This window comes from Bos taurus, chromosome 3, assembly GCF_002263795.3.
Source record: "Bos taurus isolate L1 Dominette 01449 registration number 42190680 breed Hereford chromosome 3, ARS-UCD2.0, whole genome shotgun sequence".
In the NCBI taxonomy this organism is placed as follows: domain Eukaryota; kingdom Metazoa; phylum Chordata; class Mammalia; order Artiodactyla; family Bovidae; genus Bos; species Bos taurus.
The window spans coordinates 39763116-39832854 of record NC_037330.1 but is presented as its reverse complement, the minus strand read 5'-3'; the positions used below and the strand labels follow the sequence as shown (position 1 = coordinate 39832854).

General features: G+C 36.9%; 1 protein-coding gene across 2 annotated transcripts; it reads left to right on the top strand.

Annotated features, from left to right (window-relative positions):
- The first annotated feature begins 26122 nt into the window (after positions 1-26122).
- On the top strand, positions 26123-48771 carry AMY2B (amylase, alpha 2B (pancreatic)). 2 transcript variants are annotated; one of them, NM_001035016.1, is given in 11 exon segments: positions 26123-26368; positions 37545-37758; positions 38094-38240; positions 39294-39491; positions 39886-40116; positions 40931-41064; positions 43801-43923; positions 44017-44116; positions 46848-46966; positions 47073-47198; positions 48517-48771. In NM_001035016.1, coding segments are annotated over 10 exon segments (1536 nt in total). In that variant the 5' UTR covers positions 26123-26368; positions 37545-37590; the 3' UTR covers positions 48707-48771.
- The last annotated feature ends 20968 nt before the right edge of the window (positions 48772-69739 follow it).

Below are 69739 nucleotides of genomic sequence, written 5' to 3'. Positions count from 1 at the left end.
ACAGTAATCCAAGTCTATGCCCAACCACTGATGCTGAAGAAGCTGGAGTTGACTGATTCTGTGAAGACTTACAACATGTTCTAGAACTAACACTAAAAAATCATTTCCTTTTTATCATAGGGGACTGGGATACAAAAGTAGGTAGTCAATAGATAAATGGAGTAACAAGCAAGTTTGGCTTAGGAGTACAAAATGAAGTAGGGCAAAGGCTAACAGAGTTTTGTCAAAAGAACACACTGGTCATAGCAGGCACCCTCTCCCAACAACACAAGAGACAACTCTACAAATGGATATCACCAGAAGGTCAATACTGGAATCAGATTGACCATATTCTTTGCAGCCAAAGGTGGAGAAGCTGTATACAGTCAACAAAAACAAGATATGTGCTGACTGTGGCTCAGATCAAGAGCTCTTTCTTGCAAAATTCAGACTTAAATTGAAGAAAGTAGGGGAAACCACTAGGCCATTCAGGAATGACCTGATTCATATCCTTTATGATTATGAAGTGGAGGTGATACATAGATTCAAGGAATTAGATCTGACCGACAGTGTCTGATGAGCTAAGGTCAGAAGATGGTAACATTGTATAGGAGGAAGTGATGAAAACTGTCCTAAAGAAAAACAAATGCAAGAAGGTGAACTGGTTGTCTGAGGATACTTTACAAATAGCTGAGGAAAGAAGAGAAATGAAATGGAAGGGAGAAAGGGAAAGCTGTAGCCAACTGAATGCAAAGTTCTACAGAATAGCAAAGAGATATAAGAAGGCCTTCTTAAATGAACAGTACAAAGAAATAGAGGAAAACAATAGAATAGAAAATACCTGAGATTTCTTCAAGAAAATTGGACATATCAAGGGAACATTTCATACAAGGATGGGCACAATAAAGGACAGAAATTGTAAGGACCTAATTGAAGCAGACGTGATTAACAAGAGATGGCAAAAATACACAGAAGAACTATACCAAAAAAAAGTCTTAATGATCTGGAAAACCACAATGGTGTGGTCACTCACCTAGACATCCTGGAATGTGAAGTCATGTGGACCTTAAGAATCATTACTAAAAACAAAGATCGTGAAGGTGACAAAACTCCAGCTGAACTATTTCAAATCCTAAAAGATGATGCTGTTAAAGTACTGCACTCAGTTCAGTTCAGTTCATTCACTCAGTTGTGTCCAACTCTTTGCAACCCCATGAATCGCAGCACACTAGGCCTCCCTGTCCATCACCAACTCCCGGAGTTCACCCAAACTCATGTGCATTGAGTCGGTGATGCCATCCAGCTTCTCATCCTCTGTCGTCCCCTCCTCCTCCTGCCCCCAATCTCTCCCAGCATCAGGGTCTTTTCCAATGAGTCAACTCTTCACATGAGGTGGCCAAAGTACTGGAGTTTCAACCTCAGCATCAGTCCTTTCAATGAACACCCAAGACTTGTCTCCTTTAGGATGGACAGGTTGGATCTCCTTGCAGTCCAAGGGACTCACAAGAGTCTTCTCCAGCACCACAGTTTGAAAGCATCAATTCTTTGGAACTCAATATGCCAGCAAATTTTGAAAACTCAGCTGTAGTCACAGGACTGGAAACGGGCAGTTTTTATTCCAGTCCCTAAGAAGGGAAATGCCAAAGAATGTTCAAACTACCATACAATTGTGCTCATTTCACATGCTTTCCCATTATACCAAGGTTATAGACTCCCTTGGTGACTCAATAGTAAAGAATCTGCCTGCAATGCAGGAGATATGGGTTCAATCCCTAGGTCCAGAAAATCACCTGGAAAAGAAAATGGGAGTCTATTGCAGTATTCTTGCCTTGAAAATCCCATGGGCAGAGGAGCCTCCAAGGTCACACTCTTGGGTCACAAGAGTCAGACATGATTTAGCAAGTAAACCATCAGCCGCAACCTCAGCACCGTTATGCTCAAAATCCTTCAAGCTAGGCTTTGGCAGCACTTGAACCAAGAACTTCCAGATGAACAAGGCAGGGTGTTAAGAGGTAGAGGAACCAGAGAGCAAATTGCCAACATTCTTTGGATCATGGAGAAAGCAAGGGAGTTAACAGAAAAATATCTATTTCTGTTTCATTGGCTACCCTAAAGCCTTTGACTGTGTGGATCGCAACAAATTGGAAAATTCTTCAAGAGATGGGAGTAGCAGACCACCTTACCTGTTTCCTGAAAAATCTGTATGCAGGTCAAGAAGAAACAGAACCCAACATGGAAAAGCTGACTGGTTCAAAATTAGGAAAGAATTATGACAAGACTGTATAATGTCACCATGCTTATTTAACTTGTGTGCACAGTAAATCATGCTAAATGCTGGGCTGGATGAATCACAAGCTGGGATCAAGACTGCCAGGAGAAATGGCAACAACCTCAGATATGCAGATGATATCATTCTAATGATAGACAGTGAAGATGAACTAAAGACCTTCTTGATGAAGGTAAAAGTGGAGAGTGAAAAAGCTGGCTTGAAACTCAATAGTTAAAAAAAAATAAGAAGAAGAAAATGGCATCTGGCCACATCAGTTCATGGGAAGTAGAAGGGGAAAAAGTGGAAGCAGTGACAGATTTTATATTTTTGGTTTCCAAAATCACTGTGGACCATGACTGCAGCTATTAAATAAAAAGTCACTTGTTCCTTGGAAGGAAAGCTATGACAAACATAGAGTATAGAAAAGCAGAGGCATCACTTTGCCGACAAGAGTCCGTATAGTCATAACTGTAGTTTTTCCAGTAATCATGTCCAGATGTGAAATTAGTCCATAAAGAAGGCTGAGAGCTGAAGAATTTATGCTTTTTAATTGTGGTGTTGGAGAAGACTCGTAAGAGTCCCTTGGACTGCAAGGAGATCAAACCAGTCAATCCTAAATGAAATCACCCCTGAGTACTTATTGGAAGGACTATTGATGAAGCTGAAGTCCCAATACTTTGGCTACTTTATGCAAAGAGCTGACTCATTGAAAAGTACTCTGATGCTGGGAAAGACTGTAGACTAAAGGAGAAGGTGACTTCAGAGTATGAGATGGTTAGATAGCATTACCAACTCACTGGACATGAATCTGAGCAAACTACAGGAGATAGTGAAGGACTGAGGAGCCTGACATGCTGCAGTCCATGGGGTCACAAAGAGTTGGACACAAGGATGGAGGAATGGGGACTTGAACTGGTACAGAATTTCAGTTTTACAAGATAAAAAGAGTTATGTAAATCAGTGGTGGCAATGGTTGTACAATTTAATACCAACTTATTTGGTATTAAATACCAATACCAATTTATTAATACCAATTGAATTTAATACCAATGAACTATGCTTAAAAAATTAATGGTAAATTTTTATGTATGTGTTTACAGAAATTAAAAAAACCTGCCTATAAATAAATATCCTGCTTTATTCATCATCCTCCAAATTGGAAACAACCCAAAAGTTTTTCAATTATTTTTGTACCTCTACATAAAACAATGACAACTGATCATGGAATTGTATGGATTTATCTCAAGTGTATCATATTTGGTAAAATAAACCAGACTCAGAAAAACACATACTATAGGCAAAACACTCTATGACATACATCACAGCAGGATCCTCTATGACCCACCTCCCAGAATATTAGAAATAAAAGCAAAAATAAACAAATGGGACCTAATTAAACTTAAAAGCTTCTGCACAACAAAGGAAATTATAAGCAAGGTGAAAAGACAGCCTTCAGAATGGGAGAAAATAATAGCAAATGAAGCAACTGACAAACAACTAATCTCAAAAATATACAAGCAACTCCTACAGCTCAACTCCAGAAAAATAAATGACCCAATCAAAAAATGGGCCAAAGAACTAAATAGACATTTCTCCAGAGAAGACATACAGATGACTAACAAACACATGAAAAGATGCTCAACATCACTCATTATCAGAGAAATGCAATCAAAACCACTATGAGGTACCATTTCACCCCAGTCAGAATGGCTGAGATCCAAAAGTCTACAAGCAATACATGCTGGAGAGGGTGTGGAGAAAAGGGAACCCTCTTACACTGTTGGTGGGATGCAAACTAGTACAGCCACTATGGAGAACAGTGTGGAGATTCCTTAAAAAAACTGGAAATAGAACTGCCTTATGATCCAGCAATCCCACTGCTGGGCATACACACTGAGGAAACCAGAATTGAGAGAGACACGTGTACCCCAGTGTTCATCGCAGCACTGTTTATAATAGCCAGGACATGGAAGCAACCTAGATGTCTATCAGCAGATGAATGGATAAGAAAGCTGTGGTACATACACACAATGGAGTATTACTCAGCCATTAAAAAGAATACATTTGAATCAGTTCTAATGAGGTGGATGAAACTGGAGCCTATTATACAGAATGAAGTAAGCCAGAAAGAAAAACACCAATACAGTATACTAATGCATGTATATGGAATTTAGAAAGATGGTAATGATAACCCTGTATGCGAGAGAGCAAAAGAGATGTATAGAACAGTCTTTTGGACTCTGTGGGAGAGGGAGAGGGTGGGATGATTTGGGAGAATGGCATTGAAACATGTATAATATCATATATGAAACGAGTCGCCAGTCCAGGTTTGATGCACGATACTGGATGCTTGGGGCTGGTGCACTGGGATGACCCAGGGGGATGGTATGGGGAGGGAGGAGGGTTCAGGATTGGGAACACATGTATACCTGTGGCGGATTCATTTTGATGTATGACAAAACCAATACAGTATTGTAAAGTTAGAAAAAAAAATCACATACTATGTGGCTACATTTTTATATAATAGTATAAAATTAAAACTATAGAACAGCTAGTGAATTGGATAACCTGGTGAATGGTTACCAAGGGGCCAGGTCTGGTAGACAAGTTGACTACAAAGAGAATTGTGAAGTGTGATAGAAATATCTATTGTAATCTTTTCAAAAGTTCCATAAATCTTTATTGAGCTCCCATGGGTTGCAACATAGAGATATAATTTTATTGTTCTCTGTGTGTTTATCCAGTTTGCCAATACCAAATGTTGCAGAGACTATCCTTTCCCCTTGGGTGTTCTTTGTTCTCCTATACAGTTGACTGTATATTTAGAGGTTTTAATTTGGGGCTTTCTGATCTGCTCCACTAGTCTATTTTTGTGCCATTCCCTACTGTTTTTTTGTTTTTATTACTATAGATTTAAAGCATAATTTAAAATAAGGAAATGTGATACTTTCAGTTTTGTTCTTTTTCCTTAGTACTGTTTTTGTTATTTAGGGTTTTGGGGGGATCCATACAGATTTTAAGATTGTTTTCTTCTGTTTCTATACAGAAAGTCATTGACATTTGATGGGAATTGTGTTGAATCTATAGGTGGATTTGGGTAGTATGGGTATTTTAGTAACATTAATTCTTCCAACCCATGAACACAGGGTATTTTTTCATGTGTTTGTGTCTTCTTCAGTTTCTTTTGCAAACTCATGATTTTTGTTGTACCAATGTTTCACTTTCTTGGTTAAAATTATTCCTAAATATTTTGTTATTTTGAATGAGATAGATTTCTTTATTTTTTTAGATGTTACATGATTAAATCAATGTATAGAAATATAATTGATTTCTGTATGTTAATTTTGTATCTTGCAACTTTACTGAAATTGCTGACTAGTTACAATACTTTCTTTGGCTGAGTCTTTGAGATTTTCAATGTACAAACCCATATTATCTGGAAATAACTACAGTTTTACTTCTTCTTTTTGGATGTGAATGCCTTTTGTTTCTTTGTCTCACCAAATTGCTCCAGTTAGAACTTCTGCTGTATTAAATAAGAGTGATAAAAGAGGACCTCTTTGTTTTGTTACTGATCTTAGATGAAAAGGTTTCAACTTTTTTCCTTTGAATATAATGTTAGGTGTGTATTTCTTGTATATGGCCTTTATTTTGTTGAGGTATGTTCCTTCTATGCCCAATCTGTGTAGTATTTTTATCGTGAAAGGATGTTGTGTTTTGTAAAATGATTCTTCTATATCCAGTGAGATGATTGAGATATTTGTCTTTAATTTTCTTAAAAAGTTACATTTATTATATATGTTGAACCATTCTTGCATCCCAGGGATAAATCTTACTTGGTCATGATGTATACGCATTTTAATGTATTCTTTAGTTGAATTTGCTAATATTTTATTGAGAATTTTTACATCTATATACACCAGAGATACTGTCCTATAGTTTTCTTTTCTTGTGGTGTTCTTAGGTGACTTTCATATCAGGATAACATGGGCCTCATGGGATAAGTTGGAGGTATTTCTTCTCAATTTTCTGGAAGAGTTTCAAGAAGGGATGGTGTTAATTCTTCTGAAAATGTTCAGTAGAATTTGCCAGTGAAATTGTCTGGTCCTGGGGTTTGGGTTTTGGAAGGGCTTTGATTACTGATTCACTTTCTTTACTTGCTAATTTATTTAATAACTTTCATGATTCAGTCTTAATAGGTTGTGTGTTTCTAGAAATGTTTCTACTTCTTCTACATGATTTAATTCATTAGCATCTAATTGTTTTTAATAGTTTCTTATGACTTTCTGTATTTCTTCAGTATTATCATCTTCTTCGTTTCTTTCTAGTTTTATTTCTCTTTTCTTCATAGTTAGCCCAGCTAAGGCAATGGCAACCCACTCCAGTACTCTTAACTGGAAAATCCCATGGACGGAGGAGCGTGGTAGGCTGCGGTCCATTGGGTCGTGAAGAATCGGACACGACTGAGTGACTTCACTTTCCCTTTTCACTTTCCTGCATTGGAGAAGGAAATGGCAACCCACTCCAGTGTTCTTGCCTGGAGAATCCCAGGATGGCGGAGCCTGGTGGGCTGCCGTCTATGGGGTCACACAGAGTCAGACACGACTGAAGTGACTTAGCAGCAGCAGCAGCAATCCAGCTAAAGATGTGTAATTTTTAAAAATCTTTATGAAGAAGCAGCTTAATTTTGTTGAACCTTTTTATTTTGCTGATCTCTATTCATATTTTTTCCCTCTAATCCTTACTAATTTCTTCCTTATGCTAACGTTGAGCTTACTTTGCTCTTTTTTTCTAGGTCCTTGAGATATAAAATAAGACTTTTTTGTAATTTTTCTAATTTCTTAATATCTACATTTAACACAATGAACACATCTCTCAAAATTGTTTTTGCTTTATACCATGCATTTTGATATGTTGTATTTCCATTTTCGTTCCAGATAGTTTTTTTTTTTTACTTTACTTTTTTTTTTTTAATTGATTTACACAATTTTGTGTTTTCTGTCAAAGCTCAACATGAATCAGCCATAGGTATACATATATCCCCTCCCTTTTGAACCTCCCTCCTATCTGCCACCCCAGCCCACCCCTCTAGATTGATACAAAGCTCCTGTTTGAGTTTCCTGAGCAACACAGCAGATTCCCATTGGCTATCTATTTTACGTATGGTAATAAAAAAATGCAAAAAAGCAAAATGGCTGTCTGGGGAGGCCTTACAAATAGCTGTGAAAAGAAGAGAAGCGAAAAGCAAAGGAGAAAAGGAAAGATATAAGCATCTGAATGCAGAGTTCCAAAGAATAGCAAGAAGAGATAAGAAAGCCTTCCTCAGTGATCAATGCAAAGAAATAGAGGAAAACAACAGAATGGGAAAGACTAGAGATCTCTTCAAGAAAATCAGAGATACCAAGGGAACATTTTATGCAAAGATGGGCTCGATAAAGGACATAAATGGTATGGACCTAACAGAAGCAGAAGATATTAAATAGAGGTGGCAAGAATACACAGAAGAAATGTACAAAAATGATCTTCACAACCCAGATAATCACAATAATGTGATCACTCACCTAGAGCCAACATCCTGAAATGTGAAGTCAAGTGGGCCTTAGAAAGCATCACTACGAACAAAGCCAGTAGAGGTGATGGAATTCCAGTTGAGCTATTCCAAATCCTGAAAGATGATGCTGTGAAAGTGCTGCAGTCAATATGCAAGCAAATTTGGAAAACTCAGCAGTGGCCACAGGACTGGAAAAGGTCAGTTTTCATTCCAATCCCAAAGAAAGGCAATGCCAAAGAATGCTCAGACTACCACACAATTGCACTCATCTCACATGCTAGTAAAGTAATGCTGAAAATTCTCCAAGCCAGGCTTCAGTAATACGTGAACCGTGAACTTCCTGATGTTCAAGCTGGTTTTAGAAAAGGCAGAGGAACCAGAGATCCAATTGCCAACATCCACTGGATCATGGAAAAAACAAGAGCCTTCCAGGAAAACATCTATTTCTGCATTATTGTCTATGCCAAAGCCTTTGACTGTGTGGGTCACAAAAAAATGTGGAAAATTCTGAAAGAGATGGGAATACCAGACCACCTGACCTGGCTCTTGAGAAATCTGTATGCAGGTCAGGAAGCAACAGTTAGAACTGGACATGGAACAACAGACTGGTTCCAAATAGGAAAAGGAGTATGTCAAGTCTATATATTGTCACCCTGCTTCTTTAACTTCAATGCAGAGTACATCATGAGAAACGCTGGGCTGGAAGAAACACAAGCTGGAATCAAGATTTCTGGGAGAAATATCAATAACCTCAGATATGCAGATGAGACCACCTATATGGCAGAAAGTGAAGCACTAAAGAGTCTTTTGATGAAAATGAAAGAGGAGAGTGAAAAAGTTGGCTTAAAGCTCAACATTCAGAAAACTAAGATCAAGGCATCTGGTCCCATCACTTCATGGGAAATAGATGGGGAAACAATGGAAACAGTGTCAGACTGTATTTTTAGGGGGCTCCAAAATCACTGCCGATGGTGACTGCAGCCATGAAATTAAAAGACACTTACTCCTTGGAAGGAAAATTATGACCAACCTAAAGAGCATATTAAAAAGCAGACATTACTTTGCCAACCAAGGTTCATCTAGTCAAGACTTTGGTTTTTCCAGTGGTCATGTATGGATGTGAGAGTTGGACTGTGAAGAAAGTTGAGCACCGAAGAATTGATGCTTTTGAACTGTGATGTTGGAGAAGACTCTTGAGAGTCCCTTGGACCTCAAGGAGATCCAACCAGTCCATTCTGAAGGAGATTGGTCTGGGTGTTCTTTGTAAGGACTGGTGCTAAAGCTGAAACTCCAGTACTTTGGCCACCTTGTGCAAAGAGTTGACTCATTGGAAAAGACTCTGATGCTGGGAAGGTTTGGGGGCAGGAGCAGAAGGGGACGACAGAGGATGAGATGGCTGGATAGCATCACCAACTCGATGGACGTGAGTCTGAGTGAACTCCGGGAGTTGGTGATAGACTGGCTTGCTGCAATTCATGGGGTCACAAAGAGTCAGACACGACTGAGTGAACTCAGCTGAACTGAGTGTAGGTTTCCATGTTACTTTTTCCATATATTTCCCCTTTCCTCCCCTCTCCCTATGTCCATAAGCCTAACCTCTATGTCTGTTTCTTCATTGCTGCCCTGGAAATAAATTATTCACTATCATTTTTCTAGATTCCATATATATGCATTAGAATATATTTGTCTTTCTTTTTTTTGACTCACTCTGTATAATAGGTTCTGGGTTCATCCACCTCATCAGAACTGACTCATATGTGTTCATTTTTATGGCTAAGTATTATTCCATTGTGTATATGTACCACAATTTCTTTATCCATTTATCTGTCACTGGACATCTATGTTGCTTCCATGTTCTAGCTATTGTAAATAGTGCTGCAGTGAACAATGGGATACATGTGTCTTTTTCAGTTTGGTTTCCTCAGGGTATGTGCCTAGGAGTGGGATTGCTGGGTCTATGGTGGTTTTATTCCTACTTTTTTTTTAAAGGACTCTCCATACTGTTTTCCATAGTGGCTGTATCAATTTACATTCCCACCAACAGTGAAAGAGCATTCCCTTTTCTCCCCATCCTCTCCAGCATTCATTGTTTATAGACTTTTTGATGATGACCATTCTGACTGGTGTGAGGTGATATCTCATTGTAGTTTTAATTTGCCTTTCTCTAATAATGAGTAATGTTGAGCATCTTTTCATGTGTTTGTTAGCCACTGGTATGTCTTCTTTGGAGAAATGTCTCTCTAAGTTTTTTTCCCACTTTTTGATTGAGTTGTTTGTTTTTCTGGCATTGAGTTGTGTGAACTGCTTATATATTTTGGAAATTGATCCATTGTCAATTGTTTAATTTGCTATTATTTTCTGCCATTCTGAGGGTATGTAGTCTATTCACCTTGCTTATAGTTTCTTTTGCTATAAAAAAGCTTTTAGGTTTAATCAGGTCCCACCTGTTTACTTTTGTTTTTATTTCCATTACTCTAGGAGGTGGGTCATAGAACATCTTGCTTTGATTTATTCATTGAGTGTTCTGCATATATTTTCCTCTGGAGTTTTGTACTTTCTGGTATTACATTTAGGTCTTTAATCCATTTTGAGTTTATCTTTGTGTGTGGTGTTAGGAAGTGTTCTAATTTCATTCTTTAACGTGTTCAGTTCAGTTCAGTCGCTCAGTCGTGTCTGACTCTTTGCGATCCCATGAATCGCAGCACACCAGGCCTCCCTGTCCATCACCAACTCCTGGAGTTCACTCAAACTCATGTCCATCGAGTCAGTGATGCCATCCAGCCATCTCATCCTCTGTCGTCCCCTCCTCCTCCTGCCCCCAAAACTTCCCAGCATCAGAGTCTTTTCCAATGAGTCAACTCTTCACATGAGGTGGCCAAAGTACTGGAGTTTCAGCTTTAGCATCATTCCTTCCAAAGAAATCCCAGGGCTGATCTCCTTCAGAAGGGACTGGTTGGATCTCCTTGCAGTCCAAGGGACTCTCAAGAGTCTTCTCCAACACCACAGTTCAAAAGCATCAATTCTTCGGTGGTCAGCTTTCTTCACAGTCCAACTCTCACATCCATACATGACCACAGGAAAAACCATAGCCTTGACTAGACAGACCTTTGTTGGCAAAGTAATGTCTCTGCTTTTCAATATGCTATCTATTTGGACAGTACTTTCCTTCCAAGGAGTAAGCGTCTTTTAATTTCATGGCTGCAGTCATCATCTGCAGTGATTTTGGAGCCCAAAAAAATAAAGTCTGACACTGTTTCCACTGTTTCCCCATCTATTTCCCATGAAGTGATGGGACCGGATGCCATGGTCTTGATTTTCTGAATGCTGAGCTTTAAGCCAATTTTTTCACTCTCCACTTTCACTTTCTTCTTTTTTTTTTTATTTTATTTTTTAAACTTTACAATACTGTATTGCTTTTGCCAAGTATCGAAATGAATCCACCACAGATATACATGTGTTCCCCATCCTGAACCCTTCTGCCTCCTCCCTCCAGAGGCTTTTTAGTTCCTCTTCACTTTCTGCCATAAGGGTAGTGTCATCTGCATATCTGAGTTATTGATATTTCTCCCAGCAATCTTGATTCCAGCTTGTGTTTCTTCCAGTCCAGCGTTTCTCATGATGTACTCTGCATATAAGTTAAAGAAGCAGGTGGCAATATACAGCCTTGACGTACTCCTTTTTCTATTTGGAACCAGTCTGTTGTTCCATGTCCAGTTCTAACTGTTGCTTCCTGACCTGCATACAGATTTCTCAAGAGCCAGGTCAGGTGGTCTGGTATTCCCATCTCTTTCAGAATTTTCCACAGTTTATTGTGATCCACACAGTCAAAGGCTTTGGCATAGTCAATAATGCAGAAATAGATGTTTTCCTGGAATGCTCTTGCTTTTTCCATGATCCAGCAGATGTTAGCAATTTGGTCTCTGGTTCCTCTGCCTTTTCTAAAACCAGCTTGAACATCAGGAAGTTCACGGTTCACGTATTACTGAAGCCTGGCTTGGAGAATTTTCAGCATTACTTTACTAGCATGTGAGATGAGTGCAATTGTGTGGTAGTCTGAGCATTCTTTGGCATTGCCTTTCTTTGGGATTGGAATGAAAACTGACCTTTTCCAGTCCTGTGGCCACTGCTGAGTTTTCCAAATTTGCTGGCATATTGAGTGCAGCACTTTCACAGTATCATCTTTCAGGATTTGAAATAACTCAACTGGAATTCCATCACCTCCACTGGCTTTGTTCGTAGTGATGCTTTCTAAGGCCCTCTTGACTTCGCATTCCAGGATGTCTGGCTCTAGGTGAGTGATCACACCATCGTGATTATCTGGGCCATGAAGATCATTTTTGTATAGTTCTTCTGTGTATTCTTGCCACCTCTTCTTAATATCTTCTACTTCTGTTAGGTCCATACCATTTATGTCCTTTATCGAGCCCATCTTTGCGTGAAATGTTCCCTTGGTATCTCTGATTTTCTTGAAGAGATCTCTAGTCTTTCCCATTCTTTTGTTTTCCTCTATTTCTTTGCATTGATCGCTGAGGAAGGCTTTCTTATCTCTTCTTGCTATTCTTTGGAACTCTGCATTCAGATGCTTATATCTTTCCTTTTCTCCTTTGCTTTTCACTTCTCTTCTTTTCACAGCTATTTGTAAGGCCTCCCAAGATAGCCATTTTGCTTCTTTGCATTTCTTTTCCATGGGGATGGTCTTGATCCCTGTCTCCTATACAATGTCACGAATCTCATTCCATAGTTCATCAGGCAGTCTATCTATCAGATCTGGGCCCTTAAATCTATTTCTCTCTTCCACTGTAAATCATAAGGGATTTGATTTAGGTCATACCTGAATGGTCTAATGGTTTTCCTACTTTCTTCAATTTAAGTCTGAATTTGGTAATAAGGAGTTCATGATCTGAGCCACAGTCAGCTCCTGGTCTTGTTTTTGTTGACTGTATAGAGCTTCTCCATCTTTGGCTGCAAAGAATATAATCAATCTGATTTTGGTGTTGATCATCTGGTGATGTCGATGCTAGAGTCTTCTCTTGTGTTGTTGGAAGAGGGTGTTTGCTATGACCAGTGCATTTTCTTGGCAAAACTCTATTAGTCTTTGCCCTGCTTCATTCCGTATTCCAAGGCAAATTTGCCTGTTACTCCAGGTGTTTCTTGACTTGCTACTTTTGCATTCCAGTTCCCTATAATGAAAAGGACATCTTTTTTGGGTGTTATTTCTAAAAGGTCTTTTACATGTAGCTGTCTGGTTTTCCAGCACCATTTATTGAAGAGGCTGTCTTTTCCCCATTGTATATTCTTGACTCCTTTGTCAAAAATAAGGTACCCCTAGGTGCATGGGTTTATTTCTGGACTTTCTATCTTGTTCCATTGGTCTATATTCTGTTTTTGTGCCAGTACCATACTGTCTTGATGACCATAGCTTTGTAGTATAATCTGAAGTCAGGAAAGTTGATTCCTCTGGCTCCATTCTTCTTTCTCAGGACTGCTTTGGCTATTCAGGGTCTTTTGTGTTTGAATATGAATTGTGAGACTTTTTGTTCTACTTCTGTAAAAAATGCCATTGGTAATTTGATAGGGATGCCTTGCATCTGTAGATTGCATTTGCTAGTGTACTCATTTTCACAATATTGATTCTTCCTACCCAGGAACATGGAATATCTCTCCATCTGTTTATGTCATCTTTGATTTCTTTCACTAGTGTCTTGTAATTTTCTGTGTACAGTTCTTTTGTCTCCTTAGGTAAGTTTACTCCTAGATATTTAATTCTTTTTGTTGCAGTGTTGAGTGGGATTGATTCCTTACTTTCTGTTTCTGTTTTTTCATTATTAGTGATAATGCAAGTGATTTCTCAGTATTGATTTTGTATCCTTCAACCTTGTTAAATTCACTGATTAGCTCTAGTAATTTTCTAATACTATCTTTAGTGTTTTCTATTTACAGTATCATGTCATCTGCAAACAGTGAGAGATTTACTTCTTCTTTTCTGATCTGAATTCCTTTTATTTCTTTTCCTTCCATGATTGATACAGCTAGGACTTCCAGAACTGTGTTGAATAATAGTGGTGAGAGTGGACACCCTTGTTTTGTTCCTGATTTTAGGGGGAATGCTTTCAGGTTTTCACCATTGAGAATAATGTTTGCTGTGGGCTTATCATAAATGACCTTTACTATGTTGAGGTAGGTTCCTTCCATGCCCATTTTTTGAAGGTTTTAATCACAAATGGGTGCTGAATTTTGTCAAAAGATTTTTCTGCATCTATTGAGATGATCATATGGCTTTATCTTTCAATTTGTTAATATGGTGTATCACATTGATTAATTTGCATTAATTGAAGAATTCTTGTATTCTTGGAATAAACCCAACTTGATCATGGTGTATGAGCTTTTTGATGTGTTGCTGAATTCTATTTGCTAAAATTTTGTTGAGGATTTTTGCATCTACGTTCATCAATGATATTGGCCTGTAGTTTTCTTTTTTTGTGTTGTCTCTGTTTGTTTTTGGTATCAGGGTGATGGTGCCCTTGTAGAATGAGTTTAGAAGTGTTCCTTCCTCTGCAATTTTTTCAAAGAGTTTTAGAAGGATAGGCATTAACTTTTCTCTAAATGTTTGATAGAATTCTCCTGTGAAGCTATCTGCCTGGGCTTTTGGTTTTTTGGGGGGAGATTTTTGATCACAGCTTCAATTTCAGTGCTTGTAATTGGGTTGTTCATAATTTCTATTTCTTCTTGGTTCACTCTTAGAAGATTGAACTTTTCTAAAAATCTGTCCATTTCTTCCAGGTTATCCATTTTATTGCCATATAGTTGTTCATAATATTTATTGCCATATAGTTGTCCATTGTATTTCTGCATTGTCATTGTAACCTCTCCTTTTTTCATTTCTAATTTTGTTGATTTGATTCTTCTTTTTTTCTTGATGAGTCTGGCTAAAGGTTTGTCAATTTTGTTTATCTTCTCAAAGAACCAGCTTTTAGTTTTATTAATCTTTGCTATTGTGTCTTTCATTTCTTTTTCATTTATTTCTGCTCCAATCTTTATGATTTCTTTCCTTCTAATAATTTTGGAGTATTGTTGCTCTTCCTTTTCTAGTTGTTTTAGGTGTGAAGTTAGGTTGTCTGTTGGATGTTTTTCTTATTTCTTGAGGTAGGATTGTATTGCTATAAACTTCCCTATTAAAACTGCTTTTGCTGCATCCCATAGGTTTTTAGTTGCCGTGTTTTCATTGTCATTTGTTTCTAGAAATTTTCTGATTTCTCTTTTGACTTCTTCAGTAACCTGTTGATTATTTAGAAATGTGTTGTTTAGTCTCCATGTCTTTCTGTTTTTTGCAGTTTTTTTCTTGTAATTGGTGTCTACTCTCATAGCATTCTTATCAGAGAAGATGCTTGATATAATTTCAGTTTTCTTAAATTTACTGAGGTTTGATTTGTGACCTAAGATGTGGTCTGTCCTGGAGAACGTTCCATGTACACCTGAGAAGAAGATGTATTCTTCTGCATTTGAATGGAATGTCCTGAAAATATCAATGAGATCCATCTCATCTAATGTATCATTTTAGACTTGTGTTTCCTTATTAATTTTCTGTTTTGATGATCTGTCCATTGGTGTGAGTGGGGTGTTAAAGTCTCCTACTTTATTCTGTTACTGTCAGTTTCTCCTTTTATGTCTGTTATGTATTGAGGTACTCCTCTGTTGGTTGCATAGATATTTACAATTGTTATGTTTTCCTCTTGGATTGATCCCTTGATCATTATGCAGTATCTTTCCTTATTTCTTGTAATATTCTTTATTTTAAGGTCTATTTTCTCTAATAGGAGGATTGCTACTCCAGCTTTCTTTTGCTTCCCATTTTCATAGAAAATATTTTTCCATCCTCTCACTTTCAGTCTATATGTGTCTTTAGGTCTGAAGTGGGTTTCTTGTAGACAGCATAAATATGGGTCTTGTTTTTGTATCCATTCAGCCAGTCTGTGTCTTTTGGTTGGAGCATTTAATCCATTTATATTCATAGTAATTATTGATATATATGTTCCTATTGCCATTTTCTTAATTGTTTGGGGTTCATTATGTAGATCTTTTTTCTTCACTTGTATTTGTTAGCTATATAAGTCCCTTTTACATTTTTTGTAAAGCTGGTTTGGTGGTACTGATTTCTCTTTACTTTTGCTTGTCTGAAAAGCTTCTCATTTCTCCATCAATTTTGAATAAGATCCTTGCTGGGTACAATAATCTTGGTTATAGATTTTTTTTCCCTTTCAATATTTTAAATATATCATCCCATTCTCTTCTGGCCTGTAGAGTTTCTGCTGAAAATTAGCTGTTAAGCATATGAATTTTCCTTGTACGTTACTTGTTGCTTCTTCCTTGCTGCTTTTAATATTCTTTGTGTTTAGTCTTTGTTAATTTCATTAGTATGTGTCTTGGCATGTTTCTCCTTGGGTTTATCCTGTAAGGGACACTTTGTGCCTCTTGGAATTGATTGACTATTTCCTTTTCCATGTTGGGGAAATTTTAAACTATAATCTCATCAAAAATTGTCTCATAACCTTTCTTTTTCTCTTCTTCTGACACCCCTGTAATTTGAATATTGGTGTATTTCATATGGTCCCAGAGATCTCTGACACTGTCCTCAGCTCTTTTCATTCTTTTTACTTTAGTCTGCTCTTTAGCAATTATTTCCACCATTTTATCTTCACTGATTCGTTCTTCTGCTTCAGATATTCTGCTATTGATTCCTTATGGAGTATTTTTAATTTCAGTAATTGTTTTGTTTGATTCTGTATATTTATTCTTTAATTCTTCTAGGTCTTTGTTAATTGATTCTTGCATTTTATCCATTTTGTTTTCAAGGTTTTTGATCATATTAACTATCATTATTTTGAATTATTTTTCAGGTAGTTTGCCTATTTCCTCTTCATTTATTTGGACTTCTGTATTTCTAGTTTGTGCCTTCATTTATGTAGTATTTCTCTGCCTTTTCATTATTTTTTTAACCTATTGTTTGAAGTCCCCTTTTCACAGGCTTCAAGGTTAAATTCTTTCTTCCTTTTGCTTTTTGCATGCCTAAGGTTGTCCCAGTGGTTTGTGTAAGCTCCCTATAGGGTGACATTTGTGTGGAGTTTTTGTTTGTTTGTTTGTTTTTCCTCTGATGACCATGCCTGAGTGAGGTGGCAATCCTGTCTGCTAATGATTGTGTTTGTATTTTTGTTTTGTTTGTTGTTTAGATGAGGCATCCTTCACAGGGTGCTACTGGTGGTTGGGTGACCAGGTCTTGTATTCAAGTGGTTTCCTTTGTGTGAGTTCTCACTATTTGGTACTCCCTAGGGTTAGTTCTCTGGCAGTCTTGGGTCTTGGAGTCAGTGTTCCCACTCCAAAGGCTCAGGGCTTGATCTTGGTCAGGAACAAAAATTCCACAAATGATTTTTTATGGCATTAAGTGAGATTAAAACAAATATCCAAAAATGAGAAACCAAAGATGAACCCCAGACAAATGGCAGTTACAAAATCAGGGAAATAATAATTAAAATAATGGAAGATACACATATACACCCTTGAGCAAAGTGAATACAGGCCACCAAAAATAAAGTACAGCAGATTGACCTGGCGAACAAATTAAATCAAAAATTGTATTTACTACTTAAGAACAAAATTAACTAAGGCACAAAGCACAAAAATGGAAAACAAAACTAAACAAGGTGCCAAGTGAGGAATAAAGCAATCAAAACAAAACTAACAAATACATTGAGAAGAGAGGAAAGAAAGAAAGAACAGATATGCAAAGTTAAATAGAGGTAGATGAAGAAGATTTATATATATTAAAGATTAACTGTAAGGGGAAAAGAACAGTAGGAAAGGCAAACGAAGGAATAAATGTACCAAAAAATATAATAGGTTTTTTTAAAAAATTAAAAATATAAAAAAGAGAAAAGAAAAAAAATGGAAGAAGAAAGAAAAAAGGGGAGGGGGAAGGAAAACTCCACAGAACTGCAAAAGCCCAATGTAGACACCAAGGTTTATAACAACAAAAAGTGTGACTGCATATTCACATATACATATACACCCATAAGCAAAATCAAAACTGTCCAACAAAAATAAAGTACAATAGATCAACCCGGTGAACAAAGGAAACCAAAAATTATACCTACCAGAACAAAACTAACTAAAACACAAACTGGAAAACAAAACTACAGCAAGGTGCCAATTGGGGAATAAAGCAATGGAATAAAACTAACAATGTTGAGAGGAAAGGAAAGAAAGAACAGATATGCAAAGCTAAATAGAGATAGATGAAGATTTACATACATTAAAGATTAATTGCAAGGGGCAAAAACAGTAGGAAAAGCAAACAAAGGAATAAATGTAGAAAAAATAATAATAGGTTTAAATAATTAAAAAAGAGAAAGAAATAAGGAAAACACAGAACTACAAAACCCCAACACAGAGGCAGTTTTATAACAACAATTTAAAAAAAATGTGATCGAGAAAAGAAAAAGCTCAAAAGCTTAATTAGATTTCATAATGCCAATAAAATCAACAACTATAACATGGGGTGGGGGGAGAAAAAAATACAAAAGAATCTATCAAGCAAATCAAAACATAAGAATAATAAATGTTTTTCTTGAGTCACTGCTGTCAGCTCAGATTCTAATCTGGCCTTACACCTATGTGATCTTTCTTCCAATGTCCACAGCTATCAGAACTAGTGCATTTTCTTTTGTGGGCACTCTCAGTGAGCTTTTATATATTCCATAGACACAGAGTCTGCCTAGTTGATCGTGTGGATTTAATCTGCAGTTGGTACAGCTGGTGCGAAGGTTTTGTGTCTTATTCCTTAGCCACACTGCCCCTGGGTTTCAATTATGGTTTTATTTCCACCTCTGCATGTGGGTTGTCCACTGGGGTTTGCTCCTGAGGCTGCCCTGGAGGACTTGGGTTTGCCCCTGTGAGGGCCAGATGTGGAGGTGGTACAGCTGCTTGGGTTGCAGGGGTTCTGGCATCACCAGGTACTCAGGGGAGTTGGTGGCTAGGGCAGCAGGAAATATACTGGTCTAGAAGGGTATGGCAACCAGTATTGGCCAATATGCTCCAGTGTTTTTGCCTGGAGAATCCCCCTCCCTGACAGAAGCCTGGTAGGCCACAGTCTATAGGGTGGCAAAGAGTCGGACATGACTGAAGCAACCCTTCATGCATAGACGCAAGACTCTTTTTTTGCCTGTGACACCTATGCCCCAATAAGAGTTGAGTGTGAAGGTGGCACAGCTGCTTGGGTTGCAGGGACCTAGCAGCACCAAGTGTGCAGGAACACGGACTGCCTCTACTGCAGGAGTTATGGCCCTGTCAGAGTCTTTTTCTGAGCCCCTTGTAGCTGGCGATCAGAAGGCCTCTTTGGCCAGTCTTTCTCCATAGCTCCGCCTGTTCAGGTACTTAGAGGACTCCCTTGCCTGGGGTCCTTCTCTGTTGCTTGGAGCATCAGGCACATAGAGGGGGCCCACCTGACTGGGCTCCTACTCCGTGGATCAGCACATCAGGCCCTTAAAGGGGCTCCCTGGGTGGGATCCTACTCTGTAGTTCGGCACATCAGTCACTTAAAGGAGCACCCTGGGTGGGGTCCTACCTTGTAGTTCAGTGCCTCAGGTGTTTGATGGGCTAGCTTCTCTATTGTTCAGCTGCTGATGCTGGCATGTGGAGAGAGAGAGGCTATGGTGATGGCTCCATTCCCTATGGATGACTCAGCAGTATCGCCTTGCTTTCATGGCTGCCCGGCTTTCTTCCACAGGCATATCCCACCATGATCTCGTCTCTCCCATCCCTCAATCTGTCTCTCCTCAGTCAACAGCAGCTCTCACCCTGGGATTGCTCCACATTCCCCAAACTCCAACTCCCAGCCACTGCACCTTCCAGGGGCCCCTAATTCTTGTTTGTAGTATGTATGACTGGCAAGGACTATCTGATTGTCATTCCATTTAGGCTGCTACAGATCAGCTGTTTCACTCTCAGCCATAAATGTTTCTCCTCTAACTCAGACAGTTGCCCTGATGTGGGGATCAGACCCTTGCTTTAGTTCCCCCATCCACCGAGGGCAGGTCCAGTGCTACTAACACTCCTGTTTTTCCCCCTAGTTCCTTCGTCCTACAGAGTTTTGGATGGTTCTGTATATTATTTTCCTCTGCTCAGGTACTACTGTCCACTCTCAGCTGGTGTTCTCCATGCACTTCTGTGTCTGAGGGTGTATTCCTGATGTATCCTTGGAGAGAGATGTACTCTAGGTCCACCTACTCTTCTGCCCTCTTGTTCTTCTCCCAAGATAATTTTTAATTTTCCTTTTGATTTCTTCTTCTGCTCATTGGTTATTCAGAAATGTTTTGTTCAGCTTCCACATATTTGTAGACTTTACAGCTTTTCTCTTGTAGATTTCAACTTCATACCATTCTGGTCATACAAGACAGTTGGTATGATTTCAGTCTTCTTAAATTTGCTAAAGTTTGTTTTACATCCTATCATATGATCTATCCTGGAGATTCTGTGTTCACCTGAGAGGAATGTATTCTGCTACTATTGGGTGGAATGTTTTATAAATGTCTGTTTGGTCCATTTGTTCTAAAGTTTGGTTCAATCCATTGTTTTCCTTTTGATTTTCTGTCTGTATGACCTCTCCATTGCTTACAGTAGCATCTTAAAGTACCCTACGATTGTACTGTTGTCATTTTCCATTTGCTTAATATATTTTAGTGCTCTGTTGTTGGTTTCATGTATATTTACAGTTGTTACATCTTCTTGAAGTATTGAACTCTTTGTCATTATATTATAACCTTCTTTGTCGCTTGTTCCTGTTTTTGTCTCTAAGTCTATTTTGTCTTATATAAATATGGGTAACTTACTTGGAATATTTTCTTCTGTCCCTTCACTTTGAGCCTATGTATGTCTTTAGACATGAAATAAGTCTCCTATAGGCAGCATACAGTTAGGGCTTGTTTTCCCCAGCCCACTCTGCCTTTTGATCCATGAATTCAATATCTTTACAGTTAGAGTGATTATGGATATGAAAGGACTTACTACAGTTATCTTATTATTTGCTGTCTTCTTATATTTCATCTCTATTTTTTTCTTTTCCCTCTGTTTTTACCTACCTTTGTAAATTGGTGGCTTTCCCTAGTGATTTTCTCAGTCCCTCTTTTTATATTTTGTGTCTATTGTAGATTTTTGCTTTTTGGTTATCCTGAAGCTTACATAAAACATCTCATGGGAATAAAACAGTCTTTTTTTTTATCCTGATAGGAACTTTTCTTTTCTCATATATAAATATTCCATCAGTTTACTCCTTTTATATTTTTGATATCACAATTTTCTAATTTTTTTCTGTGTATTCATTACCAAATTATACTAGCTAGAGTTATTTTTAATGCTTTTTCATTCCACCTTTATACTATAATTGAATGGTTAACACACCTGTATAATATAGTTTTATAAATGTGATCTTTTATTTTTCATCTTTACTGAAGTATTGCATATTTTCAGATGTCTTTGTGTCACTAGTTGCATCTTTCCATCTCAGCTTGAAGAGCTTTTTTAGCATTTCTTGTAAGTCAGGTCTAGTGACTTCAGCTTTTGTTTGTATAGGAAAGCCTTTCAGTTCAGTTCAGTTCAGTCGCTCAGTCGTGTCCGACTCTTTGTGACCCCATGAATCGCAGCACGCCAGGCCTCCCTGTCCATCACCAACTCCTGGAGTTCACTCAGACTCACGTCCATCAAGTCAGTGATGCCATCCATCCATCTCATCCTCTGTCGTCCCCTCCTCCTCCTGCCCCCAATCCCTCTCAGCATCAGAGTCTTTTCCAGTGAATCAACTCTTCGCATGAGGTGGCCAAAGTACTGGAGTTTCAGCTTCAGCATCATTCCTTCCAAAGAAATCCCAGGGCTGATCTCCTTCAGAATGGACTGGTTGAATCTCCTTGCAGTCCAAGGGACTCTCAAGAGTCTTCTCCAACACCACATTTCTTCTCCAACACCACATTTCTTCTCCAACACCACATTTCAAAAGCATCAATTCTTTGGTGCTCAGCTTTCTTCACAGTCCAACTCTCACATCCATACATGACCACTGGAAAAACCATAGCCTTGACTAGACGGACCTTTGTTGGCAAAGTAATGTCTCGGCCTTTCAATATGCTATCTAGGTTGGTCATAACTTTCCTTCCAAGGAGTAAGCGTCTTTTAATTTCATGGCTGCAGTCACCATCTACAGTGACTGGTTCCAAATAGGAAAAGGAGTACGTCAAGGCTGTATATTGTCACCCTGCTTATTTAACTTCTATGCAGAGTACATCATGAGAAATGCTGGGCTGGAAGAAGCACAAGCTGGAATCAAGATTGCCGGGAGAAATATCAATAACCTCAGATGTGTAGATGATACCACCCTTATGGCAGAAAGTGAAGAGGAACTCAAAAGCCTCTTGGTGAAAGTGAAAGTGGAGACTGAAAAAGTTGGCTTAAAGCTCAACGTTCAGAAAATGAAGATCATGGCATCCGGTCCCATCACTTCATGGGAAATAGATGGGGAAACAGTGGAAACAGTGTCAGTCACTCACTTGTATCCAATTTTTTGTGACCCCATGGACTGCAGCACACAAGGCTTCCCTGTCCATCACCAACTTCCGGAGCTTACTCAAACTCAGGTCCATTGAGTTGGTAATTTATTTCTTCGTTATATCTGAAGGATAACTTTGCCTGATAAAGTATTCTAGTGGCTATTTTTAATCTTTCAACATATTTAATGTATCATGTCATTCCTTCCTGGCCTGTAGAGTTTCTTGTGAGAAATCCACTGATAGTCTAACAGAGTTCCTTTGTAGATCATGTTCCTTTTTTCTCTGGCTAAATTTAGGATTCTTTCTTTATCATTGATTTTTTTTAACAGTTTTCATTGAATGTGTATTGGAAAGATTTTGATACTGAGATAATAGGCTGTTCTATTAGCTTCATGAATGTGTATGTCTAATTCCTTCCCCAAGTTTGAAAAGTTCTCAGCTATTATTTTTCAAATAAATTCCCTGCCCCCTTTTACCCTTCTCCTCCATCTGGTATACCAATTATTCTTATATTTGCTTCTCTGATTAAATTCTTAGGGTTCATAGTGTTTCTTTATTTAAAAAATGATCATAGTTCTTCTAACTGGATCATTTCTAAATTCTTATCTTCGCAGTCACTTATTCTTTCTTTCATCTAATCTGTTCTGTTACCTTTGCTGTCTAATGACTTCTTTATTTTATTTATGGGTTTATTCAGCTTCAGAATTTCTGTTTGGTTCCTAAAAATTCAGCTTATTTGGTAAACAATTCCTTCTAGTCATTAATTTTGTTCCGGAATTCATTGACTTTCCTTTCTGAGTTTTCTTATAGCTTATTGAATTTCTTCGTAATAGCTACTTTGAATTCTTTATCAGATCTCAGTATTCTATGCCTTTGAGTTCAGTTCCTGGAGAATTATTATTTTCTCCTTGTGATACCATATTTCCTTGATTTTTCATGTTTGACATATGTGCCTCTGCTTTCACAGTTGAAGCAGCAGATAATTTCTCGGCTAAGAATTACTTACTTGGGCTGTTACAGCTCAGTAGGCTGACAATTAGAAAGCTTTCTTTTGTTTTCCAGAAAGAGGCACTGTAGCTCAAGTTTTGCTGGCTCTTGGGACTGTGCTTGGGACTTTAAAAAGAGTTGGCATCAAAATGGGGGTAGGCTTGCTTAGGTTTAGCAACTGAGATTTTGAGGGTGCCAATGCTTGATAGGGGAATCCTAGAGTTAGGGAATTCAAGGATCCTGAAGCAGATAGTAGGAAATAGGTTCCTTCAATGCCTTTATCTTATCTGCCCCTTTTCCTTTCCTCCCCTCCTTCCCATCATAGAAGTCACTCCACAGAACTCCAGATCTACTAGGGAAAAATGGGACCTTGCATGTGGTCAATTTGTCACTCACCACTTTTGTTTTTCTCCTCCTCCTCTAACACAGAGGTAGCTACTTCCACTGCCAAAAGCCCAGTGTCATTTAAGGGTTACCTTGGAAAGGAGAGCTGCCTCAGCAAGTTCTTCCTTCTCCTCTACCTACAACCATGTCTCAGTCCTGCTCCAGTGGCATGCTGGGTTCCCTCATCAAGCTGGCTGGACCTCCGCAAATTCTGTCTCTAGTGAGGGTCCACCCAATTGTGCGTTCTCCAGGTTATACTTCTCCCAATTGGAGCAAATGAGAGTGGGGCAGACTCATCCATTCCCTTGGATCTGTAGCCCTCTTTGAGGCCCTATCTACCTATAGGAGGGTAGAAATCTTCTAAGTGTCCTGTATAAAAAATTCAGAGGACTTTTGTTTGGTTATGGATGTCCAATTAGTTATAAGTCAAATGGGAGAGGAAAAAAAGGAACAATTCATACCACCATGATGCTGATATCATGTCAGTTTTGCTCCTTTTTAGAGTGGTTATTTATCTAGTGTTAATGCTGCTTGTCTTGCTCTTAGTTCTTATTTTCTACATCAATAAAATGATTAGATAAGTGTTTTAAAATGACCAAAAGTAGGACAAGAACAATGTATTAATGGCAGATTTTTTATAAATCTATAATTTCATGATTTTATATTAAATATATATATATATATATTTGAAATTTTGGTTATTACTGAAAATCTAGAAACCACTGGACTAGTTTTTTCCAATAATCTCTCTCAATGTTAACATTCTCTGATCTTATGGTTTATCCTTCCCTTGATTTCTTATATTCCAAGAGAAAGAAAATGTCATTTAAGAATATTTTATAAATCAAAGATCTTAAGGGAATTTAGTGGTTGTATCGGGAGAAGGCAATGGCACCCCACTCCAATACTCTAGCCTGGAAAATCCCATGGACGGAGGAGCCTGGTAGGCTGCAGTCCATGGGGTGGCTAAGAGTCAGACATGACTGAGCGACTTAACTTTCACTTTTCACTTTCATGCATTGGAGGAGGAAATGGCAACCCACTCCAGTGTTCTTGCCTGGAGAATCCCAGGGACGGGGGAGCCTGGTGGGCTGCCGTCTATGGGGTCACACAGAGTCGGACAGGACTGAAGCGACTTAGCAGCAGCAGCAGCAGCAGTGGTTATATCACTCAGGAGAGAATAGGTTATGCTGTAGTAACAACTAAAAATTCTCAGTGCCTTACAGTAACAAAGTTTTTCTCTCATGTTCATCTCAGATTAACAAGGGGATTCTTCATATTAGTCACTTTATAATCTGTCACAGAAAATCATCTTGACACATGTTTTACAATCATAGAAGCCTCAAAGTAAAACGTTACTTCTGTTTGCATTTCATTGCCAAAGCAAATCACATGAGCACACCTGAATTCAATAGGACAGGGGTGTATATTTCACCTGCAGGGAGGAGCACTGAATATTTATAAGCAACGTATAATACCAGAAATAAAAACTAACAAGTATTAATTTTTATTTAGAATGAAAGAAAAAATAGGAAATTTTGGAATAACTCTTACTATTTCTATAATCTTCTGAACATACTAATATTAACTAAACAGAAATTTCCATATTTTAAGATATTGTCACATATAATTTTTTGTTTGATTTTTTAGAACCACCCAGTGAGGGAGATTAAAAAGACTGAATTGTGATAAAAACTCACTGCAGTGTTATTAATAGATCACTTGGTTTTGAATTTCAGTGTCAACATTTACTAAAATATAATCATGGACAAACTGCATTATTCCATTTCTTAGTTTCTCAGGTTTCTTCTTTAAAGACTGAGTATAATCATAATTCTATCCTGAATTTATATATCTGTGAGGAGTCAAAGTGATAATACATGGAAAAGGCACATAGTAATACTTGATGCACATCGGTAGTTGTAATTTTTTGAAATTTTATCATATTTATCAACAGTACTAGTATTCTCATTTTTCAGATGAAGACCTAAATGCAATCTACAGATTTTAATGTTTTCTCTAAGCTTCACATAGTAAATGGCAAAGCTTGGATTCAAAATTAGATTTCCAGTTTAGAGATTTTGTTTATAGTCTACTTACACTTAACTAATTTGACACAATTATACTCTAATCTGTGTCTTTAAGGTTATTTTAACAAAAAGTACCCCACCATAGATTTATATAAATGGATCAGGGGAAAAAAAGACTGATTGAGTTTGGGAGAGGATATTGAGAATGAGAAAGGAAAACAAATAGAAAGTAAGCAACTGAAAAGGCGTGGTGTCATTAGAAGAGGAGGCAGGGGAGCAAACTGAGCTGGGGGAGGGAAGTCAACAGTTTGCTCAGGAAGCAGGAGGGAGAGTGGCCAAATCTGGTGTCATGTGGAGCTCAGAGTATACTTTTTGTACAAATTAGATTTGGAGACTTTGAGCAGGATTGTAAGAGCACCTCTTGAAAAGAAGAGTATAGGAAATCTATAAAATCCTGAATTCAGATTTTTTTTTTTCCTAACTGAAAAGAAAACTAAACCAGAACTGTGTGATTTTGTTGTTTTATAATTGGAAAGACTGAACTATGGATTTGGGAGACCACTGACTTAGGGAAGTTGATGTGGTAAGTTATTAAAATGGTTTTGAGTGTCATATAGTTCTTCCATTTTTTTCTCAAAATGAGTGATTTCTGTCATATGCTTTGATACGTTCAGAGTTCACAATCTATTTTAAACTTGTTGACAACTCAAGTTTCAGTATCCAGCAGCACAAAATGTACTCTGTGTTGAAATGCATCTGGGCCGTGGCTCAAAATGTTTCTCTCATTTTATAAGTGTGGTATGTAAATTTGATTGTCTTTACCTTCATTTCTCTAATCTTTACATGTGACTTATCCTGAGAATAAACCTTGTAGATAAGTCTAAGTAAACAGAACTTTTTTTCTTCTTAACATTAGATATGTTTTATTGAAACTTCAAATATAAATGCTCCCTAAAGAATATTGCTTTGTTAAAATATTATCAAAGATCCTATTTAATGTTTTTTAGGAATTCCTAAGACATGTCATTTGGTAAATTATAGTAACTATTAGAGTTTTAAAATAAAAATAAATTTCCACTTTTTAGAACAACCCAGAAAATATGAGGTGTGGGCAACAGAGCACTGATACTAGTATTACTGTGAATAGCTTCTCTGAGTAGAACCACTTTAGAAAGACTATAATAGCAAGTAGACTATAATAACAATAGAAGTAGATATAAAAACTACTTCAAGTTCTTATTTTTCTGTTTTATTATTAATGCCAAAGATGTCAAGAATTTGCAGTATTTACTTTTCAAGATATAAATATCTGTTTTAATGTCTCTGCTCTGAAGTTTATAACTCTTTAACTTAGATGAAAATTAAGATTACATGAGAAAACATATGACAATGGCTGATCCTTGGTAAAAGTTATTATATGTTTTCATATCTCCACCTATGCTCTAATACTAATAAAATCCCCCAAATTGTGTCTGCAGGTTATCCTTTATTCTAATAATATTTTTATATGCTTTGTGAAAAACGCTTGTTGTTTAAAGGACAGTTCAGAGATAACTGATGAGGCAATGATGAGAAGTTTTTACAAAACTAATTTGTAGTCTGCCAGAACCTCTAAAGAGGTTTAAAAAGAGAGAGCTGGAAAGAAAGAAAAAGAAAAGAAAATGGGGAAAAATTACAAGTGAAAAACATTCCTAGTTTCTTCTTATCACCATCTGTTCCTCTGGGGGGATATGAAAATACTCTGAGATGTAGGAAATACTTGAGAATTTGGGAAGAGTGGAATGGAAAGACAATATTTAAGATGAAAAGTGAAAGTAGGATGAGAGCATGAGTTCCTAGCAGTTGAATAGCATCAGAAGTAAAAATAACAATATAATAATAACATTACAGCAATGAAATATTGATACATTGAGCTTTTACTGTATCCATGCACTGGTATAACAACTTTACATGTATTGATCAGTTTAATCATCATAACAGCTCTATGCAGTACATATTGCTTTTTTCTAGTTTATAGATAAATTTTAAGGTCACACAGCTGATAAACATCAAGGTCAGGATTTAAACTATATTTTGTGTAACTCCTAAAGTCTCATTCTTAACCATTACATTTTAATATTTGAAACCTTGAGTCAAGTGTGAAGTTCAAATGATGCTCTTTTTCTCTCTCAACTCTATCACCATCAGTGCTATGTCATCCACTCTCTACTCAGTCTTTGCTATTCTGTTTCTAATATTCATCTATATTCAATTAGTTTCTTGTCCTCTTTGCAAATTTTCCTTCCTTTCTTGTTATTGAAAACATTTATTTGGTAATTAAACTCCTCTCCCTACTTTGAAGGCAACTTTATATGTTCCCTCCTAGCTGACCCGTCATATAGACTGCAAAGCTATAACACTGGATTCAACATCCGTATTGGTATCTTGTCAACTTTCAAGAGTCTAGCTCTCCAGGTCTGATAATCCCACCAGAGTGCATTGGCCTATACATGCTAGTTGCTTATAATGGCATTTGTTTTGATTGGTTGGCGTCTGTGCTAAATCAGTTGTTAAATATTTTGTGTGTCATTTCTGAAACTATCATTTCTTTGTTGAAAACTGCCAAATCTCTCTTCTTTCTCCATATCTAGTGTTTTTTAATACAGTAAACTCAATATATCCCATAATCACTCTTCAGGGTCCCTAAACCAAGTCTGCCTCTAGATTACACTATGAATAATAATAGTATTGTCATTGTTCTACTCACTAACTTTTAAATCATAGAGTCACTAACCTTTAAATCATAGAGTTCTCTTTGATTCTTCCTTTTCTCTATTCCCCTACATTTGATTAGCTACCATTTTTGTAGAATTATCTCCACCAAATGTATTGTTGGGCTTCCCTGGTGGCCCCGACAGTAAAGAATCTCCCTGCAATGTGGGAGACCCAGGTTTGATCCCTGGGTTAGAAGATCCCCCAGAGAAGGAAATGCCAACCCACTCCAGTATTTTGCCTGGAAAATTCTATGATCAGAAGAGCCTAGCAGGCTATAGTCCATGGTGTCAAAGAGTCAACACGACTGAGCAACTAACACACACAAATCTATTGTCTCTCTCCCCTTTATATCATTTCATTATTGCTGAATAACAATAATAACTTACTATGTCTCAGATATCTCTTTGTCGACTAAGTAGTTCTTCTATTGATTTAGCTATGGAACAGTTGTTCAACTACAGTTAGCTGGTAGGTCAGCTCACATGATTGGAAAGGCTCAGGCCACTTAAATCTCTCCACATGGTCTTCTATCCCAGTTATCGCACCACAATGGTTCTCAGATTTTCAAGAGATGTACAGATGACAATCAAACTTCTGACTGTGTCTGTATCTTGTTTGCTGATATCCCTCTGGACAAAACAAGTTATAAACCAACTCCATAATCTATGTAGGAAGAGATTCCACAAAAATATGGATACTGGCAAATGTCATTCATTGGGTGGCACTTATTGGTACATAGTCTCCAATTTTTATTTTACTACTGAAATCCTAGTTCAGGTTTTTCATCACTAGTCTGTTTTACTATTGCATAAGTTTCTATCTTTGCCTGCCAGTTCTCTTTGCCTGCCAATCCAATCCATCTGCTATACTCCAGAAACTCTAATCATGTTACATTCCATTTTAAAAACAAGCAAAACCTTCTGTAGCTTCTCATAATTTTCAGGAAAGTCTGCTTACTTCTCCCTGACTTTGCAAGACTCTCAATATAATTTTACTAAGTCCTATTGCTCCAACACTTCTAATTCAGTGTTCTATAAAACTATATTCAGTTCAGTTCAGTCGCTCAGTCATGTCCGACTCTTTGCAACCCCATGAATCTCAGCACCCCAGGCCTCCCTGTCCATCACCATCTCCCACAGTTCACTCAAACTCACGTCCATCGAGTCAGTGATGCTATCCATCCATCTCATCCTCTGTCATCCCCTTTTCCTCCTGCCCCCAATCCCTCCCAGCATCAGAGTCTTTTCCAATGAGTCACCTCTTTGCATGAGGTGGCCAAAGTACTGGAGTTTCAGCTTTAGCATCATTCCTTCCAAAGAACACCCAGGGCTGATCTCCTTTAGAATGGACTGGTTGGATCTCCTTGCAGTCCAAGGGACTTGCTATTCTCCTTGCCCAATTCCTACAATTGATACACATTTTTTTCTTATTTAAAAACCATTTCACTTTATCTCTTTTCATTAAAATAAAACTGATTCTTCAGGGCAGTTTTCAGTCAGTTCAGTTCAGTCACTCAGTTGTGTCTGATTCTTTGTGACCCCATGGACTGCAGCACACCAGGCCTCCCCTTCCACCAGCTCCTGGAGCTTGCTCAAACTCATGTCCATTAAGTCGGTTTTGTCATCCAACCATCTCATCCTCTGTCATCCCCTTCTCCTACCGCCTTCAATCTTGCCTAGCATCAGGGTCTTTTCCAATGAGTCAGTTTTTTGCATCAAGTGGCCAAGTATTAGAGTTTCAGCTTCAGTATCAGTCCTTCCAATGAATATTCACAACTGACTTCTTTCAGGATTGAGTGGTTTGATCTCCTGGCAACCCAAGGGACTTCAAGAGCCTTCTACAACAACACAGTTCAAAAGCATCAATTCTTTGGGCAAACCACTTCAGCTCTTGTGTTAAGAACCCCATGAACAGTATGATAAGGCAAGGCAATTTTACATTCCTCTATTCCTGTCAGTCACAAGGGATTTTCCTATAAATGGAATCCCAGAACACTTACTCACATGTCTCTTAAAATAATGATTATGTCTTTCACTTTATTATTGTTATTTGTATTTGTGCATGGACTTGTCCTTTCTCAGGCTTAATATGATAAAGGTGCTACAACAGTGCTGTCCAATAGAAATATAATGAAAACCACATATGTAATGTAAAAGTTTTAGTAGCCATATTAAAAGAGATAAAAAGAAACTAGGGGATTTAATGTTAATAATAAAATTTTATCTAGCCTAATTGGGCTTCCCTGGTTGCTCAGATGGTAAAGAATCCTCCTGTAATAGGGGAGACCTGGTACGATCCCCGGGTTAGGAAGATCCTCTGGAGGAAGGCATGGCAACCCACTCCAATATTCTTGCCTGGAGAATCCCCATGGACAGAGGAGCCTGGCGGGCTATAGTCCATGAGGTCTCAAAGAGTCAGGCGCAACTGAGTGACTAAGCACAGCACAGCCCAGTGTATCACAAAGTATCTCATCATACAAATAAATTTTTTACATTCTTTTTCATACTAACTCTTCAAAATCTGAAGTATATTTTCCATATATAACATGTTTCTGTTTCAGTTCAGTCACTCAGTCATGTCCGATTCTTTGCAACCCCATGGACTGCAGCACACCAGGCCTCCCTATCCATCACCAACTCCTGGAGTTTACTCAAACTCATGTCCATTGAGTTGCTGATGCTGTCCAACCCCCTCATCCTCTGTTGTCCCCTTCTCCTCTTGCCTTCAATCTTTCCCAGCATCAGGGTCTTATCAAATGAGTCAGTTCCTTGCATCAGGTGGCCAAAGTGTTGGAGTTTCAGCTTTGGCATCAGTCCTTCCAATGAACATTCAGGGCTGATTACCTTAGGATGGACTGGTTGGATCTCCTTGCAGTCCAAGGGACTCTCAAGAGTCTTCTCCAACACCATAGTTCAAAAGCATCAATTCTTCGGTGCTCAACTTTCTTCACAGTCCAACTCTCACATCCATACATGACTACTGGAAAAACCATAGCTTTGACTAATGGAGATTTGTTGGCAAAGTAATGTCTCTGCTTTTTAATATGCTGTCTAAGTTGATCATAACTTTGCTTCCAAGGAGTAACTGTCCTTTAATTTCATGGCCTCAGTCACCATCTGCAGTGTTTTTGGAGCCCCAAAAAATAACGTCAGCCACTGTTTCCACTGTTTCCCCATCTATTTGCCATGAAGGGATGGGACCAAGTGCCATATTCATTGTTTTCTGAATGTTGAGCTTTAAACCAACTTTTTCACTCTCCTCTTTCACCTTCATCAAGAGGCTCTTTAGTTGTTCTTCACTTTCTGCCATAAGGGTGGTGTCATCTGCATACCTGAGGTTATCGATACTTCTCTGAGCAATCTTGATTCCAGATTGTGCTTCTTCCAGTACAGCGTTTCTCATGATGTACTCTGCATTGAAGTTAAAGAAGCAGGGTGACAATATACAGCCTTGACCTACTCCTTTTCCTATTTGGAACCAGTCTGTTGTTCCATGTCCAGTTCTAACCTGACCTGCATACAGATTTCTCAAGAGGCAGGTCAGGTGGTCTGGTATTCCCATCTCTTTCAGAATTTTCCACAGTTTGTTTTGAGTCACACAGTGAAAGGCTTTGCCATAGTCAATAAAGCAGAAATGGATGTTTTTCTGGAACTATCTTGCTTTCTCACTGATCCAGTGGATGTTGGCAATTTGATCTCTGGTTCTTCTGCCTTTTCTAAAACCAGCTTGAACATCTGGAAGTTCACGGTTCATGTATTGCTGAAGCCAGGCTTGGAGAAATTTGAGCATTATTTTGCTAGCGTGTGAGATGAGTGCAATTGTGTGGTAGTTTGAGCATTCTTTGGCATTGTCTTTCTTAGGGATTGGAATGAAAACTAACCTTTTCCAGTCCTGTGGCCACTGCTGAGTTTTCCAAATTTGCTGGCATATTGAGTGCAGCACTTTAACAGCATTATCTTTCAGGATTTGAAATAGCTCAACTGGAATTCTGTCACCTCCAGTAGCTTTGTTTGCACTGATGCTTCCTAAGGCCCACTTGACTTCACATTCCAGGATGTCTGGCTCTAGGTCAGTGATCACACCATCGTGATTATCTGAGTCATGAAGACCTATTTTACACAGTTCTTGTATTCTTGCCACCTTTTAGTATCTTCTGCTTCTGTTAGGTCCATGCCATTTCTGTCCTTTATCAAGCCCATCTTTGCATGAAATGTTCCCTTGCTGCTGCTGCTAAGTCGCTTCAGTCGTGTCCAACTCTATGCGACCCCATAGATGGCAGCCTACCAGGCTCCCCTGTCCCTGGGATTCTCCAGGAAAGAACACTGGAGTGGGTTTCCATTTCCTTCTCCAATGCATGAAAGTGAAAAGAGAAAATGAAGTCGCTCAGTCATGTCCGACTCCTAGCGACCCCATGGACTGCAGCCTACCAGGCTCCTCTGTCCATGGGACTTTCCAGGCAAAAGTACTGGAGTGGGTTGCTATTGCCTTCTCTAAATGTTCCCTTGGTATCTCTAATATTCTTGAAAAGATCTCTGGTCTTTGCCTTTCTATTGTTTTCCTCTATTCCTTTACAATGATTGCTGAAGAAGGCTTCTTATCTCTCCTTGCTATTCTTTGGAACCCTGCATTCAAATGGATATATCTTTCCTCTTCTTCTTTGCTTTTCACTTCTCTTTTCACAGCTGTCTGTAAGGCCTCCTCAGACAGCCACTTTGCTTTTTTGCATTTCCTTTTCTTGGGGATGGTCTTGCTCCCTGTCTGCCGTACAATGTCATGAACCTTTGTCCACAGTTCATCAGGCACTCTGTCTATCAGATCTAGTCCCTTAAATCTATTTCTGACTTCCACTGTTTCCCTACTTTCTTCAATTTAAGTCTGAATTTGGCAAGAAGGAATTCATGATCTGAGCCACAGTCAGCTCCTGGTCTTGTTTTTGCTGACTGTATAGAGCTTCTCCATCTTTGGCTGCAAAGAGTATAATCAATCTGATTTCCATGTTGACCATTTGGTGATGTCCATGTGTAGAGTCTTCTCTTGTGTTGTTGGAAGAGGGTGTTTGCTATGACCAGTGTGTTCTCTTGGCAAAACTCTATTAGCCTTTGCCCAGCTTCATTCTTTACTCCAAGGCCAAATTTTCCTGTTACTCTGGGTGTTTCTTGACTTGCTATTTTTGCATTCCAGTCCCCTATAATGAAAAGGACATCTTTTTTGGGGTGTTAATTTTAGAAGGTCTTGTAAGTCTTCATAGAACCTTTCAAATTCAGCTTTTCATCATTACTGGTCAGGGCATAGACTTGGATTACTGTGATATTGAATGGTGTGCCTTGGAAAAGAACAGAGATCATTCTGTCGTTTTTGAGACCGCATCAAGTACTGCATTTTGGACTCTTTTGTTGGCTATGAGGGCTGCTCCATTTCTTCTAAGGGATTCTTGCCCACAGTAGTAGACATAATGATTATCTGAGTTAAATTCACCCATTCCAGTCCATTTTAGTTTGCTGATTCCTAAAATGTTGATGTTCATTCTTACCATCTCCTGATTGATCACTTCCAATTTGCCTTGATTCATGGACCTAACATTCCAGGTTCCTAGGCAGTATTGCTGTTTATAGCATCGGACTTTACTTCCATCACCAGTCACACCCACAACTGCGTGTTGTTTTTGCTTTGGCTCTGTCTCTTCATTCTTTCTGGAGTTATATCTCCGCTGATCTCCAGTGGCATATTGAGTACCTACCTACCTGGGGAGTTCGTCTTTCAGTGTCCTATCTTTTTGCGCTTTCATACTGTTCACAGGGTTCTCAAGGCAAGAATATTGAAGTGGCTTGCCATTCCCTTCTCCAGTGGACCACATTTGTCAGAACTCTCCACCATGACCTGTCTGTCTTGGGTGGCCCTACACAGCATGGCTCATAGTTTCATTGAGTTAGACAAGGCTGTGGTCCTTGCGACTAGATTGGTTAGTTTTCTGTGATTTTGATTTTCAGTCTGTGTGCCCTCTGTTGGAGAAGGTTAGAGGCTTATGAAAGCTTCCTGATGGGATAGACTGACTGAGGGGGATCGTATTTCAAGGGTTTAATAGTGAAGTGTTCCTTGTGGCTACCATATTGGACATTACAACTCAAAAATTCTATGAGAAACTTTGTTGTAGTACATAGAATGTTGACCTGTGCTAGGAGGATTATCAAATTTCAACTTTGTAACTTATTATGTGAGCCTGAACAATTTGTTCAGTCTCTCTAAGCCTTAGTTCCTTTATGTGTGCAAAGTTTCTGCAATGATTAGAGTAGACTATATTATACAATTTCTGACATAATGTTCATTTGTTTTAAAAAAAATCAATGTGGACATGACCCAAGCTACACCAGTGTCTTACACAATACCTGAATTTTAGAGTCTGTATGTTGCAAACATTTATTGATTATGCTATTTGTTTTGCAAGGACCATTAACTGTGAAGTCTACCCTTAAGAAAATTTGTTCCAGAATCATGGCCATATAAATATTTACTTTTTACAGAATTAATCAAATATTACTTATTAATATCATATAAGTTCAAAAACTATCATAGAGAATAGTCCTACCTTACTATCAAGATAAACTTCATAAAGATGCTTTATGCATCTGAAAGGAAGAATAGTTACTAGGTATTCAAGGGTGATAGAAGGGAACTTGAAAATACTTGAAAGTCATGAAGGAATAAAGTTGCTTGTAAAATATAAAAGAATTTTAGTTTTGCAATGGATGGGTGTTAGGGACCGTGTTTGTGTTTCACTCCACCACAAAATTCAGATGTTGATACGCTACCTCTCAGTGGGATGATATTAGGCAATGACACCTTTGGGAAGTAATTATGTTAAGGTAAAGTCATGAGAGTGAAGCTCCCCTGATAGAATTAGTGTCCTTGTAAGAAGCAAAAAAGTGTAAAATTCTCAATGGTCTACACCATGTGAGGATAGAAGAAAATGTCCATCTGTGATCACGGAAGGGAGCTTTCACCAGACACTGGATTTCTGATATTTTGATCTTGGGTTCCCCAGACTCCACGAATGTGAGAAATAAACATTTAATTATAAGCCATCCAGTCTATGGTATTCTTGTTACAGCAGCTTGAACTAAATTATAATTTTTTTAAAAATTTGAATATAGAGATTATTCACAAAGTGGGTTGGAGAAAGGACTGAAGCAGAGCATTAGGATTCATAGAGTGCTCTTGGTATTTCCTCCACGAAGCTAGTACTTCATTTTTCCTCATCTTAGTAAATGGTGTCACCAAATACCCACTTCTTAAGTTTTTCTCTTTCCCTTATTCTTGAGCTCTAATCTATCTGTAAACCTATTGCCTTTTTACCTGTGAAATGTGTTCTGTCACTGCCCCAGTCCAAACCATTTACTTCTTTCCTAGACCACTGAAAAAGCCTACTGATCTGTTTGCCTCTATTCTTGTCTTCCTATAAGCTACTTTCTTCACAGCAGAGCACTAATTATTTTTAAAAGCTAATCAGAATCTTTTAGGTCCCTTTATTTGACCCTCAGTGGCCTTCTCTTTCATTATATTCCATAGGGCCCTACATGATCTGGCCTATTTCTCTTGACCTCATCTTGTTTTCCTCTCCGCTTTGCCACCTGCTTTAGTTGCACTGACTTTTATTTATTTTATTTTATCTTTTTAGTGTCATTTGAGTATTCTTAGCTTTTTCCTACTTTGGACTTTTACTATTGCACTTTCTTCTAACTAGATTACTCTTTTTCTGATCTTAAAATAACTGCCTTCTTCTAATCTTTCAAATTCTACCTGAAAATCACTTTGTCAAAGGTACCTTCCCTGACTATTCAGTCTAAAATACACTGATGGTGAAGTCATTTTCTATTTTATTACACTGTTATTTAATACTAGTTCTTATTGTCATCTTACATTGTTTTACTATTATCTACTCATGTATTTTCTTTCTTTTCCACTATAATGTAAGTTGCTCGAGAACAGTATCTTGTCTGTCTTGTTCATCATTGTATCCTGAATATTATCCATGTTCTTAGCAAAAAAACAGACACTTAGTTAATGCTTGTTGAATGACTAGATTAACTTTTTTCCACCAGTACTATATTCTGTCTAGTAGAATTTCATGTATATTAAGAAGGAAAATGGATGTGAATTTATTAACAGTGTTTTATCATATATAAGAGATACTCGGTTATAAGAAATAAGAGGGGGAAAAAAGCCACACTCTACTGCTACAGCCAATGCATTAAGCACAGGATTTGATGAAGAGGGGAGGAAGGAAACTCTGTTTCCTCAATTCACGGTCATTCATCTTCCAAGTGGTTTCTTAAATCTTGGTGCAGAAAGTTAAATGATTACAAATTTTGGTTGAGGGTAAAACCAGAATGGAATTGAATAGTCTGTTTTTGTTTTGTTTTATTTTTTGAAACTGAAATGTTACGAATATTTGAAATATTTTGACTGTGAATTCAGTTGACTCCAATTGTTTTTTCCTTCTATTAATAGAGGACTTCAGAACTAAGGTCTAATCCTAGCTAAGTAATGCATGATTATGAACTTTATATATATTTTAATATTCTCTCAATAAGGAAAACATTGTTATAAAAGGTCATTTAGATCATGACTCTCCAAACTCCCAGCCATGGACCAGTACCAGTACCAGTCCATGACCTATTAGGAACTGGGTCTCATAGCAAGAGGTGTGTACAGCTTATGAGCCAACAAGGCTTCATCTGCCACTCCCCATTGCTCCCAACACTCGAATTACCACCTGTACCATCCCCCACCCCTGGTAGCCATTGAAAAATTGTCTTCCATGAAACAAGACCCTGGTACCAAAAATGTTGGTGACCGCTGATTTAGGTGGTATTCCTATGAGATTTTATGGATGTTCTTCATCCGTTTAATGTTATTATTAATAGTTCTGTTCAGATTATGAATAAAGAGTCTGTGGTCCAAGTGTTTATTCATGTTAACATTTACTTTGTAAAATATTCTTCTTACAGGAATACAGATAGTTGCTGGAAATAACACTGACAACTTCAATGCAAAATGAAGTTCTTTCTGTTGCTTTCAGTCATTGTGTTCTGCTGGGCTCAGTATGCCCCACACACCAAAACTGGACGGACATCTATTGTCCATCTGTTTGAGTGGCGCTGGGTCGATATTGCTCTTGAATGTGAGCGATACTTAGCCCCCAAAGGATTTGGAGGGGTTCAGGTGAGTATTGTTCATTGTATAAGTTGCAGACTTTGCTGTGCTGAGAGTAAGTGGTAGTATCCTCTGTGTCTGAAAGCTGGGACAACATTTTACCTCACAATTAAAGTACTCTAAGTAAAACAGTTTTCTGAGGGAAAAAAAAAATTGAAATTGTTGGCGACTTTGTTTTATTTCTAAGATAATTTTTTTCACCAGGATATTCAATAGTTGCAAAGAAATGTAGCTGCAAATACAAAGATTCAGAAGTAATTTTAGACTATTGATTAGTTTCTAAAATATTCAGTGATATAAAGTAAGCCATAATTTGATGCTTATTAAGCTTGTTTTATTTGTAGATCTCCCCACCCAGTGAAAATGCTGTGATTACTGACCCTTCAAGACCTTGGTGGGAAAGATACCAACCAGTTAGCTACAAGTTATGTACAAGATCAGGAAATGAAAGTGAATTCAAAGACATGGTGACTAGATGTAACAATGTTGGTGTAAGTGAATTAAAGTTTTCTTTAAACATATTATATAGAAAAATAATTTATCTCTCTTGCCTCTTGTTCCTTTTAAGCAGAATAATTTTCATATATTTTGAAATTTTACTTCATACTTTAGCTACAAATAAATTTTATATTTTTTAAATTTTATATTTTAAAAATATAAAATTTAGTTGTTACCTAATATTCAGCTTTTTAAATTATTTGTATATATGCCATTTGTCCACTAAAGAAGATGAAGGAGAAGTTTAAGGCCACAAGCTTAAAGCAAAATAGCAAGTTTTAACCCCTTTTTCTGTACACATTCCTCGGAAATACTTTTCCAGTTTTGAATAGGAAATTCTACTTATAATATTTACTGATAGGTTCATGTGACTTGTTTCTCCACCCATAATCCCAGGTCTTCCTTCCCACAGGTTTTATGATGATATGTAATTATTTTCTCTTTGATAAGGAGGATAATGAGAGACAATACCTAATTTTATTTCTTCTGATCCTAAATAGATACTAGAGGCTGGCTTCTGTTTTTTAGGATGACCCATGTAATTTCAAAAATCAATAATCTCTCCTTCCTCAACTGATTCTGATCTCCTGCCAATAATAGTGTCTTTGCATTTTTTTCATAGTTTGGGGTTCATTTAATTTATCATACTCAGCGCTTACGCGGTCATGTCTGACCCGTTGCAAGCCTATGGACTATAGCCCGCCAGTCTCCTTGGTCCATGGAATTTTCCAGGCAAGAATACTGGAGTGGGTTACCATTTCCTTCTCCAGGGGATCTTCTCTGACCCAGGGATCGATCTCATGTCTCCTGCATCTCCTGCATTGCAGGCAGGTTCTTTACTGCTTGAGCCATTTGACCAAGTGGCTGGAATGCATGTAGGGCTTCAGTTCACAATGCTTTCTTTTACACTTGACTGTTGCTTTTCTAAGATGGTAAGTTATAAAATAACAAATATTTTGGAGTGTCATCAATGTGCTATAAACTCTAAATAATAATATAAATTTCTACCTCTGTAAGCCAAACTGAAATAGAAATTTTTCTTTCAGGTTCGCATTTATGTGGATGCTGTAATTAATCATATGACTGGAAGTGGTGTGAGTGCGGGAACGAGCAGTACTTGTGGAAGTTACTTCAACCCTGGAACTAGGGATTTCCCAGCAGTCCCATACTCTGGATGGGATTTTAATGATGAAAAATGTAATACTGGAAATGGAGAAATTAAAAGCTATGATGTTGCTTATCAGGTACTTAGAAAAAATGAGCTATCTATGCTTTTTATTATCCACATGTAGTTTACTGATCTCCATTTTAAATGTTAGTTTAGATTGTTTAGAAAAACAAGATTCCAAGTCTGACTGTTAAAAATAATAATTTCAAATCAATATTTAAAACATTTTCTGAAATCTAATTTTTCACAATGAAAAATGTCATCCACTGCATTTTCTACATTCTCTATTTTTATAATGAAAAATATTTCTAAGGTATGTCCATAGTAGGATGTCAGTAACTTAAGAGACCAGTGCAAAGAAGGCACTATAGAAATATCTATGAATATTAATGAATAAATGAAAATAATTAAATGGATTCTCAGGTGGAGGTGATGTTCCAAGGATCAATCACAAAGTTTTGCTTCTGTAGGTCAGAGATTGTCGTCTGGTTGGTCTTCTTGATCTTGCATTGGCGAAAGATTACGTGCGCTCCACAGTTGCTGAATATCTAAACCGACTCATTGACATTGGTGTAGCAGGGTTCCGAATTGATGCTTCTAAGCACATGTGGCCTGGAGACATAAAGGCAGTTTTGGATAAACTGCATAATCTAAACACAAGCTGGTTCCCTGAAGGAAGTAGACCTTTCATTTACCAGGAGGTATGTCAATACATGTGTATGCTAAGTCACTTCAGTCTTATCTGACTCTTTGCAACTCTATGGATCGTGTCCATATAAAATAATACCATTTATTATTCATCAGAGTATAATTCATCAGTATTCATCAATAATTTATCAGAAAATAAATGGCAGATTTCATTAAAAACACAGTTTCTGTAGATTAATGGATGAATCATTTATATAGAAGAGTGTTCCTTAACCTCCTTTTATTCAGACTGTATGTTTATCATAAGAGGTTTTTTATGCAAGTTCTGATAATTTATATAGGTTGCAAAAATCTCTATGTCATATAATGTCCCCAGAAGTCATTATAGAAGACAGATAATAATATAGTAATTGTCTTAAGACAGGTTATCTGACTTTAAATCTTGGCTAGAGCACTATTTAGATGTATAGTAAATTGATCAACCTGAGGAGCAATTTTTTCAAAATTTATCAAAAAGAATAATGATAATGGTTATATCTTTATATTATTTGGAGAATTAAAGAGGTAATATTTATCAAACACTGAGAAATATTGTCAGCCAGGCATTAAGTGCTATATAAATATGAGCTACTTTTATCATTTATGATTAAGACTAATTTGGACAGCATTCTTACAGGACAACAGGTTACTTTGTCATGCTCCTTTTAATATTGTAGTATATATTTTAGCAAAGAAAAATAAGAATTTTGATATAAGGAAAACTATTTGGGGCATTTCATAAAAATAGATAAAGCTATTTTCTATATAATTTTAACTTATTAGTTAAAATTCTTTCTTAAATGATATTTTTTTCTTCATTTCCATGAGGTAATTGATCTGGGTGGTGAGACAATTACAAGCAGTGATTACTTTGGAAATGGCCGTGTGACAGAATTTAAGTATGGTGTGAAACTAGGCACAGTTCTACGCAAGTGGAGTGGAGAGAAGATGGCTTACTTAAAGTAAATGAAATATGATTTATCCTTTGAATTATTTCACAGATTTATTTGTGATATTACCCCAGCATGAGTTTTCTTCTTAATACATTTTATTTAGACAACTTTCAAGGATTCATTTATTAATAACAAGTGTTATACTTCCCTAACTGCTAAGGGATCATCATCATTATTTAGAATGTCAATCACAAAGAGGTGCTTTTTGAGATCCAAAGCATAATCTAGAGATTTTAATCTGTGATTTTGATCTAGAGATTTCAACATGACTCTACTAGATTTGACTAATGTTTGCATATAATTTTCAAGCCCAGGTTATTGTTAAAATGATTCTATAATTTATGAATGGCTTCCTACAATGAAGCCATGCTATAGAATTACATATATTAATCAACTAATTGATTTCAAATATTAACATTATAACAACATAATATTGAAGGCTTATTTAAACCCAGTTTCTCATTCTGTATAGTATGATAGTGGATGTTGGTCCTTCTAAAGCCCATCTAAATTATAATATACTGAAAATTTTAAAATATCTTTTATAACAAAAATCTTATATCTGTAACATGAATGTAATTTAAGTAATTCCTACATATATACATGCATGGAATATATTCCTAGATAAAATTAAGGTTCTTTCAGTTTTTAAGTATCAAAAAAGACACATTTTTCATTTTTACCAAGAATTTTATTGAACAACATATTCACCATTTAGTTCCACTATCTTCTGCCAGGCAACTTCATAATTTTATCTATTATACAGTATCTACTTTTCATTCTTTGTTGCAATTTTGTTTTTATTTATTTATTTTTTAATTAAATTTTATTTTATTATTATTATTTTTTTTTTTTTACTTTACAATATTCTATTGGTTTTGCCATACATCAACATGCATCCACCATGGGTGTACACGTGTTCCCCATCCTGAACCCCCCTCCCACCTCCCTCTCCATACCATCCCTCTGGGTCATCCCAGTGCACCAGCCCTAAGCTTCTTGTATCCTGCATCGAACCTGGACTTGCGATTCATTTCCTATATGATATTATACATGTTTTAATGCCATTCTCCCAAATCATCCCCCTCTCCCTCTCCCACAGAGTCCAAAAGACTGTTCTATACGTCTGTGTCTCTTTTGCTGTCTCGCATACAGGGTTGTCGTTACCATCTTTCTAAATTCCATATATATGCGTTAGTATACTGTATTGGTGTTTTTCTTTCTGGCAGTTTTGTTTTTAAAATGGAATTTTTTATTTATGTCTAATTAGAGAACTGCATGCAGAAATATAATCAAGAAGTTTTTTTCCCCACTTAACGATGTGGAACCCAAATATCAAAGCGATTAACCTAACCACGCTGGTACAAATGATTTTCAACTCCTGATTTGGGTATTTTGAATGTGTTGGCTATCACATGTGTGGTATAACATTGATTGCTCTCAAAAGTGTCTCAATTTGATTACTATAAACTTCATCTGGTCTACTAGACCATGGAACATCATCTAGTGTGGAATCTCAAACATGAAGATAATGTAGTTTAAAAAAAAAAAAAAACGATATAAATTCCTCCTTTTCCTCTGGCTTAATGAATATCATTTATTCAGTATAAAATCTTTATATGTTCCACATGTTAAGAATAAATGTACATTAAATCTTGAAAAAAAAAAAGAAACTTTGTAAAACTTCACAAAAATTTGCACTTTTGACACATTCAATCAGTAACAGTGCCTTCTCCATAACCTGCTCAAATCGTTTTTTGCATTTCTGCTGCTGCTGCGTCACTTTAGTTGTGTCCGACTCTGTGTTACCCCAGAGATGGCAGCCCACCAGGTTCCTCTGTCCCTGGGATTCTCCAGGCAAGAACACTGGAATGGGTTGCCATTTCCTTCTCCAATGCATGAAAGTGAAAAGTGAAAGTGAAGTCGCTCAGTTGTGTCCGACCCTTAGCGACCCCATGGACTGCAGCCTACCAGGCTCCTCCACCCATGGGATTTTCCAGGCAAGAGTACTGGAGTGGGGTGCCACTGCCTTCTCCTTTTGCATTTCAGTTGCATTTAAATGTTTCTTGAAATAATGGGCTTCCCTGATAGCTCAGTTGGTAAAGAATCCACCTGCAATGCAGGGGACCCCAATTCGATTTCTGGATTGGGAAGATCTGCTGGAGAAGGGATAGGCTACCCACTCCAGTATTCTTGGGCTTCCCTTGTGACTCAGCTGGTAAAGAATCTGCCTGCAATGTGGGAGACCTGGGTTCTTTCACTGTGTTGGGAAGATCCCCTGGAGAAGGGAAAGGCTACCCACTCCAGTATTCTGGCCTAGAGAATTCCCTGGTCTGTATAGTCCATGGGGCCTCTAAGAGTCGGACATGACTGTAATGAAGCATGGTATGCCAAAAATGCTGCTTTTTCTCTGCATCATTAATATTAAAATGGCTAACAAAAACTCACCAATTTTGATATTTTTTTTTAAAATGCATACTGCTATGACAGCTGTCACAACACAATCTAACTAAGTTGTTTCAGTTGAAAGATAACTAAGCACTACTAGAGCCATCTAATGGCAAAAAGCAAATGCAACCCAATATATCTATATATATTATATTTTAAAAGCCTTGAGAATAATTGTTTAATTAGAGAGAGCATTTCATTACAGGGTGCTATAGTGAAAGGAATACACATTTAGGTTATTCTAAAGTCATTGTAAAAGAATGCATATATGTGTTTTTAAGATTTGTTTTTTAATAGGAACTGGGGAGAAGGCTGGGGTTTCATGCCTTCTGACAGGGCACTTGTCTTTGTTGATAACCATGACAATCAGCGAGGGCATGGAGCTGGGGGAGCATCTATTCTTACATTCTGGGATGCTAGGTAAGAAACAAAGTTCTCCATCTTTAAACCTACATTTTAATGATGTTAAAAATATTATTTTCTTCTATAATGTTATAATTTTATGCCTTTTAGACTGTACAAAATGGGAGTTGGATTTATGCTCGCTCATCCCTATGGATTTACACGAGTAATGTCAAGCTACCATTGGCCAAGACATTTTGAGGATGGAAAAGTGAGTTTTGGTGCTGTCCAAAATATCTTTTTCTCAAACAAAAATAATTAATTTTGGTTTAATTTCTCATGATGGTATTACATTCACTAGTTTATCAAATATTTATTAAGTGTAAATCTGATATAGTGCTCTTTTAACAATGCAGTGGATATTTAAAAATCAAAAATGAATGATCTCTGTTGACAGAGTATATAGGTTGTTTCAAATTATAACAAATATACACTCTCAGCCAACCGGCCTACAAAAAAAAATACCCCTTAAAAATAAGGATACAGTGAGTAAAATGTATATTAAGGTATTTGGAAATTTAGTGAAGTTTACTTTTCAAACTGGAGATTTCAAATGTAGCATCATACAGCAACTTCATACCTCAAGGGGAATATCTATCTTCAGATAGATATTTCTCTAATTTCTAGTAGGTCCTTTTCAAGTTTAGAAGTCCACTACTACTTTTTACAGCAACTCATTCTATTCTTAACAGCCTTAATATTTAGGTGTTCCTTTATATTGACCCAACTTATAATTTCCTGTACAATTAGTCTTTTTTTTATTTCTGATGTCAGGAGTCATGGCATATGTTCATTTTCCTTTCTCCATAACATTTGCAAGGCTTTTTCAAGACTTCTGCATGCTAACAACTCTTAGTTTTATCCGTCATTCATCATACCATATGATTTAAGACAGATATTGATAACCTTCCTTGACATAATCTGTCTTTTCCTATGATTATCTTTGAAAGTACCAGTCAGAAATTTGGTCAATTTAGTAAAGGATATTGTTATATTTTGATTAATATATTTATTAAAAAAAGGAGAATGAAATAAAATAATATGTATTTAGCAATTATCATCTGTAAAGCATTTTTACATATCTTATTCAATTTTTATAGAAACTAAGTCATATCTTCATTTTATAGAAGAGGAAAGTGAGGCACAGAAGTTACGTGTATTAACTAAGTTTTCCTTGTTAGTAGTAACAGAACCTGTTACTTATTCTTAGTAATAGAACCTAAGAATAAGAATTTAAATCTTGCTTTTTCTAACAATAAAGTCCTTGCCATTTCAATGACATTATACTCACTTCCAATAGTGATATTGAAAAGTCATTGTAATTCCTTGGAAAGATAATGAGAGGGTTAAAAAAAATCATTCCCTTGTTTGAAATACGGCACTAGAGAATGAAAAGTTAGGGATAAGAGAAATTCAGTAAAAATACTGAGCAAGTTGGATAGTAAATGAAGACACTACAAAGACACAAATAGGACAGATTGGGTTCGGTGTACTAAATGAGTGGCTCAGATGGTAAAAATAAGGACACATGTAATGTTAAAAATGTAAGCTTTTATCAATAAATGGTGCTGGGAAAACTGGATAACTACATGTAAAAGAACGAAATTAGACCACTTCCTAACACCATTCAAAAATAAACCCAAAATGGATTAAAGACCTAAATGTAAGGCCAGAAACTATAAAACTCTTGGAGGAAAACATAGGCAGAACACTGACATAAATCACAGCAAGATCCTCTTTGACCCACCTCCTAGAGTAATGGAAATAAAAACAAAAATTAAAAAATGGCACCTAATCAAACTTAAAAGCTTTTGCACAGCAAAGGAAACTATAAACAAGATGAAAAGACAGCCATCAGAATGGGAGAAAATAATAGCAAATGAAGCAACTGACAGAGGATTAATCCCTAAAATACATAAGCAGCTCATGAAGCTCAATATCAGAACAAATAACTCAATAAAAAAAGATGGGGGGGGACATAAGACCTAAACAGACATTTCTCTAGAGAACACATACAGATGGCCAGTAAACACATGAAAAGATGCTCAACATCACTTATTATTAAAGAAATGCAAATCAAAACTACAATGGGGTATCACCTCACATCAGTCAGAATGGCCATCACCAAAAGATCTATAATTGAATGCAGGAGAGGATGTGGAGAAAAGGGAACCTGCTTGCACTGTTGGTAGGAATGTAAATTGATACAGTAACTATGGAGAACAGTATAGAGATTTCTTTAAAAATTAGGAATAAAATTATCATATGACCCAGCAATCCCACTACTGGGCATATACCCTGAGAAAACCATTATTAAAAAATACACATGTACCCCAATGTTCATAGCAACCCTATTTACAATAGACAGGACATGGAAGCAACCTAGATGTCCAGTGACAGATGAATGGATAAAGTTGTGGTACATATACCCAATAGAATATTGCTCAGACATAAAAAGGAATGAATTTGAGTGAGTTAAACTGAGATGGATGAACCTAGAGACTGTTATATACAGTGAAGTAAGTGAGAGAAAAACAGATATATTAATGCATATATGTGGAATCTAGAAAAATGGTATGTTTGAACCTATTTGCAGGGTAGGAAGAGACTTAGACATAGAGAAGAGACTTGTGGACACTGCAGGGGAAGGAGGGATGGAAAATTGAGAGTAACATTGAAACATACATCACTATATGTAAAATAGATAGCTAGTGGGAAGTTACTGTATTATTAAGGGAGCTCAACCTACTGCTCTGTGACAATGTGAAAGGGTGGTATTGGAGGGTAGGGCATTCAGGAGGGAGGAGGCATGTGTATACTTGTGGCTGATTCATATTTTTAAGCAGCAGAAGCCAACACAACATTGTAAAGCAGTTTTCCTCCAATTAAAAAAAAATTGAGCTTTTAAAATTGATTTTTTTTTTTTTTTTTTGCTAATTGAGGATGTTAATGATTGGGTCGGGCCACCAAATAATAATGGAGTAATTAAAGAAGTTACTATTAATCCGGATACTACTTGTGGCAATGGCTGGGTCTGTGAACATCGATGGCGTCAAATAAGGTAGGAATACTTATTTAGACATATCCTCTAATAATAAACTTTCTTAACATTTTGTTTTAAACTATTGAAGCAGTCATCATTATTTCACATGCTCTTTTTTTTTTAGGAACATGGTTATATTCCGTAATGTGGTTGATGGACAACCTTTTACAAACTGGTGGGATAATGGTAGTAACCAAGTAGCTTTTGGAAGAGGAAACAAAGGATTCATTGTTTTCAACAATGATGACTGGTAAGTAAATATCAGTTAAAAATGATATTTTATGCTAATATTCTTGGTTTATTCTTTTCCTGCTCATTTGCTTTTTTCATCTCTGAAAAATTCTTTAGATGGCAGATTAAGAAAACATAATGATCAGAAAAGGCCAGAAGAAAAATGATGATGATGACTCTTATTCTTTTGAGCTCTGTTTATACGTACTTTCTTTTCTAAGTGGAGTTATTTTTTGTGCACTCTTGCATATCTTTGGTAGATATGATGCACATGTATATGCCCCTCATATAAAGTACACAGCATAGTTAATAAAAACTTTGTGAAATTTCTAGAAGAATGTCTTCTAGGGATTTTAAATCAATAATGGGAAAATGTTCCCTCTAGTCTGAAATATCTTTTTCTATAACTTTTTTTCACCTACTCTACTATCTGGTTTTTTGGTCTTCTTTTTCACTTTCCTATCTCTTTGTGACAAATACTTTTTAAAGCATATATATAATGAATACATATAATACATATATAGGTCATTTAATCACCTCAGGAGATTTTTGAGTTTTTGTCTGAGACATCTCATACTGATTTTCATTTATGATACTTAAATTCTCTACCTCTAGCATACTGTTTCCCTTATAGAACTATAGCTCAGAAGACCTCTTTGCAGGCAGTTGCAATGTCTTAATCCAAGGCCAACTTCCATTCTTCTTAGCCCACTCTAGGCCGACATATATTTCACTGACAAAAAAATAAATAAAGTATATACTTATCTTCCCCAAGAATTCATTGCTAGTCCTTTGATGTCTGTCTTTTGTATGTCTGTCTTTTGTAGATGGGAGAAACAAGTTTATGAGACATCTTTATATTTTGAAACTGTATACTTCTTCATAGAAATGTGAGATTATTTTTATCTGCAACCTCAATTTATTTTAACTTCTTAAAAAATTTTTGAAGAAATAATCAAATTTAAATTCTTGAAAGTAATAAGTATATTCTTAAGTTCAGACAAAGGCAAATTAAAAATATTTGTGTTTACCAAAGGTAGTAATTTTCTCTAAGGGACATAAGTCACTCAAATCTTCACTGATACTCTTCAAACTTTTTTTTTTCTATAAAATTTATTATTGACTAAGAAACTCTGAAGTCCTCTATAAGAATTTTGTTGGCTCTGATAAAACTATTTACATCCACTGAAGAGGTCTTTGTGTTTGAATTTTATTTTAATTGCGAAATTGACTGCTTAGAGTTCTATAGCACACAGTTAAACTATTTTAGAGACAGTCTCTAATCTTGATTTTACTTGTGGAGAATTCAAGTTAAATCTTAAATTTCATTTTTACAGGGCGTTATCTGCAACTTTGCAAACTGGTCTTCCTCCTGGTACATATTGTGATGTTATTTCTGGAGATAAAATTGGTGACAATTGTACAGGAATTGAAATCAATGTTTCTTGTGATGGTAATGCTTATTTTTCAATTAGTAACTCTGCTGAGGATCCATTTATTGCAATTCATACTGAATCTAAATTATAAAATTTAAATTATATATATGTATATATATGCCCAGAGAAATAAAGTTTCTTTTATTATATATGTAATATGTAACTTTTCATGATTCATTAATTTTGGTAAAAGCTATAATAATCAACTTGAACAACTCAGAAAAGCATAAAAAATGATAATTATAAGTACAATCAACATTTTGTTTCATTTTAGAAGATTCTCATTATTTCTCAAAATAATTTCTAAGAACTCAGAAAGGCATGTTGAAAAATATGTTTGTTGCCATTAACACCATTTGCCCAGCTATGTATCTTTAATCCACATCTGTATTTCTTACATAAAATGTTTCTAACAGCAGCACAGCATAGCTTATTTAATGATGATTCCCATACAGTCATACAGGTATAACACTTGGGTGTTTTTCACAATATAAAGACCCTTTCATGGTTAAGAAATTAAAAAAATAAAATAAATTATGTAGTCTATAGTTCTTAATTCTCTTGAGCTCACAGGTATCTTCTCCTACTTTATATTCTTTCTTCTTTTTCTTTCCCTTTCATGTTAATAGCTTTAACATGATGATGTTGTATGGCTTTTGTTCCATCTCTTAACCCCTAATGTGGATGTATGTTTAGGTAGGGCTTTCATGGCACCCTATACTCAGATTTTCTTCCTGATCTTTTAGCTATTTATTCTCCTTCACTTTGACTGTAAATTTGGAATTTGTTAAGTCTCTCATCTAGGGTTTCTTATAACTCTCAGTTGTTTTATTTTCATGATTGAATCAGAAAATAGAAGCCATATCTTGGAAACTCTCTTTTCACCCATAAATCTTGTATCTACATTTGCCCCTTTCATATTCTTCTTTCATCCTATCATAATGAGCATAGAGCACTTCATTTTACCGAAGTCCATGCCCTCCATTTTCACCTTTTTGAGGACTTTATTTCTTAGATTATCCCTTTTCTTCTGACTTAACAATCTTTCTTTTTTAGTCCCCTCTCTCAGCTAAATAAAATCCATGACTCTCAATTTTTCTCTTCCTTGTCAAACTCCTAAGTTTTCATGACACAGTCTCAACGTCCTCAACACCAGTCATTTTTCATCCCCTTACTCCAGTTTCCATCATTACTTCATTTAATCTGCTGTTGTCAACATAATCAAAAATATTTTTGTTACTAATACCATGTACTCCTTTATCCTCATCTTGCTCTGTTTCACTACACTATTCAATATGGAGAAACACTCTCACTTCCTCTCTTCCTTTGGTCTCTATGATTCTACTCTTTCCTTATTTTCCTTTTCCTTTGCTGATTGCTCTTTTTCAGTTTTTTTTTTTTTTGGATTAGCTTCTGTTTCACCTAAGAACTCAGTTGGATTTAATTCTCTGTCTCTCTAACCTCTCTCTAAGTGATTGCAATCATTTTCATGGATTTAAAACACATGCTTTGGCATAGAGACCTGAATCTGCCAACCAGAGCTCTTCTTCACCTTCACATTTACAACAAATGCTTCACATCTCTACTTCAGTATTTCACAGACATCTCATATGTGGCATGTCCAAAATGTGACCTTCAATTTTTGTCTTCAGCAAACCTTTCATACTCCCTGCTGCTCTGTTTCACCACTTACTTAGAGACCTGTGATATTTCCTTCATTTTTTCCCTTTCTCTTAACTTGCCCTTTTCCCCCACATAAACCTTAAATCTACTAATTTTTATTCAAAATATTTCTTAATTCCTTGCACTTCCTTTCTTGTATGCTCTTCATTTTTCTTACCTGTGTTTCAAAACAACTTGTATCCTATTTGTACTGCTTTACTTCCTCAACTGATTTACTGGATTCCTTGATCGCTCAGTTGGTAAAGAATCCACCTGCAATGCAGGAGACCCCGGTTCAATCCCTGGGTTGGAAAGATCCACTGGAGAAGGGAAGGGCCAGAATACCCACTCTAGTATTCTGACCTGGAGAATTCCATGGACTGTGTAGTCCATGGGATCGCAAAGAATTGCACAGATTCACTTTCAGATTGAGTTCTTAAACAATATGTACCAGACTCTGTTCTGAGACTCAAGATTCAATAAAGACCAAATAGAATACTATCTCATAGTATTATGGTGAGTGGTAAGAAGGAAAGTATAGAAAGTCATGAAAATACGAGGGGAATTTGACCTAATCCTGGATAAATATCTTTGTAGAAGTGGCCTTTGAACTGAGATTTGAATGATAAATTTGAGTTAGTTAGGGAAAGAGATGAGAAAAGAACATTCCAAGTAGAAGAGACAGAATTTCCTAGATGGGTTAAGGAGCTGGGTGAGTTTGAGTAACTAAAGATTAGTATGGCTAGAGGAAAATATAAAGAGGAGAGTCTGGGAGATGAGGCTTCAGATGCAGACAGGTATAACCATCCTGTAAAGAATTTTGGCCTTTTATCCTAAGGTAAGTGGTAATCCACTGCTCAATTTTGGAAAGGTGATGGTGCTGATAGTGGTTTTCTAATTTGAAAACATCACTCTGGATGCATATAGAGAATACAATGATTAGAGAAAGGGCTAAAGTAGATGCTGATATTGCAATGAACCCCTCCATAATCAAAAGAATAGGAAGTTCTGTTAGTCAGGTATTCTAATAGTAATAATTTCAGTAGATATCCTTCATGTTTTATTTTCCTGGACAAGATCTTTAAACTCTAGACAAATATCCTTGCTGTCAAATACTGTTATCCAATAACAGAATGCCTTTCAAATATCCTTTTTGAAGTTTGCAACCTTAAGTTCATAATGTTCATCTTCCTTTCCCTTCCCCGGGTGGGTATAGACCTTATTATCATGGTTACTGACTCCTCTCTTGAAAGGGTCCTCTGGATAGAATTTTATATAAAAGAAAGCAGGTGATTCTGATATGTTACAAAACTGCTATGAATTGTTCCCAGGCCCTGGCTTGTGATTAGTTTCCTTGCATCCATCCTGCAATGCATTTGTTATAAACAATAAAGTCTGACTTTAAATTGTGAGTCTGTGGTGTTTTGTATATAATAATATTAGTAAAATAAGAGAGTTTAGTCATTTAAGAAAAGGATGGCTAGATAGTAGCAGTGGAGAGAAAAGAAAAGTCAAGAAATATTTAGATGGTAAATTAAGAATGTGATGCTGAATTGGACCTGAGTGACATAAAAGAACAGGGCTTCAATAGATGAAACCAGATTTCTGGTTTGCAGAACTGAATGACTGGTGATGCCAGTCACTGAGTTATGGGACCGCTTATAAAGAACAGGACTTCCCTTGTGGCTCAGCTGGTGAAGAATTTGCCTGCAATGCGGGAGACCTGGGTTCAATCTCTGGGTTGGGTAGATCCCCTGGAGAAGGGAAAGGCTACCCACTCCAGTATTCTGGCCTGGAGAATTCAATGGACTATACAGACTCCAGTATTCTGGCCTAAAAAATTCCCTGGAGTGTACAGTCTATGGGTCACAAAGAGTTGGATACGACTGAGTGACTTTCACTTCACTTCACTTCATAAAGAACAGGAGCCAGCTGAGCTAAAACCTGGGTTAAGAGCATATGAAAAAAAGTAGGGGCAAACATTCAAAAATGTCTCCAAAGCGAAAAATAACATGTCATATTTGAGAAAATGAAGAAAAGCCAGCATGACTGAAGGTGTGGTATTGGCAAGGAAAGAGCAAAACTGAGGCTGGAGAGCTGGGTTCATACTAGGTAATGTATAGTTCTATAGGTTATCATAAGGGGTTGAGAAATTATACAAAATGTTTTAAAAATTTAGTGGTTTTAAGCCTGGAAGTTTGTAGTTTGACTTAAATGCTATGACTAGTATTCTGTGAAAGTGAAAATCCCTCAGTCGTGTCCAAATCTTTGGACTTCTCTACAGTCCATGGAATTCTCTAGGCCAGAATACTGGAGTCTTTGTCTTCTCCAAGGGATCTTCCCAACCTCGGGATCGAACCGGGGTCTCCTGCATTTCAGGCAGATTCTTTACCAACTGAGCTATAAGGGTAACTGTTTGTAAAATAAATTGAGATAATGAAAGAGGAAAGAAAAATATGTCAATTTTTGAAAAGTAGAAACTTCTTAAGGATAAGGCCTTGGAATAGACATGCACCTCTCAACCTCTTTCTGATTTTTCCCAAATTTAATTAATTCCCAATTACCCTGATTTCTCAGGTCATAAATGTCATAGGATCTCAATAAAAATATTATAAGCTTAGTACCAGATCACCATAATGATGAGAATATCTTAAAGCAATTCATACAAATTCTTTGGTTTCCCTGTACATATAAAAGTTATCTTTATACTGTAGTCTGTTAGGTATGCAATAGAATTAGACCTTTAAAAGTGTACTTACCTTAATTAAAAAATATTAATACTTTATTGCTAAAAGAGGCTCTCATCTGAGCCATCAGTGAATCATAATCTTTTTGAAGTAATATAATCAAAGATCACTGATCACAGATCATTATAATAAATATAATGAAAAAGTTTGAAATATTGTGAGAATTGCCAAAATGTATCAGAGAGACACAAAATGAGCACATGGTGTTGAAAAATTGATACTTATAAATTTGCTCATAGACCTTCAATTTTTAAGAAGTGCAATATTTGCAAAACAGCAAGGAATGAGATATGTGTGTATTTGACAAAATTCAATATCCTCTCAACAAATGAAGCACAGAAGGAATGTAACTCAACATAGGGCTTCCTTGATGGCTCTTTGGTAAAGAATCCACCTACCAATGCTGGAGATGAGGGTTCAATCAATAGTATCCTTTCCAGAAGGAAATGGCAACCCACTCCAAAGTTTTGCTGACAATGCTCATGGACAGAAGTGCCTGGCGGGCTACAGTCCAGGATCATGAAAGAGTTGAACACGACAACTAAACAACAAGCTCAACATAATAAAAATCATACATGACAAGCCCACAGATAACATCATACTCAAATGTGAAAGTCTGAGAGTTTTTTCTTTAAAATCAGGAACCTCACAAGGATGTCCATTCTCTCCACTTCTATTCAAAGCAGTATAGGAACACATTAGGCAAGATAGAGATGTAAAAGGCATTCAAATTGGAAAGGAAGGAGTAAAATTGTCTCTGTTTGTAGATGATAAGATATTATATATGGAAATTCTTAAATACTCCAGAAAGATACCTCTTAGAATTAACAAACAAATTCAGTAAATTTGCAGGATACAAGATCAACATGAAAAAAATCATTATAATAACAACAAGCCATCAGAGAAATTAAGAAAGCAATCCTGTTTTCAACAGCACCAAAAATAATAAAATACTTAAAAATAATTAGTCAAGGGAGTGAAAGATCTGTTGGCTGAAAACTGTAAAACATTGAGGAAAGACACTGAAGAAGACATAAACAAGTAGAAAGATATCCTGTTTTGGGGTTGGAAGGATTAACACTATTAAAATGTACATATCACCAAAAATGATCTACAGATTCAATGCAATCCCTGTCAAAATTGCAATGGCATTTTTTCATATAAATAAAAAGCAATCTTAAAATTCATATGATATCACCATATACCTTGAATATCTGAGGAAATCTTGAGAAAGACAAAAAAAATCTGAAGCATCACTCTTCCTTATTTCAGACTAAATTTCAAAACTATAGTAATCAAAATAATACAATATTGGCACAAAAATAAGGCACATAGGCCAGTGGAACAGAGCTTAGATATAAACCCTCACATATATGGTCAAACAATCTTTGACAAGGGTGCCAACACCAGTCAGTATGGAAAGGATAGTCACTTCAATAAATGATGCTGAAAAAAATTATTTTCTACAGGCAAAAGGATGAAAATGGACCCCTGTCTTACAGCACTGAAAAAAAAAATTTTGAAATGACATTCAAGACTTAAATGGTGGCTCAGATAGTAAAGACTCTGACTGCAATGTGGGATACCCGAGTTCGATCCTTGGGTCAGGAAGACCCTTTGGAAAAGGGAATGGCAACCCACTCCAGTATTCTTGCCTGGAGAATTCCATGGACAGAGGAGCCTGGCAAGCTATATAGTCCATGGAGTCGCAAAGAGATGGAAATGACTGTGCAACTAACTCTCACTTTTCACATGCAAAAGAATGAAACTCAAATACAGTGCATCTAGATGCTGGACCAGTATATGATAAAGGCTTCCTAAAGACATTTATGTTCAAGAAACCAAAGAGATTATACATTCTGTGGTATAAAGCAATAAGTCATAAGGTTTTTGCAAAAATAGAAAAATCTTTATTTAAACCTAATTTTTTAGAACATTTGCCTTTTGTTCTTATGACTGTATCAAAACAAATTCCTTCCTTCCAATTTGAAAGTAACTGGAAAAAATTCAGGGCCTTTATTTAGGGCTGGTTTAATTGATTTAATCTTTCTCTTCTTTTGTTTCCCTTTGCAAGCCTCTTTTTAAAAATCTAAAGATAAAGAGAAAACAAATCTAGATTTATCAAATGCAGCTTACAGTTTGTTGCAGAAAATTATAAAGTTTTAGAAGAAATTATTTGAGTGCCAATAAAAATAATACTTTAAAAAAACAGAAGGGAAAGTGATATATTTTAAAAAAAACAGAAACCTTCAAAGGTCTTTCACAAGAAATTGAACAGATGGGCAAATATGCAGCCTGTTTGCTCTTTTTGTCCTTGAACATGAACTCTGGGGAAAAAGTGAAGTATGGCTAAGAGCCACTCACATAATTTGTTTTTAGTGTGTTGGAAGAGTTTAGGTACAAAAAGCACCATTTACACTAGAATGAAAGCTAATATTTATTATTTCTCTGTAATTGCAAAATACAACCCATTTGAGAGGGATATTTTTTAAGGACTTTTTTTTGTCATGAAATGCTTATATTTTCATCAATTCAATTAATGGACATTTTGGAAACACTTCTTTGAACCTCAGTTTCCTCACCTCAGTTTAATTTTAATAAAATTAATATCTACTTTTTTAACCTGGTATATTAAATGAGAAATTGTATAATATACTGAAGCTGAAGCTCCAATACTTTGGCCACCTGATGCGAAAAACTGACTCCTTAGAAAAAACCCTGATGCTGGGAAAGATTGAAGGCAGGAGGAGAAGGGGATGACAGAGTATGAGATGGTTGGATGGCAGCACCGTCTTGATGGACATGAGTTTGAAGCAGAGCTCAAACAGAGCTGAGCAAGCTCTGGGAGTTTGTGATAGGCAGTGAAGCCTGGCATGCTGCAGTCCATGGGGTCACAAAGAGTTGGACAACTGAGTGAACTGAACTGAACTGAACTGATATACTAACCATTATTCCTGGATAAATGCATATTTCTTCAACTTCTCACTAAATATGTGGTTTTTATTCTTTTTAAAAATAAGGTATAGCTGATTAATAAACAATGTTGTGATAGTTTCAGGTGAACAGCAAAGGGACTCAGTCATACATATACATGTATCCATTCTCCCCGAACTCTCTGCCATCTAGGCTGCCACATAATATTGAGCAGAGTTCATGTGTTATACAGTAGGTCTTTGTTGATTATCCATTTTAAATATAGCAGTGTCTGTATGTCCATCCCAAACTCCCTAATTATCTCTTCCCCCATTTTTTCCCCCAGCAACTACAAGTTCATTCTTGAAGTCTGTGAGTGTTTTTAAATTCACTTGTATCATCTCATTTTAGATTCCACATATATGGTATGTCACAATATTTCTCCTCCTCTGTCTGACTTACTTCACTCAATATGACACTCTGTGTGTGTGTGCATACTAAGTCGCTTCAGTCATGTCTGACTCCTTGTGACCTTGTAAACGGTAGCCCACCAGGCTTTTCTGTCCCTGGGATTCTCCAGGCAAGAATACTAGAGTGGGTTGCCATGCACTCCTTCAGGGGGACCTTCCCAATCCAGGGATCAAACCCACATCTCCTGCAGCTCCTGCATTACAGGCAGATTCTTTACCACTGAGCCACCAGGAAAACCCATGCCACTCTCTAGGTTCATCCATATTGCTGCAAGTGGCATCATTTCATTCTTTTTAATGGCTAAGAAGCTGTGTTATTTATTCTTAATGCTGACGTCAGTCAATGTGAACTCTCCTAAAATCTAACTCAAATAAGAAAATCACAAAGCACTGGAATTGGAGCAGAAAGTAAAATGCACCTCTAATTTGAAATCTTGCCAGAGTCAGTCTGTGTCATTAGCTAAATGTTCATTGACAGAAAATCTATGTCTTAATTTTAGTATTTATAACTCAGTTCTAGATCATAGGATTTGTAGGAATGCCACTATCAGAAATGTCAGACTTAGCTGTGTATATTTTCTTACATGTGCTGTAGGGCCACAAGTAAAGATTAAGTAAACTGTATGTTTTAATGCAAGTGCATATCAATCAATCCAATGTATATTTATTAAGTGCATAGAACTCTTTAGGTACTTCAAAACTTGTTATCCATGTTTATGTACCAGGGTAGTTGGGAGAACAAAATAGAACTGCATCATACATTTATAAAAATAGAGGGAAATACTTAACATTGCACAATAAAATATAGATAATGTGTTGTTTGCTGCTCCATAGAACATACACAATCTTGTCATGGTGAGAGACTTGCATAACTCAGTGAAGCTATGAACCATGCCATGCAGGGCCCCCCAAGATGGATGAGTCATAGTGAAGAATTCTGATAAAACCTGGTCCACTGGCAGAGGGAATGGCAAACCATTCCAGTATTCTTGGCTGGAGAACCCCATGAACGGTATGGAGAGGCAAAAGATACAAAACAGGAAGATGAGGTTCCCAGGTTGGAAGGTGTCCAACATGCTACTGGGGAAGAGTGGAGGGCAATTACTAATTGCTCCAGAAAGAATGAAGTGGCTGAGACAAAGCAGAAATGGCATTCTTTGTGGATGTGTCTGACAGTGAAAGTAAATCCAATGCTATAAAGAACAATATTGCATAGGAACCTGGAATGTTAGATTAATGAACCAGGGAAATTGGATGTGGTCAAGAAGGAGATGGCATGATTCAACATCAGCATCAGGAATCAATGAACTGAAATGGACAGGAATAGAAGAATTTAATTTATATGGCCATTATATCTACTACTGTGGGCAATAATCTCTTAGAAGCAATGGAGTAGCCCTCAGAGGCAACAAAAGAGTCTGAAATGTAGTGCTTGGGTGCAACCTCAAAAATGAGAGAATGATCTTGTTTCATTTCCAAGGCAAACAATTCAACATCACAGTAATCCAAATTTATACCCCAATTACTAATGTTGAAGAAGCTCAAGTTGACTGGTTCTACAAAGACATACCAGACCTTTTAGAACTAACACCAAAACTAAAAGATGTCCTTTTCAACATAGGGGATTAGAATGCAAAAGTAGGAAGTCAAGAGATACCTGGAATAACAGGCAAGTTTGGCCTTGGAGTACAAAATAAAACTGGGCAAAAGCTAACAGTTTTGTCAAGAGAATACTGTGGTCATACCAAACAACCCTTTCCAACAACCCCAGAGATGATATGAATGTCAACAAATGGTCAATACCAAAATCAGATTGATTGCATTCTTTGCATCCAAAGATGGAGAAGCTCTACAAAGTCAGGAAAAACCAGACTTAACTCAAATTTGTTGTGATTATACAGTGTAGGTGATGAACAGATTCAAGGGATTAGATCTGCTAGACAGAGTGCCTGAAGAACTATAGATGATGGTTCATAATGTTGCACAGGAGGCAATGACCAAAGCCATCCTTAAAAAAAAAAAAATTGCAAGAAGGCAAAATGGTTGTCTGAGAAGGCTTTACAAATAGCTAAGGAAAGAAGAGAAGTGAAAGGCAAGGGAGAAAGGGAAAGATCAACTGAATGCAGAGTTCCAGAGAATAGCAAGGAGAGATAAGAAGGCCTTCTTCAAATAAACAATGCAAACAAGTAGAGGAAAACAATAGAATGTGAAAAACTAGATATCTCTTCAAGAAAACTGGAGTTATCAAGGAAGGATTTCATGCAAGTATGGGAATGTTAAAGGGCAAAAATGGTAAGGACCTAACAGAAGCAGAAGAGATTAAGAAGAGGTGACAAGAATACACAGATGAATTATACAAAACCATTTTATTGAGCCACTCACATAATTTGTTTTTAGGTAGAATAGTGACTCAGATAAGCAAGATGGTGTGGTCAGTCTAGAGTCAGACATCCTAGAGAGTGAAGTTAAGTGGGCCTTGGGAAGTGTTACTATGAACAAAGCTAGTGGAGGGGATATAATTCCAGCTGAACTATTTAAAATCCTCAAAGATGATGCTGTTAAAAAGTCCTGCATTCAATATGTCAGCAAATTTGGAAAACCCAGTAGTGGCTACAGTACTGGAAAAAGTCAGTTTTCATTCCAATCCCAGATGCAAAGCTAAAGCATGTTCAAATTATCATACAATTGCACTCACGTCATATGCTTGAAAGGTTATGCTAAAATCCTTCAAGGTAGGCTTCAACAGTATGTGAACTGAGAACTTCCAGAGGTACAGGCTTGATTTAGAATAGGCAGAGGAACCCGAGATCAAATTGCTGACATTTGTTGGATCATAGAAAAAGCAATGGAATTCTAGGAAAACTTCTGCTTCATTGACTACGGTAAACCTTTGACTGTGTTGATCACAACCAACTGGAAAATTCTTAAAGAGACAGGAATACCAGACCACCTTACATGTCTTCTGAGAAACCTGTGTGTGAGTCAAGAAGCAATAGTTAGAATGAATAGCCAAAGCAATCTTGAGAAAGAAGAATGGAACTGGAGGAATCAACCTACCTGACTTCAGGCTCTACTACAAAGCCACAGTTATCAAGACAGTATGGTACTGGCACAAAGACAGAAATATAGATCAATGGAACAAAATAGAAAGCCCAGAGATAAATCCACGCACATATGGACACCTTATCTTTGACAAAGGAGGCAAGAATATACAATGGATTAAAGACAATCTCTTTAACAAGTGGTGCTGGGAAAACTGGTCAATCACTTGTAAAAGAATGAAACTAGAACACTTTCTAACACCATATACAAAAATAAACTCAAAATGGATTAAAGATCTCAATGTAAGACCAGAAACTATAAAACTCCTAGAGGAGAACATAGGCAAAACACTCTCTGACATACATCACAGGAGGATCCTCTATGACCCACCTCCAAGAATATTGGAAATAAAAGCAAAAATAAACAAATGGGACCTAATTAAACTTAAAAGCTTCTGCACATCAAAGGAAACTATTAGCAAGGTGAAAAGACAGCCTTCAGAATGGGAGAAAATAATAGCAAATGAAGCAACCGACAAACAACTAATCTCAAAAATATACAAGCAACTCCTACAGCTCAACTCCAGAAAAATAAATGACCCAATCAAAAAATGGGCCAAAGATCTAAATAGACATTTCTCCAAAGAAGACATACAGATGGCTAACAAACACATGAAAAGATGCTCAACATCACTCATTATCAGAGAAATGCAAATCAAAACCACTATGAGATACCATTTCACACCAGTCAGAATGGCTGCGATCCAAAAGTCTACAAATAATAAATGCTGGAGAGGGTGTGGAGAAAAGGGAACCCTCTTACACTGTTGGTGGGAATGCAAACTAGTACAGCCACTATGGAGAACAGTGTGGAGATTCCTTAAAAAACTGGAAATAGAACTGCCTTATGATCCAGCAATCCCACTGCTGGGCATACACACTGAGGAAACCAGAAGGGAAAGAGACATGTGTACCCCAATGTTCATCGCAGCACTGTTTATAATAGCCAGGACATGGAAGCAACCTAGATGTCCATCAGCAGATGAATGGACAAGAAAGCAGTGGTACATATACACAATGGAGTATTACTCAGCCATTAAAAAGAATACATTTGAATCAGTTCTAATGAGGTGGATGAAACTGGAGCCTATTATACAGAGTGAAGTAAGCCAGAAGGAAAAACACCAATACAGTATACTAACGCATATATATGGAATTTAGAAAGATGGTAACAATAACCCTGTATACGAGACAGCAAAAGAGACACTGATGTATAGAACAGGCTTTTGGACTCTGTGCGAGAGGGAGAGGGTGGGAAGATTTGGGAGAATGGCATTGAAACATGTGAAATGTCATGTATGAAACGAGATGCCAGTCCAGGTTCAATGCACGATGCTGGATGCTTGGGGTTGGTGCACTGGGACGACCCAGAGGGATGGTATGAGGAGGGAGGAGGGAGGAGGGTTCAGGATGGGGAACACATGAGAAATAAAGGAATAAAAAATTAAAAAAAAAAAAAAGAAACATGGAACAACTAAATGGTTAAAAACTAGGAAAAGAGTATGACAAGGCTGTATATTGTCACCTGTTTATTTATCTTCTATGCAGAGTTCAGTTCAGTTCAGTCATTCAGTCTTGTTCAGCTCTTTGTGACCCCATGGACTGCAGCACACCAGGCTTCCCTGCCCATCACCTACTCCTGGAGCTTACTCAAACTCATGTCCATCTAGCTCATGGTTCCACACCATGGGAAATGCCAGGTGGATGAATCAGAAGCTAGAATCAAGATTGCTGAGAGAAATATCAACAACCTCAGATATGTAGATGATACCATTCTAGTGGCAGAAAGTAAAGAAGAACTAAAGAGCCTCTTGATGAGGGTGAGTGAGAAGAGTGAAAAATTGGTTTAAATTTAAAAAACTAAGATCACAGCATCTGGTCTAATCACTTCCTGATGAATAGAAGAGGAAAAAGTCAAAAGTTAAGGCAGTGATAGATTTTTTCCTTGGGCTCCAAAAATTACTGCTGACCATGTCTGCTGCCCTGAGATTAAAGATGCTTGCTCCTTGGAAGGAAAGCTGTCAAATCTAGACATTGTATTAAAAAGCAGAGACATCACTTTGCTGACAAAGCTCTGTATAGTCAAAGCTTGGGTTTTCCAATATGGATTTGAAAGTTGGATCATAAAGAAGGCTGAGTCCTAAAGAATTGATGCTTTCAAAATGTGGTGCTGGAGAAGGTTCTTTAGAGTCCCTTGGACAGCAAGGAGATTAAGCCAGTCAATCCTAAAGGAAATCAACCTTGAATATTCATTGGTAGGACTAACGCTGAAGCTGAAGCTCTGATAATTTGGCCACCAGATGTGAAGAGCCAACTCATTGCAAAAGACCCTGATGCTTGAAAAGATTGAAGGCAAAAGAAGAAGGGGCTGGCAGAGGATAGATGGTTAGATGGCATCACTGACTCAGTGGCTATGAATTTGAGTCAACTCTGGGAGATAGTGAAGGAACAGGGGAGCCTGGAGTGCTGCAGTCCTTAAGGCCGTAAAGAGTTAGGACTGAACAACAACAAATAGGCTGTTTGACTTCAAAGGAGGGAAATGATGCATGTTCTGAGATGGTCTGAGAAAGCTTTGTGGAGAAGGAAGGTGTTGATAATTAGATAAGGAGGTTTTAAAAGGAGGATAAAAGAGGAAGGAGTATTCCAAGAAGAAAGGTGTGAAAGAGGCACAAAGGAATGAAAGAGACTGTGTGGTGATAAATAGATCAGTTGATTACTGAGGCTGTAGAGGGAGATTTATAAGATACTATTGGAAAATATTTTGGATAAGTAGAAAGAGACTAATACATTTCCCCTCAAGTCTTTCCTATTAGGTTTGATGTATTAATACTAACAATAGCATTTCCAAATATATAGAATATCTCTACCTATGCAAGATAATTATATGTTACCATGGGGAAATTCTAGGAACTATCAGTCCTTAATTGATATCATCAGAATTAGTTTATTAAGTTTTAGTTTACATTACTTTTATGGTTTTCATACTCCTCCTACCAGCCCCCAGCTGTGCAGTTTAAATGAAATTAAATTATACTGTAGTCCACTAGCAAATAGGTCTGCTAATATATGAACCTTTCAAGTTTGTGTAAATCTGTATTTGTCAGTCCTCACTACACATTTCTATTGTCATGTGTTAAAATATTTGATTTTGAATGACATCCTCCTTCCTACTTACTATTTTTATATCACTGGGGATGGAAATAATAGGACTATCCCTTGATTTAACTGTCAGTCAAGGGACACTTCTCTTGCCTGGAAAATCCCATGGACGGAGGAGCCTGGTAGGCTGCAGTCCATGGCATCACGAACAGTCGGACACGACTGAGTGACTTCACTCTCATTTTTCACTTTTATGCATTGGAGAAGGAAATGGCAACCCACTCCAGTGTTCTTGCCTGGAGAATCCCAGGGATGGGGCAGCCTGGTGGGCTGCCATCTGTGGGGTCGCACAGAGTCGGACACGACTGAAGCGACTTAGCAGCAGCAGCAGCAGCAAGGGACACTTCAAGCTTAATATAAAATTTTGAAAAGCCCCTCAATCTGCCAGAAACTAATGGTTTTAGGAATATTCCTGGCTTTGTAGAAGAGAGCTCAATTATAAAATGTTTTCCTATATCATAATGAGTATTAATAAATTTTATCCAACAAAAGTCTCCTTAACTGAAAATATATTAATGTTTTTTTTTCATTTGAGAAGGAAAAGCATTATTTGTTACAGGGTATTTTCTGCCTTATATATATTCTAAAGTTACCAAATCAATGAAGAAATTGATATCCATTTTTTGTTTAAAAAAAAAAAACAGCCAACAAAGGGAAGGAAAATAAAAATGACTAATATTTAAATAGAAATTTTTCTGAGAAAAGCATATTTTGGTAAATATAGTTTCATTTCATAGAGGTTTAGTTTTAAATTTACCAAATGCTCCCAGTTTCTGGGGTGAAATTTATTGAAAAACCAAAGAAAAGTGTAAGGAAGATAGAAACCAAAGCATTGCCTTTATTTAAAAGCTAATAATATAAGAGAGAGCTTCCCTGGTGATTAGACAGTAAAGAATCTACCTGCAATGCAGGAGACCCTGAGTTGGGACAATCCTCTGGAGAAGGAAAGGGCTACCCACTCCAGTATTCTTGCCTGAAGAATTTCATGGACAGAAGACAGTGGTTGTTTTTTTTTTTTTTTTTAATTTATCTTTTATTTTAATTGGAGGCTAATTACTTTACAATATTGTGGTGGTTTTTGCCATACATTCACATGAATCAGCCATGGGTGTACATGTGTTCCGCATCCTGAACCCCCCCTCCCCTGAACCTCACTCCCCATCCCATCCCTCAGGGTCATCCCAGTGCACCAGCCCTGAGCACCCTGCTTCATGCATCAAACCTGGACTGGTGATCTATTTCACATATGCTAATATACGTGTTTCAATGCTATTCTCTCAAATCATCCCACCCTCACCTTCTCCCACAGAGTCCAACAGTCTGTTCTTTACATCTGTATCTCTTTTGCTGTCTTGCATATAGGTTCATCATTACCATCTTTCTAAATTCCATATATATGCATTAATATACTGTATTGGTGTTTTTCTTTCTGACTTACTTCACTCTGTAGTTTTCATTAGTGGGCAAATGACAGTCTTAAAAGTGAACTTAAGAATTAAATAGACATTTATACTCAACAGGCTGAACTGGAGCAGGGCCCCTGGAAAGGCAGAGTGACTTCAGAAGAATTTCTTTATCAACATATAAAAATCATTGCCTTCTACTAACCCTGGGGTTCTTCATTTCTTCCTTTTCTAGTTGCTTTAGGTGTAGAGTTAGGTTATTTATTTGACTTTTTTCTTGTTTCTTGAGGTATGCCTATATTGCTATGAACTTTCCCCTTAGGACTGCTTTTACAGTGTCCCACAGGTTTTGGGTTGTGTTTTCATTTTCATTCATTTCTATGCAAATTTTGATTTCTTTTTTTATTTCTTCTGTGATTTGTTGGTTATTCAGCAGCGTGTTGTTCAGCCTCCATATGTTGGAATTTCTAATAGTTTTTCTCCTGTATTTGAGATCTAATCTTACTGCATGTGATGAGAAAAGATGCTTGGAATGATTTCAATTTTTTGAATTTACCAAGGCTAGATTTATGGCCCAGGATGTGATCTATCCTGGAGAAGGTTCTGTGTGCGCTTGAAAAAAAGGTGAAATTCATTGTTTGGGGATGAAATGTCCTATAGATATCAATTAAGTCTAACTGGTCTATTGTATCATTTAAAGTTTGTGTTTCCATGTTAATTTTCTGTTTAGCTGATCTATCCATAGGTGTGAGTGGGGTATTAAAGTCTCCCACTATTATTGTGTTATAGTTAATTTCTCTTTCCATACTTGTTAGCATTTGTCTTACATATTGCAGTGCTCCTATGTTGGGTGCATATATATTTATAATTGTTATATCTTCTTCTTGGATTGATACTTTGATCATTATGTAGTGACCTTCTTTGTCTCTTCACAGCCTTTGTTTTAAAGTCTATTTTATCTGATATGAGTATTGCTACTCCTGCTTTCTTTTGGTCTCTATTTGCATGGAAAATCTTTTTCCAGCCCTTCATTTTCAGTCTGTATGTGTCCCCTGTTTTGAGGTGGGTCTCTTGTAGACAACATATGTAGGGGTCTTGTTTTTATATCCATTCACCAAGTCTTTGTCTTTTGGTTGGGGCATTCAACCTGTTTACGTTTAAGGTAATTATTGATAAGTATGATCCCGTTGCCATTTAATCTATTGTTTTGGGTTCGAATTTATACACCCTTTTTGTGTTTCCTGTCTAGAGACTATCCTTTAGTATTTGTTGGAGAGCTGGTTTGGTGGTGCTGAATTCTCTCAGCTTTTGCTTGTCTGTAAAGCTTTTTATTTCTCCTTCATATATGAATGAGATCCTTGCTGGGTACAATAATCTGGGCTTTAGGTTATTTTCTTTCATCACTTTAAGTATGTCTTGCCATTCCCCTTGGCTTGAAGAGTTTCTATTGAAAGATCAGCTGTTATCCTTATGGGAATTCCCTTGTGTGTTATTTGTTGTTTTTTCCTTGCTGCTTTTAATATTTGTTCTTTGTGTTTGATTAGGGCAGAAATAAATACAAAAAAAAAAAAAAAAAACAAAAAAAAAAAACAAAAACAAAAGAGACCATAGCAAAAATCAACAAAGCCAAAAGCTGGTTCTTTGAAAGGATAAATAAAATTGACAAACCATTAGCCAGACTCATCAAGAAACAAAGGGAGAAAAATCAAATCAATAAAGTTAGAAATGAAAATGGAGAGATCCCAACAGACAACACAGAAATACAAAGGATCATAAGAGACTACTATCAGAAACTATATGCCAATAAAATGGACAACGTGGAAGAAATGGACAAATTCTTAGAAAAGTACAACTTTCCAAAACTGGACCAGGAAGAAATAGAAAATCTTAACAGACCCATCACAAGCACGGAAATTGAAACTGTAATCAAAAATCTTCCAGCAAACAGAAGCCCAGGTCCAGACGGCTTCACAGCTGAATTCTACCAAAAATTTAGAGAAGAGCTAACACCTATGCTACTCAAACTCTTCCAGAAAATTGCAGAGGAAGGTAAACTTCCAAACTCATTCTATGAGGCCACCATCACCCTAATACCAAAACCTGACAAAAATCCCACAAAAAAAGAAAACTACAGGCCAATATCACTGATGAACATAGATGCAAAAATCCTTAACAAAATTCTAGCAATCAGAATCCAAAAACACATTAAAAAGATCATACACCATGACCAAGTGGGCTTTATCCCAGGGATGCAAGGATTCTTCAATATCCACAAATCAGTCAATGTAATGCACCACATTAACAAATTGAAAAATAAAAATCATATGATTATCTCAATAGATGCAGAGAAAGCCTTTGACAAAATTCAACATCCATTTATGATAAAAACTCTCCAGAAAGCAGGAATAGAAGGAACATACCTCAACATAATAAAAGCTATATATGACAAACCCACAGCAAACATTATCCTCAATGATGAAAAATTGAAAGCATTTCCTCTAAAGTCAGGAACAAGACAAGGGTGCCCACTTTCACCACTACTATTCAATGTAGTTTTGGAAGTTTTGGCCACAGCAATCAGAGCAGAAAAAGAAATAAAAGGAATCCAAATTGGAAAAGAAGAAGTAAAACTCTCACTGTTTGCAGATGACATGATCCTCTACTTAGAAAACCCTAAAGACTCCACCAGAAAATTACTAGAGCTAATCAATGAATATAGTAAAGTTGCAGGATATAAAATCAACACACAGAAATCCCTTGCATTCCTATACACTAATAATGAGAAAATAGAAAGAGAAATTAAGGAAACAATTCCATTCACCATTGCAACAAAAAGAATAAAATACTTAGGAATATATCTACCTAAAGAAACTAAAGACCTATATATAGAAAACTATAAAACACTGGTGAAAGAAATCAAAGAGGACACTAATAGATGGAGAAATATACCATGTTCATGGATTGGAAGAATCAATATAGTGAAAATGAGTATACTACCCAAAGCAATTTATAGATTCAATGCAATCCCTATCAAGATACCAACTGTATCCTTCACAGAGCTAGAACAAATGATTTCACAATTTGTATGGAAATACAAAAAACCTCAAATAGCCAAAGCAATCTTGAGAAAGAAAAATGGAACTGGAGGAATCAACCTGCCTGACTTTCAGGCTCTACTACAAAGCCACAGTCATCAGGACAGTATGGTACTGGCACAAAGACAGAAATAGAGGTCAATGGAATAAAATACAAAGCCCAGAGATAAATCCATGCACATATGGACACCTTATCTTTGACAAAGGAGGCAAGAATATACAATGGATTAAAGACAATCTCTTTAACAAGTGGTGCTGGGAAAACTGGTCAATCACTTGTAAAAGAATGAAACTAGAACACTTTCTAACACCATACACAAAAATAAACTCAAAATGGATTACAGATCTCAATGTAAGACCAGAAACTATAAAACTCCTAGAGAAGAACATAGGCAAAACACTCTCTGACATACATCACAGCAGGATCCTCTATGACCCACCTCCCAGAATATTGGAAATAAAAGCAAAAATAAACGAATGGGACCTAATTAAACTTAAAAGCTTCTGCACAACAAAGGAAACTATAAGCAAGGTGAAAAGACAGCCTTCAGAATGGGAGAAAATAATAGAAAATGAAGCAACTGACAAACAACTAATCTCAAAAATATACAAGCAACTCCCACAGCTCAATTCCAGAAAAATAAATGACCCATTCAAAAAATGGGCCAAAGAACTAAATAGACATTTCTCCAAAGACATACAGATGGCTAACAAACACATGAAAAGATGCTCAACATCACTTATTATCAGAGAAATGCAAATCAAAACCACTATGAGGTACCATTTCACCCCAGTCAGAATGGCTGAGATCCAAAAGTCTACAAGCAATAAATGCTGGAGAGGGTGTGGAGAAAAGGGAACCCTCTTACACTGTTGGTGGGAATGCAAACTAGTACAGCCACTATGGAGAACAGTGTGGAGATTCCTTAAAAAACTGGAAATAGAACTGCCTTATGATCCAGCAATCCCACTGCTGGGCATACACACTGAGGAAACCAGAAGGGAAAGAGACACGTGTACCCCAATGTTCATCGCAGCACTGTTTATAATAGCCAGGACATGGAAGCAACCTAGATGTCCATCAGCAGATGAATGGATAAGAAAGCAGTGGTACATATACACAATGGAGTATTACTCAGCCATTAAAAAGAATACATTTGAATCAGTTCTAATGAGGTGGATGAAACTGGAGCCTATTATACAGAGTGAAGTAAGCCAGAAAGAAAAACACCAATACAGTATACTAATGCATATATATGGAATTTAAAAAGATGGTAACAATAACCCTGTATACGAGACAGCAGAAGAGACACTGATGTATAGATCAGTCTTTTGGACTCTGTGGGAGAGGGAGAGGGTGGGATGATTTGGGAGAATGGCATTGAAACATGTATACTATCATATATGAAATGAGTCGCCAGTCCAGGTTCGATGCACGATACTGGATGCTTGGGGCTGGTGCACTGGGATGACCCAGAGGGATGGTATGGGGAGGGAGAAGGGAGCAGGGTTCAGGATGGGCAACACATGTACACCTGTGGCAGATTCATTTTGATATATGGCAAAACTAATACAATATTGTAAAGTTAAAAAAGAAAATGAAGAAAAATTAAAAAAAATAAAAATCAATGCCAAGAGAGAGAAGGAACTAGGCTATATGTGTCCAATATTTCCTTCCAAACTAATCAAAAGACTACCCACTCCTCTAGTGAGTGAAGTGGCAGAAAGAAGCCAGAGCATTCTGTAAAGATAGCTATTCCTTAAAAAATAAAAAATAATTGAATAAGGAAAAATAAGTCTCCTTCATGGTTCTTTGTGTTTTAAAGATGTAATAAGCATTTTATGTCAAAATAAATAATTTTAATAAAGAATATGAATAAAAAAGAACCTCAGTTATGGTTTCTTTCTATACATTTTCTCTATTCTTTACTACTGACATTTTAATAAATATTCAGAGTTCTCTCTAATACTTAATTTGCTTTGGAATTCCTGGAATTCTTATCTATGGCCCACGATTGTCTTTGATTTTATCTCCCTTGTGAAACCTTCCTACCCTTATGCAACATTTGGTCATGCAGAATTCACAAGAATTAGTTAGGTTCAGTAGCTCAGTCATGTCCGACTCTTTGCAACCCCATGGACTGTAGCATGTCAGGCTTCCCTGTCCATCACCAACTCCCGGAGCTTGCTCAAACTGTCCATCAAGTCGGTGATGCCATCCAACCATCTCATTCTCTGTCATCCCCTTCTCCTCCTGCCTTCAATCTTACCCAGCATTAGGGGCTTTTCCAATGAGTCAGTTCTTTGCATCAGGTGGCCAAAGTTTTGGAGTTTCAGCTTCAGCATCAGTCCTGCCAATGAATATTCAGGAATGATCTCCGTTAGGATTGACTGGTTTGATCTCCTTGCTGTCCAAGGGACTCTCAAGAGTCTGCTCCAACACCACAGTTCAAAAGCATCAATTCTTTGGTGCTCAGCTTTCTTTATAGTCCAATATGCACATCCATACATGACTACTGGAAAAACCGTAGTTTTAAAGGCTTAATAATATTTATGTCAACCGAATTAAATTTT

Coding starts and splice junctions, on each gene's coding strand:
- AMY2B (XM_059882402.1), top strand. CDS start 37,591: ATGAAGTTCTTTCTGTTGCTTTCAGTCATTGTGTTCTGCTGGGCTCAG. Junction 37,759..38,093: donor AAGGATTTGGAGGGGTTCAG/GTGAGTATTGTT, acceptor TTTTATTTGTAG/ATCTCCCCACCCAGTGAAAA. Junction 40,117..40,930: donor GACCTTTCATTTACCAGGAG/GTATGTCAATAC, acceptor CATTTCCATGAG/GTAATTGATCTGGGTGGTGA.